General features: G+C 32.6%; 1 protein-coding gene across 1 annotated transcript; it reads left to right on the forward strand.

Annotated features, from left to right (window-relative positions):
* The first annotated feature begins 17,424 nt into the window (after positions 1 to 17,424).
* On the forward strand, positions 17,425 to 46,254 carry LOC134719467 (von Willebrand factor A domain-containing protein 7-like). Its single transcript, XM_063582457.1, has 15 exons — positions 17,425 to 17,566; positions 18,398 to 18,470; positions 19,699 to 19,781; positions 20,172 to 20,357; positions 21,334 to 21,552; positions 22,274 to 22,393; positions 23,493 to 23,660; positions 24,256 to 24,371; positions 26,068 to 26,227; positions 28,278 to 28,354; positions 29,193 to 29,346; positions 30,387 to 30,553; positions 36,409 to 36,520; positions 36,807 to 37,005; positions 46,190 to 46,254. The coding sequence occupies exons 1-11, from the start codon at positions 17,536 to 17,538 to the stop codon at positions 29,340 to 29,342; spliced, it is 1,383 nt and encodes a 460-aa protein (XP_063438527.1). The 5' UTR covers positions 17,425 to 17,535; the 3' UTR covers positions 29,343 to 29,346; positions 30,387 to 30,553; positions 36,409 to 36,520; positions 36,807 to 37,005; positions 46,190 to 46,254.
* Positions 46,255 to 72,089: the final 25,835 nt, after the last annotated feature.

Genomic DNA, 72,089 nt, shown 5'->3' on the forward strand with positions numbered 1-72,089 from the left:
TACATTATGTCTCTGGCATAATCAAGGATTTCGAAATATTTGTAATTTGCAATTTTTTTTAATTTGTATTTTTTCCTCACTAGGTACGTGAAATAATATTTTAAATTTATTGAAAAATTGCATTACGGGCATATTCTATACTTCTATACTTCTAAGTTTGAATTAAGAGTCTAAACTTTTTTCAAATATTGAATACGCAACAAAATCTCTGTAAAGGCATTTGATTGGGTATTAGTTTAAAGGTAGGCGTGGTTTTCGGTAACTTTCCTCCAATCATGCAACTGGCCTATTCGACAAAACTGTGTGCGCTGATGCGCGTAAACTGGCTATTGTAACGGCGGTGTCATCCTGGTTTGCCCACTTTTAATTACATGCATATGTAAACATAGGGGGAATTGTTGTTTTAACAATTATAGTTTATTTCTGAATTATAGTCATATTTTTTACCTTTTATTTTACCTGTAAATGTTTAAAAGACCATTATATTCTGCTATTAAATCAAGGAAAATGTGCAAAACTTTTCTAAATTTTATGTATTTTTGGCAAGAAAATGTATTTTTTTCATAAAAAAACTGGGAAAAAATGTACACTTGAAATGAATTATTATTCCAATTTATCAACAAATAGTTTTAATTATTGGTACATTCTGAGAAAAAAAAGATAAAAGGTAAAAGAATGAAACTAAAGATTTATTAGAATAAATCTCATTGAATGTCTTTGACTTTATTTAACTTAATTTTTTTTTAAATTTTAATAAAATACACTGTTCTGGAATTTAAAATAAAACATATCCAATTTATTCTAACAACTAGAATATAAATTTTATGCAACTGTTCGGTATTCAAGCTATAAATATGACACAGTTTGAACAGTAATCTGTAATCGTATGTATACTAACTAGTGTTATATAGAAATTGTTTTACAGTCTCTTATAATTCTTAATAGAATGCTATTTGAATTTTATAGTTGTGTATTTTCTGTTTTATATTGTGTATATACTCTGTATGTACTGTATATTTATGTATTGCAAGTAGAACTTTGTAGTATTAGACTTTAATAAAATGCTGAATCTAAATCTGCATCCAATTGCAAGTTAGCATTTTCTTTAAAAAAAAACAAACGATAAAATATGTTTCAGTTAATAATCATGATTGCTAAAAAAAACAGTTAGAACTTCAACCAAAAAGACTATTTACTGACCATAAGTCAGCCAGCAACAAACAACGCAGCACGAACAGTGTGGCCAGGGGTTAATGTGAAAGGCTGCTTCTTCCACTTCACCCAGTGTATTTGGCTATAGTCACAGAACTATGGACTACAGTACTATTATAAAGAAAATGAAGACATAACTCAACTGATACAACGGCCGCAGTACTACCTCTTGTTCCACCCCACCTTGTTGGGGGAAAATTGGCTAAACACTAAAGAATACATTTGAGAAACTGAAACATCCCCGCTACAACTTCTGTACTTTGTAAATATAATGTTTTATGACTTTTGATGTAAATATAAAAGATTGTATTTATTCTCATTTTACATATTTCCTTATGCAATGCATTTATAAAATTGATAAATTTATTAAATTATGTTTATCTGAATATATTTTTTTGTTATTTGTTGTGTACATGTATGTTTGTTGAATGAATTTATATTAGATTAATGAGAAAAATATTTGATTTTTTTAATAATTTTTCTATACAAAAGAACAACCTGAATATGTAGAAAACACTTACAAACTATATACCTGACCATCCCTCAGTTGGAAAAGACTATACAATTGTAGGCTCATTAAACCTTTTGTGTTTTTTGTTTTCTTTACTAATAGATAATTGGTAGAATTAAAAGTGGGCAAACCAGGAGTAAACCTGTAACGGCACGTGTTTTACATCGGAATCTGTCGTGCGTGACCAATGTTTATTGTATAATTTCTTGTCATGTGGTCAAATTATGTGACATATACGTTTTAAAGGTTGAAACTTAAATTTGCTTTTTGAAAGATTATCGGCAGTGCCGATAATATTTATATGCAAACTGAAGGATCTGAAATTTAAATTATACATGTATGTTTAAACCGTATACTAGTAATGAATACGGAACGCGGGTATCGCACAAAGTCATCCAGACTAGCCGAATTATAAATACTAGCATCCGTACTTCGATGATCACTTGATCCAAAATTAAGCCTGTCAGATGGAGAAGAAAACGCTTTTGGTTAAGGACTACAGTTGAAAAAGTAACATGTAATACCAATCCATGCAAAATAGTAAGATGTATGTTCCTGAGTGTATAATGCACAAAGAAAGGGTTGTTATCTACTGTTGAACTAAGTAAGGTAGTATAGTTACCATACGCCTTCATGTTACAGATACGATCGACGTGCACTACAGCAGAATTACGGTTTCAGTTTCACACATATTAATTGGGCTAATTTGAAATCTCCTGCATGGTTTTTTTATATTCGTATTTTCGACGAAGCAAAGCAAGTTCGATCTATAGGTCATATACATGTATGCATTTAACAATATTCAATCGTTGTACCAAATTGAAGAACATGTAGAAAAATCCGTCCGTTCCGATCAAATCTTAACTGAAGTACCATTGTGCACATATATACGGACGCTGGATTTAAATCAGATCTGTTCTGGCAGTTTTTGTCTTTTTTTTTGTGCAAAATAAATACTTTAAATGTGACTATCTTTAGTTCCGAATCTTTCTATCTTTTCATACCAACGATCGACAAGTGCGTTCATTTTTGTGAATCAATATTTAAATGTTTTGAAATATCCATTATTATTGACAAGTAGTACACAGTTACATTTTTCAAATTTTACCGATGGAAAAATATATCTCAATAAATTGCTTATTCCTCAAATCTTTGGTTGGAATTAAATATCATTCTTTGCACGAAAAATATATTTCATAAACAATTGGTAGTATATAAAATTGACTTCACGTATGAGTTTAGTAATTAAATATAGTATATCAATGTACACATGATGTATATTATAAACGATATTTTTTTAAATAAAGTCCCAAATTACCGTCCGCGCGTACACTGCTCAGCAGGCGGTGCGTAAGGTAAACCTGCATTACGTGTAATAATATATATTATAAGAGTTTGAAGCCCGACAGGAAATCGCTTGAATACCTGGAAGTGTCACCTCACGGTGCCTCTGGCAATAATTTCTTAAACCATCTTTAAATCTTTCACATAAACTTATCGGTTTAAATAAAATAGACACTTAAGTGTTTAAAAAGTGGTCGAAATCTTTCGTCAGATGAACCTGAAATTTGAGTCCAAATCGGTCCTCACCGGACCTACATGTACTCCTTTTGAAAAATGAATTTATCTGCATTTTCCATTCAGTTTCTGTCATTCATCGTATGTGGGTACTGATTTATCTAATTATCAAAATTAAAGTTTTTGTAATCATTTTCGTAACACACTCCGTGCGTGCAGTACGATACGAAAAATGTCTACATCACGGTGGGTAAGGTTGTCCTGCAAGAAATCTTTCTGTACTGGTGATTTGGTCCTGACTGGTTCTGGTGAATATGTATTAAAAAAAAAAGACGATAATGATGATTTTTTACGTTTTAATTCGCATAAGAAATGGAAGGAACCGTAGAGATTTTTTTTAAGTTTGTTTCTTATGGGTTTATGGGCCACCAATTTAAAAATGTGACCTTGTAAACTGTTTCAGTAAAAGTAACACAAAAGTGCTCACTTTTTGAAAATGTTGAACACAAAAAATAAAATAAAAATGCCCCTGGAGACCGCTTTCTTTACCCAAAACCACACGACAAAAATGTTTGGTGAAAAACCTGCACAATCTATATTGAAATTGTGCATTTTCTCAATTTAGAAATGTCCTGATTCTGTACTTGTTGGTCCTGTCATTGTGCTGGTGTGTCCTGATGGTAAACGGAAAAAAGTCACGAGGAAAATTCAACTGCAGTTTTTGTATGCATAGAAAAAAATCTTGATATACCTGAATATATTCAATTATCTTAAGTGGTAATAATAAAAAGAAGATGTGGTATGATTGCCAATGAGACAACTATCAACAAAAGACCAAAATGACACAAACATTAACAACTATATATCACCGTACGGCCTTCAACAATGAGCAAAGCCCATACCGCATAGTCAGCTATAAAATGCCCCGATAAGACAATGTAAATCAATTCAAACGAGAAAACTAACGGCCTTATTTAAGTAAAAAAATGAACAAAAAACAAATATGTAGCACATAAACAAATGACAACCACTGAATTACAGGCTCCTGACTTGGGACAGGCACATACATAAATAATGTGGCGGGGTTAAGCATGTTAGCGGGATTCCAACCCTCCCCTAACCTGGGACAGTGGTATAACAGTACAACATAAGAACGAACTATAAAAATCAGTTGAAAAAGGCTTAACTAATCAGATGGAAAAAAATACAAGTGGAAATTCATTTGCCGTTTTAACAAACAGAGAAAGCTTATTGTTTCTTTTTATTTATTAAAGAGACCAAGTTGTATTTCATTGTCATGCCTTTCCCAACAAAGGAGGAAGTGAAAGGTCTACACATAGTAAAATGTGCCACAAGAAACCACTATTTGATATATCACCAGTCCCCACCAATAACGGTTGTAAATACTAAACTAATATTGATGACAATGAGTTGTTTGTTAAACACTAAATTGAAGGATTTTCATCTTCAAAATTCAAAATAGCATGTGGTCAAGTCATAAACTGAATTTTTAACTTTGTCTGAACTATAAGAGAATTGTTGCTGTTAGATACAACTCGCATCTCCTTCTTAAGCGATAAAATACAAAAATAATTACAACAAAACATGTATCTGAAATACACCAGCATGTACGGTACCAGTTTCATATAAATGCTTAATGATTTATAATTTCCAAAGCTAAAGAGCATAAACTGAATTAGAATATGTTCTTTTGTCTGGAATCGGGTGTATTTAAGCTCGGTATTTCGGGATCCGGGAATTCTTTTTTGAATTTCGGAAAGTAGGGCTTTAAATTTATTTTAATTCGGGACCTCGGGATGTCGTGTTTTTAAGTCCGGGATTTCGGGATAAGGACCCCTCAATTAAGGGATGAAAATAAGTTTGACATGTGTGTTACCATTTAAAAAAACTATCAATTTATTAATTAAAGTTGCAGTATATAGAGAATAATACATGGCAAAATCCGTATCATATGTCGTATCATCCCGAGACATCAATATCAGCCCGAGGGCCTTTAGGCCCGAGTGATGATATTGGTCGAGGGTGATACGGCATGTGATACGGATTTTTGCCATGTATTATACGCTTTATCATATATTTCAACAGAAGAGTATTATAGTATATGAACTGTTTTCTGATCCATAGCACTGGGTTACCTTCAGTTGTGCTTTTGTCTTAAAGCTTGTTTCAAAGCTTTAAAATAACTTTTCAATTATTTATACGAAGCACCTAGGTTACCTTACAATCTGTTGTTTTGAAAATATTTTGTTTATTAATTATTGTATATATTTAAGAGTTTTGTACTTTTTATAGTTGCATTGAGTGTGCCAAAAAATATGTTGTAAAAACTTGATGTTCGTGACGTCACATACAATATGAAAATTTGATGGACGTGACGTTACATACCAAACAATGACGTCATTCCAAAAAAATACCTATTTTAAGGAAAAAAATTCTTAAGCAAAAAAAACCCCTAAAAAACTGACTTTAGTTAAAAAAAAAAAAAAAAAAAAAAAAAGGTATGCGATACGGGTTTTACCATGCGATACGGGGTATGCGATACGGGTTTAGCCATGCGATATGGGGTATGCGATACAGGGTAGGTGATACAGACTGGAAAAAAGAACCTTTATTAGATATACAAAATAGCTGTATTTTGTACTAAATATATGATAAAAAACAATATTAGGTCAATGTCATAAAAATATAAACTTTGTTTGTACTCGGCGCAAGACTGGGAAAGGGCTCGGCAGAGCCAGTTTATCAGCCTCATACAAAAAGCTTATATTTTTCTGACATTGACCTAATATTCATTCATTCATATCTTTAATTCCTCATACATGAGATTCAATGAACATACAATTAATGAATATAAGCAAACGTTACAACATAAGTACACACAAATTATTAGTATTAGATGTATTAGATCAATGTATAAGGTAAATACACAAAAGATGATATATAGAGAATAATACATGGCAAAATCCGTATCATATGTCGTATCATCCCGAGACATCAATATCAGCCCAAGGGCCTTTAGGCCCGAGGGATGATATTGGTCGAGGGTGATAAGGCATGTGATACGGATTTTGCCATGTATTATACGCTTTATCATATGTTTCAACAGAAGAGTATTATATGAACTGTTTTCTGATCCATAGCACTGGGTTACCTTCAGTTCTACTTTTGTCTTGTTTCAAAGGCCTTAAAAAAACTGCTCATTTACTAATCCGAAGCACCTTGGTTACCTTACAATTTGCGTGCTGTTGTTTTAACAATATTTTGTTTATGTTTGTAAGTTTTTTAAAGTTGCATTTAGTGTGCCAAAAACTATGGAAACTTGACGTGCGTGACGTCACATACAATGTGAAAACGACGTTCGTGACGTCACATACCAAACTATGACGTCATTAAATAAAATTTTGAGGAAAATTTTCTTGAGCTAAAAAAAAAAAAAAAAAAAAAGTAGGGGTGTGATAAAGGGTAGGGGTGCGATAAAGGGTATGCGATAAAGGGTAGGGGTGTGATAAAGGGTATGCGATAAAGGGTGCGCATCAAAGTTGCGCGATATGGATTAAACAGCAGCCTATTTATCACATATGCAAAACTACTGTATTTACTACTAAACATATGATAAATACATTTATCATATATTTAGTACAAAATACAGCTATTTTGTATATCTAATAAAGGTTCGTTTTTCCAGTCTGTATCACCTACCCTGTATCGCATACCCCGTATCGCATGGTAAAACCCGTATCGCATACCTTTTTTTTTTTTTTTTTTTTTTTTACATAAAGTCAGTTTTTTGGGTTTTTTTTGCTTAAGAAAAAATTTCCTCAAAATAATTAAATTTTTTGAATGATATCATTGTTTGGTATGTAACGTCACGAATGTCAAGTTTTCATATTGTATGTGACGTCACGAACATCAAGTTTTCATATTTTTTGGCACACTAATTGCAACAATAAAAAATACAAAACACTCAAATAAATACAATAATAAACAAAATATTTTTAAAACAACAGCAAGCAAATTGTAAGGTAACCCAGATGCTTCGTGTAAATAATTGAGCAGTTATTTTCAGGCTTTGAAACAAGACAAAAGCAGAACTGAAGGTAACCCAGTGCTATGGATCAGAAAACAGTTCATATAATATAATACTCTTCTGGTGAAATATATGATAAAGCGTATAATACATGGCAAAATCCGTATCACATGCCGTATCACCCTCGACCAATATCATCCCTCGGGCCTAAAGGCCCTTGGGCTGATATTGATGTCTCGGGATGATACGACATATGATACGGATTTTGCCATGTATTATTCTCTATATACACAATCTATAAAAGCAGTGACACATCATGTATTGACACATCTAATAACACTGTCTAAGAAATCGACTATATTTTGCTACACACTGGATAACACAGGGGCGGATCAAGCCATTTTAAAAAGGGGGGGGGGTTCCCAACCCAGAGTAAAAAAAGGGGGGGGGGGTCCAACTATATGTTCCCATTCAAATGCATTGATCAAGAAGTTTTATATAGGAATAGTATTGTGTCCAGCTGTGTCCAGCTGTGTCCGCTTTTATCCCCTTATTTCAAAAAGTTTTATATAGAAATACGTTGTGTCCACTTGTGTCCGCCTGTGTCCCCTCATTTCTAGAAGTTTTATATTGAAATAGCACTGTGTCCACCTGTAGCCAGCAGATTTTATAAGTTTTATATAGAAATAACGTTGTGTCCACTTGTGTCCGCCTGTAACCCCTCATTTCTAGAAGTTTTATATTGAAAAAGTAGTGTCCAGCTGTGTCCACCTGTAGCCAGCAAATTTTATAAGTTTTATATAGAAATTGCGTTGTGTCCACTTGTGTCCGCCTGTGTTCCCTCATTTCTAGAAGTTTTATATAGGAATAGTCCTGTATCCAGCTGTGTCCACCTGTAGCCAGCAGATTTTATAAGTCTTATATAGAAATTGCGTTGTGTCCACTTGTGTCCGCCTGTATCCCCTCATTTCTAGAAGTTTATATTGAAAAAGTACTGTGTCCAGCTGTGTCCACCTGTAGCCAGCAAATTTTATAAGTTTTATATAGAAATTGCATTGTGTCCACTTGTGTCCGCCTGTGTCCCCTCATTTCTAGAAGTTTTATATAGAAATTGCGTTGTGTCCACTTGTGTCCGCCTGTGTCCCCTCATTTCTAGAAGTTTTATATAGAAATTGCGTTGTGTCCACTTGTGTCCGCCTGTGTCCCCTCATTTCTAGAAGTTTTATATTGAAATATCACTGTGTCCAGTTGTGTCCACCTGTAGCCAGCAGATTTTATAAGTTTTATATAGAAATTGCGTTGTGTCCACTTGTGTCCGCCTGTATCCCCTCATTTCTAGAAGTTTTATTTTGAAAAAGTACTGTGTCCACCTGTAGCCAGCAAATTTTATAAGTTTTATATAGAAATAACGTTGTGTCCACTTGTGTCTGCCTGTAACCCCCCATATCAAGAAGTTTTATATAGGAATAGTACTGTGTCCAGCTGTGTCCACCTGTAGCCAGCATATTTTATAAGTTTAATATAAAAATTACGTTGTGTCCACTTGTGTCCGCCTGTATCCCCTCATTTCTAGAAGTTTTATTTTGAAAAAGTACTGTGTCCAGCTGTGTCCACCTGTAGCCAGCAAATTTTATAAGTTTTATATAGAAATTGCGTTGTGTCCACTTGTGTCCCCTCATTTCTAGAAGTTTTATATAGAAATTGCGTTGTGTCCACTTGTGTCCGCCTGTGTCCCCTCATTTCTAGAAGTTTTATATTGAAATAGCACTGTGTCCAGTTGTGTCCACCTGTAGCCAGCAGATTTTATAAGTTTTATATAGAAATAACATTGTGTCCACTTGTGTCCACCTGTAACCCCCCATATCAAGAAGTTTTATATAGGAATAGTACTGTGTCCAGCTGTGTCCACCTGTAGCCAGCATATTTTATAAGTTTTATATAGAAATTGCGTTGTGTCCACTTGTGTCCGCCTGTATCCCCTCATTTCTAGAAGTTTTATATTGAAAAAGTACTGTGTCCAGCTGTGTCCACCTGTAGCCAGCAAATTTTATAAGTTTTATATAGAAATTGCGTTGTGTCCACTTGTGTCCGCCTGTGTCCCCTCATTTCTAGAAGTTTTATATTGAAATATCACTGTGTCCAGTTGTGTCCACCTGTAGCCAGCAGATTTTATAAGTTTTATATAGAAATTACGTTGTGTCCACTTGTGTCCGCCTGTAACCCCCCATATCAAGAAGTTTTATATAGGAAAAGTACTGTGTCCAGCTGTGTCCACCTGTAGCCAGCATATTTTATAAGTTTTATATAGAAATTGCGTTGTGTCCACTTGTGTCCGCCTGTATCCCCTCATTTCTAGAAGTTTTATATTAAAAAAGTACTGTGTCCAGCTGTGTCCACCTGTAGCCAGCAAATTTTATAAGTTTTATATAGAAATTGCGTTGTGTCCACTTGTGTCCGCCTGTGTCCCCTCATTTCTAGAAGTTTTATATAGAAATTGCGTTGTGTCCACTTGTGTCCGCCTGTGTCCCCTCATTTCTAGAAGTTTTATATTGAAATAGCACTGTGTCCAGTTGTGTCCACCTGTAGCCAGCAGATTTTATAAGTTTTATATAGAAATAACGTTGTGTCCACTTGTGTCCGCCTGTAACCCCCCATATCAAGAAGTTTTATATAGGAATAGTACTGTGTCCAGCTGTGTCCAGCTGTGTCCACCTGTAGCCAGCAGATTTTATAAGTCTTATATAGAAATTGCGTTGTGTCCACTTGTGTCCGCCTGTATCCCCTCATTTCTAGAAGTTTATATTGAAAAAGTACTGTGTCCAGCTGTGTCCACCTGTAGCCAGCAAATTTTATAAGTTTTATATAGAAATTGCATTGTGTCCACTTGTGTCCGCCTGTGTCCCCTCATTTTTAGAAGTTTTATATAGAAATTGCGTTGTGTCCACTTGTGTCCCCTCATTTCTAGAAGTTTTATATTGAAATAGCACTGTGTCCACCTGTAGCCAGCAGATTTTATAAGTTTTATATAGAAATAGTACTGTGTCCAGCTGTGTCCGCTTGTATCCCCTTATTTCATAAAGTTTTATAGAGAAATACGTTGTGTCCACTTGTGTCCGACTGTATACCCTCATTTCTAGAAGTTTTATTTTGAAATAGCACGGTGTCCAGCTGTGTCCACCTGTAGCCAGCAGATTTTTAAAGTTTTATATAGAAATTGCGTTGTGTCCGCCTGTAGTCAGTAGTTTTTTTTTTATATTTTATATAGAAGTAACCGTGTGTCCAGCTGTGTCCGCCTAAATCACAAGTTTTATATAACACTTGGGCTTCTGTAGTAACCTTGTGTCCAGCTGTGTCCGTCTAAATCACACGTTTTATATAACACTGGGCTTCTGTAACCACTATAATAGACATTGATTGTTTATCTGTTTATATAGTTACATACATACGTGTCCATGTATCCCCGGACACAAAATGCATGCTAACTATATTTTGCACCGAAAATAGGACATATCTAAATTCCCCTTATAAATTGTTGATTGTGAATTGGTATCCCTGTTAAATGTAAATTACAGACAACGTTGTACAGATGCTGTTTAGCATTTCCCCAAAACATGATTGAAGCTGATCAGTACAGTAGTCCTCATAGCTACACCTTACTTGGCAAGTCTTTTAAAAAGGATGATATTATGGCGGACACAATTTCAAACAAGCATTAACACTTCTAAAAGGATTTCAGATATGCCCACCTTTGACAACTTTAATTGGTAGTGGACTGCTATTTACATTTTTCATGAATCTATTTATCTAAATAAAGACAACTAATGTCTTATTTACCTAGGATTTTCACACAATGCTATTGATATGGTTAACAAACGTATTGCCCGTCTTTATTCGATGTTCAAAATTTTGCATGCAAGTATACTCAACCAACGTGTCATTTTGGGTATTTTATGTGTGTTACATGTGTCTAAATATTTTGATGAGTAACCCGCCTTTTCAATTTAAAGATCGTTTATCGAAGCTAGAAAAAAAATAATAACACCACTGGATTCAGTACATTGAATTTTTTTGTCAGACATGAATATTTTTTTATAATGAAAATATATTTAAAAAGTAATACAATGAAACATGCTGAATTTGCAATGATTTTCTCGATAACAAATGATTAACAGACTTTAGCCAACCCAATTAACAGACCAACCGCCGATATAGCCGCATACTTAATATAGATTAATCGACCAATCTCTCGGTTAGCCGAATGCCGGCCGTGATTTTAAAGTCTCTTACAATGTCGGGAAAATTTAACTGAATATATCTTCTATTTTCCCTGATTGTTCAATTGTAACAGTTTATTAATTGTTATGCTTATTTGCACATAAAATTGACAATGTTTTGACATGAAAATCAATAGTCTGTTGCAGCAGCAAGGCATTCTTTTTTCGAATAGTGCAGATAACGCTAAATATTTCTTTAAAAAACCATGCAAAAATAGAGCAATTTTTCTACAGAAGGACATTCTTACAGGAAGCTTAAGTATATCGTAATGTATAAAATAATAAGACATGTTTTGTAACGTCTTATATCATTTTTTTAACACTGAAATTTTTTGATATAAAAAACTTTTTAATTTTCACATTATTATGACGAATTTTACGATTTATAGTGTAACACATTTATATTCACTTTACGGCTTATTTCAGAAGGTTATTAATTTTGAAAAGACAGAATTACAACCATGCGCCTATATTTATTTATTTAAACTTCAAGTGGTGATTTATCTAAGTAGTATTACATACAGTTTTGTTGACACAATGTTATTATATTTTTAGGTGATTTTATTTGGGAAGAACTTATTCATAAAAAAAACATTTGTAGATATATGAAATGTATGTAATTTTTTTCATATACAATTATATTTTCAAGGAAACTTTGAATCCTTTATTTATGATCATGATTACAAAAACAGCATATTCTTATGATTCTGAAATGATCGGTTTCCAAGATTTTATAAGAATCTAGCATATATATAAAAAAAGAAGATGTGATATGATTGCCAATGAAACAACTCTCCACAAGAGATCAAATGACACAGAAAGGAACAACTATAGGTCACCATACGGCATTCAACAATGAGCAAAGCTGTACCGTATAGTCAGCTATAAAAGGCCACGAAATAACAAATGTAAAACAATTCAAACGAGAGAACTAAAGGCCTAATTTATGTACTAAAAAAAACGAAAAAACAAATGTGTAACATATCAACAAACGACAACCACCGAATTACAGGCTCCTGACTTGGGAGAGACACATACATACATCATGTGGCGGGGTTAATGTGTTAGTAGGAAAGCAAACCTCCCCTAACATCGTACAGTTGTGTAACAGATCAACATTAGAAGTTTCCTTTTTGAGTTGTACTGTTTGAATCGCTCACACATTAGTTTTTTTTATTTGGTGGATTTTGTTTACATTATTGACCCTTTTCTTTTTGTAATGTTTTTTATATATATCGGATTACATTTCTTAATTTTTGTTGCCTCGTATATTTGTATAAAATATGCCATTTTGACCCGGATTAATTTTCAAACAACTGTTTTATCATCGAATTTATGCATTTTCAAGTTTAGTTTTATCGAATATTAGATCATGTCGATTGATGCATATATACGTTTAAACCAATGTTAAGATCCCTATCAAATTTGGCATTTTAAGCTCGATTAAATATTGTTTCTATCAACCCTACATTTTAATATTATCTCATTTTTAACGATGATACTGCATTAACTGTTTTTGTTGTGTCGAATATTCACGAAGAGAACATCACAGTAGCAATGTGATTTTGTTTTAATCGGTTTCAACAGAAACAAATACTATATTCAAGATTTTTTTATTATTTCATTTTTTTCAAGATTATGTCATGAAGACTTGAGACTTTTTTATGTCATGTAGTGTACTTTTTTTGTTCCTGTATTTTGAAAATGATTTTCTATTGATTAGTATTAATAGAATACTTCCTGATGGTTTTATCATCGTGTTGCAATATAAATATAACGAATTATGTTTTATTTGGTTAATTTAGGACGAAGTTTGATAACGATTTAATATCACAGTATATATACATCAAAGTCGTTGCATTTACCACAAACATGAAAACAAGTATCTTTTTTATGCTAACCACTCATTTGGCCTGTGGGTTCTATCCCAGAATTCCACCTCATTGGAAAACGAAAACTCATTTTGATATTACCAACACTGGAGTTCTACAAGCAGTTTCTGAATACATCTACGAGACAAAAAATACTAGTGCTACATCTTCAAGTTCTGCTTTAAATGCATTCTTTGGTACAGGTAAGTCGTTATAGCTGTCTTGAATGTTAATATACATTAATAAAGTGCAATATTCTATAACTTTTAGAATTGAATGCTCTTTTTGTAATTTTATCAGGGTGTGCAGGCTTTATCTAAAAATATGGACATGTTCAAGGCTTTTGCAATTTTATGTAAAGTACAATTCAATTTTGATAATTACCTCTATATGCTATCATTATGCATGACATTTGGCTTTTTAGTTTTGGTGAATAAATGGTTCTAGTATTTTAACAAGTGTATTACCATTACCATTAGGGAATGGAAATGGGGAATTCGACAAAAGAGCAGAAAATAACTAAAGGTCATCAATATGTCTTCAATACATCGTGAAATCCCACGACCGACGCCGGGCGGGACAATAGGCATGTCAGCATTGAGGTTGTGAGTTCGAACCCTGCATATGGCAGCTAGTTGAGTTCGAGTCCAATCATAATTATTAAAAAAAAAGAGTTTTCCTGTCGAAAGTCGGTACTTCTCCCCGGGTACTCCAGTTTTCTCTAACAATACAAATTTACCGTCACGGAAGAATCAATAGTACTGAAAGTGTGATAAAACACCAATCAATCCATCAGTCAATCAGGAAGTTTGCATTATATTGAGAAAAGAAATTAAGATTTGGAGTGCCTGCAATTGTTGTCTGCTAATCAAAAGATTTGAGTGTTAGGAAATATGCTATTTTGTCGAGTTGTTGTCATTCTTAAATTTATGTAAAGTAATTAAAAGTAAGTGCTAGATAATTCAATTACATGTATCTTTCATGATAATGCGTACATTCGATTGACACTATTAAAAATTCCTGACAACACGTTCATGTACTTCCTTTAACGACATCACAATAATGAAGTGGAAAACCATCGCTAAGTATAAATATAACGGCTTTGCATCAATGAAAATATAAGAAATAGAATGATATTTAGGTCAATGCCTCTGCTGGTGGACTGTTAGTCCCCGAGGGTATCACCAGCCCAGTAGCCAGTACTTCGGTACTGGCATGAAAATACGGATTTTTCTGTGTTATTTAAATTTGCTGTTACAAAATGTTAGATATTATCATAAATGAAGGAATGTATCGCCCTCATGCAAAGCTCTGATTTCTTTTCACGGATTTGGCTTTACATTTTGGACAATTTGGATAATAGCTCTTCATCTTTAATATAAGCTATGAATTTCGAATATTTTGCCAACGAACATCACTGAAGAGACATGTATTGTCGAAATGTGCATCTGGTGCAGGAAAATTGGTACCGTTAATGTGCTAAGTTTTGCATTTTTGTTGTTGTCATGAAACTTCGGGGTATATACATCCCTGTCTTTGTCCTTTCTAAGTTCAGGTAAATAAAGATAAGCAGATCTTAATGGAATAAAACTTTACGGTTGTAAAAGTTTAGATAATTTTATTGGATTTAGACTTTTTCAATAAATTGTCGGCATACCTGAGGAATGAACTATGCACCTCATCTAGTAGACCTGCTCTTGTTTTCACATGTTTCGGAATTCCACCAGACATTTGTCAAAAACAAGAAGATCGAAGAAGCCAGATAATTTAATTTCACATTCAGATATATCAATCTATTAAAAATCAAAACTTTTTTCAAAAAGGTTCCATTGAGATATCCTTCAGAACGAAAATTATAGAAACTACAGAGACGGCTTCTTCTGTCCAATTTCTAGACCCAAACCTTGAATTTGACGTAGTTGGTTATCTCAGAACAAGAATCTATGACAATCGAGACGATTTTGATCTTTAAATTATCACTTTCCCGTCACCTCAGTAGCAATAAACCAACTTAACCTGCACATTTCCCAACTTATTTGATGTTCAAGAGCTTGCAGTTGTTATACAAACTTTGTAAACATCACAAGTGTTCCAGCTGAATGTTTATGAATCAGAGGTACAAAATGTATGTCAAGAACGTTTCGTCTTTTTTTCTAATAAAGCCGTCAAGAAGGTACCAAGAACTTAGATGGCCTTAGTATAGATTTTGGTACTTTTGTCTTTCATTTTTATTTGTGAGCTTTGTCTACATGCCTTTTGGGTTTTTTTTAAATTTTATTACATATTTGATTGATTTGTTATTAGGTGATTAAGATTTTCTGTTTTTATATAACAGAACAATTTACGATTTTTTTTATAACATATGCAAACCAACGCGAGTTACTACTTTAGAAGGTCCCTTAATAAATGTGTTGAGGTTTAATAAACATGGTAACGAGCGCCCAAACCTTCCCTAAACGGAACAGTGAGGAAAAACAACACCATTAAAACAAAAATTAAAATCGGTTGCCATTAGCATAACATGCATAACTCACACAATTGATATGACGCACAAAATCAACTTACTTTAGAAAATTTACCCCAATGACCCTATAAGAGTTCTCGCAGTTACTGAAAGATAGTTCAACGCAGGACATGTATAAACCAATCACGTTTTACCAGACTAAATCAATACATAAATACATAACAAAAATATGGTATTTTCTCTGTTATTCGACTTCATTAACCAATTAAGAATAATAAATTGTGATTGTGTTACAACTTATTCATTTCTATTTGAGTCTTTGTTAAGCTTTGTAGTCTTGTGCGCTTTTTGTCTCATTTTGGTTCATTTGCATGGTTCGAAGTTAAGTGTGACGTCCATGTATCTACTAGTATATATTATTGTACAGAAGCCAGCTGAAGCCCCCACCTCCTACCCCCCTCCCCCCGGATTTTCCAGCTGCGAAAAAGACCCATTGGTAACATTTGCCTGATATTTTCTCTCTGGTAGAGTTGATGTACTTATGTAATATTTTTTGTTTCCAAACTACATTGTATTATCAAGTTTGGAATAGTCAGACGTCATTACTGTTGACTACGCGACTTTGTGTCATAAAAGATGAAGCTTGAATTGGTTGATATGAGTAGCTTCGCTTCAAATTTTACAAGAAACACGGTTTTTTTTCTGGAATATTGATTTTTTTCTTTTGATTTCTTTAAGAAAAAAAATATGTTTTGTTTTTCGAAAATTGCCTTGTACTCATTTTTATTTGATTATTATTAGTTGTAATAACTCGTTCAGTATTTTAGATTACAATGGAATGGCAAGGTTGTTTGAAACAGTAAGACAAGTTAGAATTGCAGTTGCTAATACACAGGAAACAAAAAAGAAATTTGGTTATGTCCATTGTAATGCAGATCAAATTAAGCAAGGTACGAGTAATCTTGTAAATAACACGTTATTGAATTGTAATAACTGACAGTTGAAATACCGAATTAATCAGAAGAGTAACACTTCGGATAGGTGTTAAATCTGGCGTAGACCGTGTTTACCTGGGATGGTATATAAACCTTGTACTTTGAATGATCACACTTTTAATCAACATTAAATTTACAGAGACTAACCTTCTACATTGAATTTATATTTCAGGGGCACTATCAACTGTACTTGTTAATCCATTTCCTTTTCTTTTTATTTTCTAAACGATTAACCCATTCCACTTAACTATACGGACAACTTTTTTTAACGAGTGCGTTGTTTTTAATTTAAGTAAAACGACAAAAAAAACAATCTTATAAACAAACACAATCAGAATATTGAATAGTTCGCCAAAACAAATTTATCATTATGAAATAAGTTATAATATAACAAAATTTGATTCAAAAAAGTTTTGAATCATTCGTAGTGCACAATGCAGTAGTATGTTTTCTGCTCTACGGTTTCCAGCAGTTATTAAAGTTTTCTATATACTAGTATATATAATTACAGCACATAGCAGTATGATTTCCTGTAGGAGCAAACTTCTTGAACGCAAAAGGGACTTGAACGAACTACGAAGACAGCTTGGAGAATGTTTGTATACAATTCAATCCTTTTATAGCAATACCAACTGGGTTGAAATGTATGGACCGAAGCCTTATTTGGATTTTGGTAAGATAAACATTTTCTCACTTTCAAAATAGACTTTTTTAATCAAGTATTAAATGATTGATTTTAATAAAGCTTTAACGACGTCGTAGAGGTTTTACCAATAGTTATTCGAAAATGAATTAACTTTTATTACGCCCATCACAAATACGTCAATCTATTATGTCACGAAATTTGGAATCAGTCAACAAATCAATACACTAATCAATCATTCAATTAACCACTGATATAAACTATCAATCCACAATCCCGAAAATTACGTGCATTTAAAACTGTATATGAAATAACGTGCTGATGGAGTGTTATGTTTATCAGGGATTTATTGCACTAATTGTGCATTTACGTTTTGTATTTGAGACTTCACTAAATGTTCATATATTACGTGTATACATGCATGTGTTTTCATTTGGTAGAAAATCTATATTGAATACTTTTTGGGCAAGCACGTGCAATTGACCATGTTTTCAACTGATGAAACCGTTTGTATATTCAATTGTTATACAAAGTTCATCGGTTACATATAACATTAAAAGTTTTAATTGTGAACAAACAGCCCAAAGCAATGCAAACATTCTTAACATTTAAGTTCCACAACGGGTCGCACGCATACTGTCAACATTCTTTACCATACACCAGACTGATGTAAAAGTGAAGCAATTATATCGTAACGCTAAGTGTAAAATATGGACGAACCTAATAACTACCTATGTTAAAATGAGCATAGAGCGTTCCATGGGTGAATTATTTCTTAAGTTTTTTATGTTTTACACCTGAAATCTTCTCAAATAAAACGTGTCTTCTGTATGTATTTATTTTCTGTGGACAATGTTTAAGGTATTAAAGGAAAACAACTAATGGAAATAGCCACCCAAGAGGAAGATACTTGTATAGACGTACAACACATAAAGTAAGTGAAAGTCTTAAAAAAAGAATAATTTTGAATCATATTAGTTACGTATTATTAATTTAACAATTGTATTTTTTAATAATTGTCAGGCTCTAGTATAGCTCTAATGCTATTTGTTCGTAAAACATATGAAAAGAAAGATGTGGTATTATTGCCAATGAGACAATTCTCCACAAGAGATCAAAATTAGACAGAAATTAACAACTATAGGTCATCGTACGGCCTTCAGCAATGTGCAAAGCCAGTACCGCATAGTCAGCTAAGAACAGCCCCGAAATGAGAATGTAAAACAATTCAAACGAGGAAACTAACGGCATAATTTATTTTAAAACAATACAAGCTTTTTTTAAATTGAAAAGTAGGTATGCGTGCCAAAAAGCCAACTGTTTATTCAAGTCACAATTTGTAAAAGTTTAACCAGTATAGGTCAAAGTTGCTTGACACAGAACAGAAACCAAAAAAAAGGACAAAAAAGTAATAACTAGACTAGTGTTAAACCATTTAAACAGGAAATCCAATTGTCTATTTAATGTTAAAGAAGAAACGAGAAACAAAATACAACTAACACTAAACGACAGTTTCATGACTGCCTGACGTACATTATAGGACGGGTGCACACATATTCAGCAGTTTTAAACTTGTAACTAGCGTAAACCTTAAACCCATTACAAAATTGTAACAACACAACATTTTCCAAAAGACCAAATGAGTGAAAAAGTATATTTAAACAAAACGCATTTGACTAACAGGTCGAACAACTGATGTTCTTTAACCCTGCTGACTGCCATTGGCGATTGCCAAAAAAAGTTGATCACAGGTTGTAACAAAATGGATCTTATTATAAATTTAATACGTCACAGAAAATTTTTTTTATTAACTTGTGGACAGGATGTTGTGCCACAAACATTCGGTGTCAATATTTCTTAAGTACACCATATCCGGATTTCGACAATAAATGTCTCTTCAGTGATGTTAGGGATCGAAACGGTATTTGGAAGGCCATATAAAAAGCACCCTCATTTTTAGAGAAAGTACCCTCATTTTTAGATTAACTCTTGAATTTTAAGAGTCAATATATAGGATGAACGGATCATATAAACCGGAGGGAAAATATGATACATGCCCAAACAAAAAATATAAACGAGTCTATATATATATATATATATAGCTATATTTCTTTACATGTCTCTGATCTGATGCAATCCATATTGAAATATTTATCCTGTAGTAAAGGCTGCAAAGATAACATGTTAGTGGAGAACAAGCTGACAAGTGGCTACCATCATGGTCGGGGAAATGTTAAACCACCAAGTATGTAAAGTTATATTAATTGTTGTTCAATTTAAGTATAATTGCGGTGTGTGTTTTCAACAGTTATCAGTGTAATGTACAGAGGGTAATTTGTAATTTGATTCTTTTGCTCTTAGCAGCACTATTTGCAAGCAGGTAGTACAGATGATGTTTTCGTTTTTTTTCTTTTCCGTCTGTTAACATATACCTGTTCGTTTTACTGGATTTTTAATTGTTCATTTCATTTTCTGTTTTTTGAACATTAACATTTTTTTTTTATATATTTACCACATGTTCATTACAAAAAGTGTTAAGAGTATAGGTTTTTACTGAATTTATGATTGCGTGTTTCATTAATGTAAACGTTGACGTACGTGTTCAATCATACAGATTTGCAATGTATTGTTTAAGGATCACGGGGTTCAAAGACAGGAAAATGTAGTCATGGTGGACCGGCCGATACAAGTCGACGATTGCCAGCGAAGTGTGGAATTAATAAAGATACAACAATTGAGAGACTTTCACCACATTACCATCTACACGACGAAGCTTATCTCGCAGCTGTAGCTGCTACAAAACATTTTTTAATCGATAAAGGTAAGACAAAAGAAGGGCGAAAGATACCAGAGGGACAGTCAAATTTATAGATCGAAAACAAATTGACAACGCTATGGCTACAACACAAAACAGTGATACAAACAGACAAACACTAGTACACAAGACACTGCCAAAAACATGGGGTTGATACTTGGTGCTACGAAAGGGTAAGCAGATTCTACTCAGCATGTTGCACCCGTCATGTTGCGCATGATATTACAAACCCTGAAATAGTCTTATTCGGCAGGTCACATTAGTAAAGTCTTATTCGGTAGGTCACATTAGTAAAAAGGGACGGGGATTGTAAGAATCCTTAGTACTTGGGTAATAACAATACCTTACATTCTTTTCTTCCAACGATTAGATGTAAGAAGAGGATAATAGCAAAAATCAATATGACAAGATGCACCTCTTCCGGTTCACCGAACCTGAATTCATTGAGAGCCCTTTTGATGCAAATTCCACTTTTAAAGAACTGTAAACAAATGTATTTTATTCGTTTAGTTAATTTAATGTCTGAACATTTGGAGGTATTAATTAAATTGATGTTGTAAACGTGTTTGCATTATCTGCATTGGAATTAATGAGAACTACTTTTATCTCTATATGTTGATCGGAGAGCAAATCACTAAAAGCACGATCAAAAGTCGTTAGTTTCATAAATAATGTACGCCAAAAAACTGGTGATCAATATGTTTCCACGTGGTTGTCATCTCCGTGCATGGATTAGAAGTTCAGTCAGAATTTTAGATCAAAGGTGATAAAAGGGATAAAACAAAGTAAAAGCACAAAATACTACACTCCAAGAAAAATTCAAAACGAAAAATCCCTTATAAAATGGCAAAATTCAAAAATAAATGGCATAAACCATGCTCAAATAAATAAATAGAATGGACAAGAACTGTGATTTTCCAGCCTTGGTACAGTCGTTTTTTTTTATGTGTACTCTTATTTTAATTATCCTTTTTCAAAACAGATACAGGAATTCTTCAACACCTCGGGAACGAATTATTCGATTTGCTTTTTCATATCAAACAACGGAGAAAAGTATCTTTGTCATTTGCTGTTGATTATTCTGGATCAATGGCATCAGAAATAGCCGCAACAAAAAATACAATAATTGAACTTGTAACAAGTACACTAGGCTCTGATAATGAACCAGCAAACTACGTGTTATCTTTATTTAATGATCCGGGTAAGTTTCACATGATAATTATAAATGTTTTCTTCTAATATTTCTCCATCTGCTTTGTTAGATCCTTTTTTTGATATTATTTCTAGTAAAATTTAAATTTCTTGCAACCAAATTTTTTACGTTGCATAAATAAAATATGAAAAAAAACAATTGGTTCTCGAGCCCGACAAGTCGATGCTAGAAAAATACTAATTTTATAAAGACTGGAATAAAAATAATAGAAAATTAAAGAACTCACTCATGGTAGCGGTAAACAAAAATCATTGAATCATTTGTATTGACATTGATGCTTTTTAACAATTTGTTTTCGCTCGTGATATCAAAATATGAAATATAAATGCACAAACCCATGGGAAATGAAAAGAAAAAAAGTCTACGGTGCCATGAGTTTTTCGATTGTCAATAAAATGAATACGGCATTTTTTTCAACTGTGAAAGCTTTATACATATGATTCTGTTTTTGCTGTTCTATTTACCCCTTTGATAATATTGATAATATTATTATTCAAAAATGAATAAACAGAAATGCATTTTTACCAACAAAAAAATGTTTTATCTTAAGTAATTACCTTCTAGGGCGTACACACAAAATTGTCAGATATCAGAATGCAAGGTCTTATGAACACGATACTGACTCAGTCGCATCATTGCATACACTTATTTTTAACTGACTGTTCAGCAACAGTATGTTAATTTCTATTTCTTTTAAACATTACTTTAGCTTCTCTAAATAAGGCCTACGTCTTTAGTAGTGGTACAGAAATGATACAAGCCATATCAAATGTATCAGTTCATGGAGGGGGTGATTGTCCAGAACTAGCAGCAGCCGGAATATTAAATGGTAAATACATGTATTATAGTACCTAAAAATAAGATTTCTTTTTATTGAAATTTACTATAAATAATTCATGTAGTCCCATTAAGTTCAAACCTAATACGCATATTCATCTTGATTTTATATGTTAATGTAATATATTGCAAGGTGTGTTTTTGGAGCGGAGTTAAATTCAAATTAACCCATTTAATTATTCCTTTTTAATCTTTTTTCAATATATATAAATTTTATTAAGACGATTAAAACTATTATACTGATCTCATTTGTTTTATTTTAATAATGTCTGCCATAACACTCCATCAATTTTTCATTTGATATTTCGAGAGAGCAATGAACCTTAGTAAGTAGTGCCGCGTAAAAAACAGTTAACAATATCTTGTTGTTACTTTAATACTATACGTACAAATGTAGATGTAAGATTATATTGCCCATAACATATGGTGGGAAAGAATATTTAAAGTATTGAATTAAAATAGAAAAATACTCTGTATGTTTCTTAACCCCTACACAAAAAAATAAAAACGGATCAGAATTGGCAATGGTTGTAACAATGTATAATCAGCATTTGATTAACAAAATCATTTGCAATATTTATATTTATTGTACCATTATGATTTAATCGATCATACAAGTGTAAATTAACTTTTTATACTTTGTGTACAATACTGTATTATGTAATTTCACATGCTTCATCTTGAAAAATAAAAAAATTACAAAAAAAAGTATACCGCGTAGGCCAATACTTTAGCTTATTTTTCTCTTGAAAACATCATGATGCACCAAAATTCAAACTAATAAAAAAAATGGTATTTAGGATTACATATATCGCTCTCATGTCAATTTTATTTGAATTATTGTATCTTATTTGAATTGTTAAAATAAAGAAGTTTTGAAAAGGCTTGTTATCAACTCTAACAGTGTCTAACTGAAACAATACACAATTCGCCTTACATAACTTCATGGTTCTTGGTAAACGTGTTTCTTTCTATACATAGCTACAACAAAGCTAAAAAACTTTGCGATATCTTCTACCACTGCAGCAAGACGTACTTATCACATGTTTGTTAGATATTATTCTATAAAGGAGTTGAACTATTTCTTTTAGCAATTGAACTATCTTTACCCGATTCCACCATAATAGTTTTCACTGATGCTGATGCAAAAGATGTAAACCTGAAACCAGAGATAGAAACAAAAGCTGCATTAAAACAAATCAAGGTTACAACACTTAAGACTGGCCTATGTAGAAGAAGAAAGCGAAATGCAGATTCAGGTAAAATACCATTTATATGCCCGAAATGAAAATGTCAAATAAATCAAAAAGGAGAACGAACGGTCTTATTCATGTACAAAAAATGAAAGTAAAACAAATATGTAACACTTAAACAAACAACAACATCTGAAATACCGGACTATGGACAGGCACATACATACAGAATGTATATTTTACCACAAGTATCCATTTAAAGAAAACAGCATCATTGCTGATGAAATATGTTAAAATATTCTTTTTATAGTAATTTGCAACACGTGGTGGCTGTGATTTATGTCTTAATAGACAAATTTGACCCTTTTTGCAATATGGCTGTACTAAATGCATATATCTTTTCAATTAGATATAGATACACAATATGTAAAAGTAAACCATTATAGGATAAAAAATTACCCTCACTACAGAGCCTTGGCTCACATGCAACAGCAAGCTAAAAACGGAAACAATAAACACTTATGAAACACATTTACAAACGACGGTCACTGAAAAACAGGATCCAAGAAAGCATATTTGGTGATTTTAGTTCAATGTTTTCAAGTTTTGAATAAGATGTACGTTAAGTCAATGTTCTAATGATCCTGAATTTGTCATTTAGCTTACCGATATCGACGTGACACAACCTTCTTTGAGAGTGTAGCAGCTATCACTGGCGGAAAGGTTTATGATACAAATAAAACAGATATAGGGAATGTTTTAGATGAAGTTATTAAGGTATTCTGTATTGATATGCAATATAATTTGCAATAAATACAATAGAACGCGTATCGCATGTTTTAATATAATATTCAAAAATTAGTGTAGATAAGCATCGACAATTCGAGAAAAAAGTTGAAGACACAGCTAATGTTTGTTCCCCTAGAAATACTATTAAATTATATCTAAAAACGACATCCTTCATTATTTAAAAGTATTCCAGATACTCGTTTCATCGTGTGCTGTGTAATAATTTTGCATGTTAGGAAAACATTAAAGACCGATAATCATATCACCTGTGCAAGTGCTGACGAGAGTATTGATAATATGACCTTTTAGTTTTATTTGAATTTGTTGTAATGGGTCTGTTTAACTTTGCATTGTCAACGTATATTTGTTCCACCTTACAAAAGTTCCAGTGGAAACTTTTGTATAAACAATGTCATAATACCTGTACCCGAAGGCACAAATATTCTGTACTATTTATTCTGTTAAGAACATCTACTGTAATATTTATTCATGTGGAAATAATATTCCAGAATATTTTTTTCCATTTGGAACTTATATTATAAAGGAACTTCTATTCCGTGACAGCATGACTAAGTCTCCTTAACTTTATGTAGATATATACTAAACGACATTAAAAACGCAACGCTCATTTTGTTGATTTTTTTATCAAATCTTGTTTGATTCTCTTACAGTTACTTTTCATGCTTATCATACTTCTTTATCTTTACAAAAACATCAAATTCTGACTAACCTGTGGTTATTGAACATACCGAATTTTTGAAGTCGCACAAATTGCTAAAGCAAAATTTGGGACCCATGAAAGATTGTTTCAGGCTTTTTTTGCTTTGTTCTTTCAATCCTTTGCCGCACTTAAACCATTCAAAAATTGTTGCATCTCCTTATTGCCAAGACTGAAAAATAAAAAACTGAATCAGCCCTTAGAAATACTGCAAAAAAGAAAACATAAACGTCATGCAACCATACTGTATGACTTCAGAAACTCGTCTTACTGTTCTTCCGACAACGATTCAAGTAGACAAGATTTTTTGCTGACAATCAATAAACAGATCAACATGTAGTGACAATGAAACGTTAACAAAATTTGATTGCGCAACGTCATTTTCCAGACATGTTTATGGCCTCAACGTCAACTGCTTATCAGAATCGACTGAAGGAAAACCGTTTAGGCACTCACGTTCCAACCGCATAATTGCCAAAACCAATTAATGGGTGGAAACAATGCAAAATCAAAGGCGTTTAACAAAACCAAAAACATTTCAGACAGAATTTGTTGACCTTTCTGACGATCATTTTAGTGTTTGTAACAAGCAGTCATCGCTTTTGACGGTGACCCATTCATTCAAAAATAACACCAAAAAAAAATCTAGTGTTGCGTTTCTTAAGTCGGCCAGAATAGTAATCAAAAAAATATTTGAAAAAGCAATTCAGAACAAGAATACCAATATAATAATTTGAATGTCTCATACATTTCAGTGACTTTAAAAAGCAAAATAAAAGAATTGAAAAGTTTTCCTATCCCGTTGTATTTATTTTATTTTAAATATAAGTATATGTACGCTACATTTTAAATTTTTATTTTCGAATGGTGGTTTTAACTATCTCATATTCTTTTTTAACAAGTTTAATAGCTTCCCTATTTTCATTCACTTAATAGCTTTATGTATATGGCATTTACTTTTTTTAGGAAGTTTTTCCAACGTCAGAGGTGTTATTAGAATATTTTACATGGAAATCAGAGGAAAATCAAACCAGAGCTGTCTTTGTCGACAAATCAATGCAAATCCTGAAAATTGTTATCAAAGGGGCAACGAGGAGAGAAGAAATTGATTTTGAATATCCAAATGGTAAACTTGTTTTTTGTAATTTCACTCAGGAAGAAATAAACATGGTATATTTAAAAAAAAAAACGAATTTCATGAATGACTCCTGCATACATGTATATTAGTGCTAAAATAATAATAGCTAGTAGGGCAGTTTATGTCGGACACATCAGGAATCAACAATCTTGCAATATGTCTACTCGTGAAGGAATGCATTATGTTTTAATGTCATGCAAGCTCAACATTTTTTATAATAGTATATTATCAAAGCCCAGACAATTTTCGAAATCTTTATCAAATGTTTTTAATTCTTTTTGCAAAATTGATAGTTATGAAACTAAAGTTCACATCAAAAAGCTACGATATGCTATTCAAAAAATCACGAACGGATATAGTAATAATTTTTACAACTTACAGCTGTCTTTCCATATAAGACAAGCATTTAAAAAATTGCTATAAAAAGCATTGTAGGTATTGGAGCTATCTTTGGTAATCTAAATTCTAATGTAGCGTGAAATGTTGAAGATAGTATTAGAAGACAGAATTTTAAGTCGAAAATCTTTTAATTTTATTGAGACATTGGTACAAAGCTCCTATATTGTAGGTTTTGATCTGCGTTATTTTTATGAATATTTGCATTCAAAATACGGGTAGGTACTGATTTTCACTTGCCATGATTGTCTTTTATCGGCATTATCAAAATCTAATTTTCTGTTAACAAAACTTTGAATTTTTCGAAAAACTAAGGATTTTCTTACCCCAGGAGTAGATTACCTTAGCCATATTTGGCACAACTTTTTGGAATTTTGGATCCTCAATGCTCTTCAACTTTATATTTATTTGGCTTTTTAACTATTTTGATCTGAGCGTCACTGATGAGTCTTATGTAGACGAAACGCGCGTCTGGCGTTTAAAATTATAATCCTGGTACTTTTGATAACTATTAAAGGATTGTCAGAGTGATTTATCTCTTACTGTTGAAAGTATTTGTTATATCTTGACATGTTCATTGTTGGTGAAATCTTTGGACCTTATTCTAACCGTTTATGTAAAAATCGCCAAAATTGTTATTTCAATAAATGACAAAAAAAAAATCAAATCACGAACGACTCTTTTATGCAAAAAGACCATTATAAGCTTTTTTTTTTATCTAATGATACTGAAATATGTACATTTAACAGAGTGAACAATGTTGTATGTGCTGTATAAAGTGTACCATTTTATATTGCGCTCGTCTGAATGATTATTTTGGTTCGGGACTTCCGACTTGTCAGTCAATTAATTTCTGTGTTGACCAATAACACGACACATTTATGAAGGCTATACCAACAATGGAAAAAAATAGAATACATGTAAGAGCAGTATCGTATTGTTTTGTTTGGCATTTTTTAACAAATTAGGGTTCAGAAATTAAATCTTGTATCGACTAGAGCTTTTAATGAAGTCTTTAGTATAGTCGTATGAAGTTGTATGAAATCGTATGATGTCACAGAAAATTAACGTTCCTTACTGATGTATCAAAATCATCAGATTTCCGAATATTTGTTTTTAATCGTAAATAAATCATGCTGGTTGTCAATGATTGTTGTTATATAATTCGCATACTTTTTTCTGTTGAACATGTTGAAAATGATTATGAGTAAAGTTTCATGAAGTACAAATTGGTCCTCTAAAGCATCATATTCAGGGCCGCAGATGATTTACTTTGATAAAAAATCCAAAATATTCACAAAGAAAATCATGGGAGCCCTATACATCTATGCGCGATAAAATTATCTATAGAAATCGCGTTCCTAATATACATCAAAGGTTTTTGTTATTAACCCCTCTTCCCCCACACCCATTTAAGAACATTGATAATGAATTGAATTGATAAAAGTATCCTTACATTGTCGGACTAAGGGTTAACATTTTGGTACATTAAATAGGCAATATAGAATGTTTAAAGATACAAGAAAGCATAAGCAAATAATTGATTTTTCTCAAAGAAAAGAAGACAATAATTAACGTATAATATGCATTTTTTTTTATGAAAAATGCTAAAATGTGACTAGTATCATTTGTTGTGTTACAGGGACAAGAGAGACATTTTCAACACCTACAGCAACACGTATATTAACGGATAAAAACGATTTAATTATGTCTATACAGGTAAGTTTTATTCAATTTTGTAAATTATTAATAGACAGTACTTAACAAAGGATAATCATGAGGTTAGTTAAAATATTAATAAAAAGTTATCTATAGTTGTATGTGTCATTTTGGTCTCTTATTGTCAGTGGTATCATTGGCAATCATACCACATCTTTTTTTTATATGTACTGCAGGGTTTGTTACTCGTGCTGTGTTGATTCAGTAGAATGGTTCCCGTGCCTGTAGTGTAAGCCCTTATACTTTTACAGTTAGGGTTTTTTTGCTTGTGTATAAGTTTATCCCCGCCACATTATTTATGTATGTGCCTGTCGAAAGTCAGGAGTCCGTAATTCAGTGGTTGTCGTTTGTTTATGTGTTATGTTTTTGTTTTTCGTTTATTGTTTGAAGGCCATTAGTTTTCTTGTTTGAATTGTTTTACAGTGTCATATCGGGGACTTTTATAGCTGACTATGCGGTATGGGCTTTGCTCATTGTTGAAGGCCATACGGTGACCTATAGTTATTAATGTATGTGTCATTTTTGGTCTCTTATGGACAGTTGTCTCATTGGCAATCATACCACATCTTCATTTTTTTCTATATCAAACTTAGTTTCTCGAGACAAATACAAATTTGAAGTCAAAATAGTAAAAAGGAACAAATGTTTCAAAACCCGATAGCAATTCGACTTCAAATCAGAGCCCAATACCATACCAGAAGACTCGGAGACATACTAAATTTAGGATTTTATGCTTCTATGTGTTTTTTTAACGAAGAATATTTCCGGAATGTCTTTATCAGTCATGTCAACGCTACACAAATTCTCTTACAATAAAATAATTTTATATTTATTTCAGAAGCTATCTCCAGGAATGTATTACTTACGTAGAACAAAAATGTTATCTTACAAAGTGAACATGACAGCTCAAAGCTCCATTGAGGTTGATGGTGAAATAATTGAAGAGAACGTAAATGGATCATCGCTATCAGTTGAGGGATCCCCGTAAGTTGGTAATAATACTGGTATTCTCTTGTAAAAGTCAATCTATGAAAGTAATAAGAAATATATCTAACAACTAGAACAATGTAAAAATTATGGTCTTTAGGAATATAAATATTTTATTAACAACAGTCTACCCAGTCGATGCATCGCTCTATTTTTGTATTTCATGTGATTCCCGTACTGTTTTTTGTTATTTTGATTTTTCTTTTCCTTATGCATGTAATCGTTTACGAGATTTGATAGTCGGTAAACCTCTGACGCTTAAATATATATATCAGTCGTTTCATATTTTACGGGCTCTAGAAACAGCATCACCGAAATGCGAATGTGATATATTTGTTGATGACATGTTTGCAGATAAAACCAACTTCCCCAACTATTTGTATCAATGAAACAAATTCAGCAAAAAAATAATTTGATATGAGCGTCACTGATGGGTATTATGTAGACGAAACGCGAGTCTGGAGTATTAAATTATAATCCTGGTACCTTTGATAACTATTTTCAATACTGGATCGATGACACTGCTGGTGAACTTTTCGTCCCCGAGGTTATCACCAGCCCAGTAGTCAGCACTTCGGTGCATCTCAATTATATGGTTATTTATACAAATTTCCTGTTACAGATCCTTGTTTTTTTCCAAAATCTAGGGATTTTCTTATCCCACAAATAGATTACCTTAGTCGTATTTGGCACAATATTTGAAAATTCAGGTCCTTAATGCTCTTCAACTTCGTACTTGTTTGGCTTTATAACTATTTTGATCCGAGCGTCACTGATAATTCTTATGAAGACTAAGTACGCGTTAAGCTTATTTCAATATTATCTTGGTACCTTAAGTAAGTTAACACATCTTTGAGTTTACATTGATTATATTGAGTAAAATATGACACTGCACACCCTGAAATAGCGTTTGTGTGGGGAAATAAAAACACTGCAAGAAGAGTCCAAAAAAATCACCGTTCATCTCCACGATGAAAAAACGTGGTAAAGAAGTGATATTCTACAATTAAGCTTTCATTAATCAGTATATGAATTTATTAAACAGGTAAGAAATACACTTACATAGTCACGATTGTAAATATTGGAAATGGCACATGTACTGAACTTTCAATTGTGGATGCGATTGGAAATGTGAACAGCAGCTACAAATCAACTGTGACATTTTCTGACATAGATCTAATGTGTTCTGCAGATATAGTTGTACCAGACATTGTAAGTAATGAACATTCTGTAAATTAATACATTTTTTTCAAAATTTAATTAAATGCGAGATCAATGTTTGCGACTAAAGGAAGATCTTCATACAAATATCTGTATCAAATACCATAATGCTAGTTCTTATTAATATGATTCTGACCTAGTCACATTTTTTGCTGTAATAAAACCTTAAACAAAATCTTAAATTACTTTATTATAACAGTATACCATTTCTACACAGCTTTTTTTCTATTTGTGTTGTTGATTAAAAAAACAGAAGATACGTGAAAGACATACTGGCCTTTTGAAATGGTTCAGTGTTTATATTTTTTACCTCAAAAGCATATGTATGTAAAATTATGTATGTGGTAGAGCGATAGGGTTTGGCTTGAATAAGCATATCGTCGAGCGTACGAAAATATTCAGATACTAGGAAATATTAATGAATTATCAAATACTTATGCTTCATAATTATGGCGGTGTGGTATGTTAGAAATGTATGATTATTGACTAAGATCAAGATGTAGTATATGATTAAATTGAATGATAAAAACAATGTAAAATGCATTAGTATTTTTTAATCTTAATCAAACTTTAGAGTGATGGTTTTACGTGAATGTGTTCTCCAATTTTGTTATGGCGTCATTTGTTGGCTTCTATTGTGAGATTTGAGAAAATGCAAATAAGTTTAAAGGTAGGAAAGCATATTTGTTTCGTTTCATTGTTATACCGCATAAATTTTTGCTATAGAGTCAAATTATCATAAAATTCATAAAAGATTAAACAAGTTTTTCTAGCGACATTTGTTATATATGTTCCGGACCATATGAGTACTAAGTCCATATGCGTATACTCATATGGTTCGATTGTACGCGTACGGTCGAATTATATGAGTATATACTCGTTTGGTTATTTACGGGTTAGACCATATGAGTATATACCCTTAAGAGCATGACCAGAGGCGTATGGTCCAAATACTCATATATGAGTACACAATGGTCGACAACGCTACGAGTGCTGTTAACTGTGTAAAATCAAGATTTCCAACTGCAAAAATAGGTCTCTGCACTATCATTCCTCGTAAAGGCAAAGGACAGAGCATACTCAAATTGAATGAAACAACACACTCTGTAAACAATTTTCTTGCTAAATTATGTAAAAAGGATAGTTCTGTATCTTTGATTGACACCTTCAATATATTTTGTCAAAATGGTAATGCTGTGAGGCCACTCTATGACATCAATGACCCAAGCGGGGTACATATCAGTGATAAAGGGGTAGATAAATATATTGTTGAATTGTCCTCATTTTTTGGTAATACTCATGTCGTTGAGGCAACCGTTCACACACCAGCTCTGCGAAAACGCAATCTGAGTTCAAATACTACCCCTTCATCTACTGAAAAGCAAGGTAAACATCATAAAAGTACCTAGGATGGACTCCGTAGCAGGAGTGATCTGTTGAGAACAGAGAATAAATGTTCTTCAAATAATACTCTGAAATGTATTTGCCTAAATGTATGTGGGTTGAGATCGAAGCTTAAGTCTCCTGAATTTCAGGAACTGATGCTGATGTATGATATACTTATATTTTTGGAATCAAAGACTGATGAATTTGACATTCTAGGGATGCCTGATGGGTATAAGTATTTTGCTAAGCATAGAACAAAATTTAAAAAGAAGTCGGGTGGTATAATTATTTGTTTTAAGAGTAATTTCGAAAATGTTTTGAAATTTCCAAAATCTAATTCTGAATTTGTACAGTGGGTAGTATTAGAAAAGGGGTTAGTTGATTTTGATAAAAACTTGTTAATGGGATGTATGTATCTTCCACCTGAAAATACTAAGTATACAAGCAATGAGGCGTTCACAGAGGTTGAAATTGAAATGATAGAACTTGCTTATTGGTGATTTGAATGCCAAAACCAAATTGTTAGATGATGTTGTCGTCCCTGATGACAGTCTTTTTGATATACTTTTTGATATACTGGATGATTTTGAAGATGACAGTTTTGTGTCATATTTGTACGATTATCAAAATTTATGTGACAGCAATGTGACAGCAATGTATCATTAAAGCGATGTTCAGAAGATAGCAGTGTGCCCAATAACTATGGGTACAAATTTATAGATTTTTGTAAACGTAACAATTTGTATATTGGTAACAGTAGGTTACCAGGTAATGACCATATGATAGGTTTGACTACATGTAATAGTGTATCTCTTATTGATTATTTATTACTGTCATCCAGTGTATTTCCATTGATAAAAGAATTCAATGTTCTCGAATTCAACCCACTTTTTTCTGACGTTCATTGTGGTCTTTGTTTTTGTTTTTTCATGCTTCAGTGAACATTTTTACTACACATTCCGATGATAATTGTAGTAGTCAGCGTGGTCATGCACGATGGGTCCCAGACAAGGAAAACCGGTTTATTGAGACACTCGTTAGTGACGTTACTAAATTTGACGAGATATCACTGCTTTTGTCGGAGGACAGTAGTACTGATCCAAAAGAACGAATCAACACCGCCGTTGATAAAATATGTGATCTTTTTAAAAGCACCGCTAATCGTGTATTTAAACCAAAGGGAAGATTCTATCCACCTGGTACTTCTAACCAACTTTGGTTTAATAAACAATGCAGAGATAAGCGAAAGGGTTTCCATAAAGCGAAAAACCGTTACAGTTTAAATAAGAATAAAGAGAACCGAGATGAGATGAAAAAGTCCGGGAAAGTTTATAGAACCGAAATGAATAAAAGTTTTGAGAGTTTTCAACATGCACTAGAATCTGACATGCGCAAACTTTCGAAAAAAGATTCTGGTAAATTTTGGAAAATCTTCAAAAGATTTGATAGAGGGGGGTCTGATAAAGATATTAAAATTACTATTGATCAATTATATGAGTATTTTAAGTCATTAAATAAGAGCGATGTTCCAGATGATGATATTGATTTTGAGGATTTAGCTAAAAGTATAAAAGATCAGGGTTTTATTGAAATTATAGATCAGGAAATCACACAGGACGAAATACTGTCAGCTGTTAAAAAGTTATGTAATGGGAAAGCCCCAGGGGAAGATGAGATTGTCAACGAATTTATAAAAAGCACGGTGAATCAATTTTTGCCTATTTACACTAAGTTATTTAATTTAGTGTTTGATTCTGGAATCGTTCCAAATTCAATGATAATAAGGGGGATCCAAACAATTTGGATAATTACAGAGCTATTTGTCTTACATCGAATTTAGGAAAAGTGTTCACCTCTATACTTAATTCAAGACTTAATGCTCTGTCAGACGAGATCGGGATTATAACTGATGCCCAGGGTGGTTTTCGTAAGGGATATTCTGTCCAAGATAGTATGTTTATCATGCATGCTTTAATTTCATTATATTTGAGTTCGGGAAAGAAATTATTTTGCGCTTTTGTAGATTTTAGAAAAGCGTTTGACACAGTGTGGAGGGTGGGACTATGGCAAAAACTATTAAAATATAATATTGGTGGGAAAATGTTTAAAGTTATATTGAGCATGTATACAGATATTAAGTCTTGTGTTAAAAATGGAGAACTGAAAACAGATTTTTTCCCGTGTGAGGTAGGTGTAAGACAGGGAGAAAAAATGTCACCTTTTCTCTTTGCCTTATACCTTAATGACTTGGAGGAATATCTGGATGAAAACTCTGTGGATGGTCTAAAATTTATTAATGGAAAATTTACAGAGAATCTTGATTTGTATATCAAGTTATTTATTCTTCTGTACGCCGATGACACAATCATTTTTGCGGAATCGGCAGAAGGGTTACAAAAGGCTCTGGATGTTTTTGAGCAATATTGTTTTGAGTGGAAACTCACTGTTAATGTTACAAAAACAAAGATTGTAATTTTTTCAAAGAGAAAGTATAATAAGAATGTTACTTTTAAACTATGTAATGAAATTATTGAAATTAAAGATTCATATGTTTATCTTGGTCTGCTGTTTAATTACAACGGAAATTTCTTTCAAGCTCGTAAAAAATTGGTAGACCAAGCTCAAAAAGCACTTTATGCTCTTTACAAGAAGATACAAAATATCTCACTTCCGATTGATCTACAGCTAAAATTATTTGATGCTTTGGTGGTTCCTATTTTGACCTATTCCTCTGAAATATGGGGGTTTGAAAATAAAAATAATACTGAAAAGTTACATCTACAGTTTTGTAAGCGCACTTTGGGTGTGCGATCATCTACGCCAAATTTTATGGTATATGGGGAACTTGGAAGATTTCCGCTTGAACTGCAGATCAAGTTAAAAATGGTATGTTTTTGGCACAAGCTAGCAACAAATGATAAAAAACTATCGGGTAAACTTTATAAGTTACTTTGGTACATGCATGAGCATGAAGGTTGTAATTTTAAGTGGTTTAACTATGTAAAATCTGTGTTTAATGATTGTGGCTTTTGTGAACTATATAATTTTCCGGAGCAAGTTGATTATAATTATATTAAAATTAATGTAAGGCAGCGTCTCCAGGACCAGTTTATTCAAAAATGGTTCTCAGATATAAACAATTCATCAAGGGGAGAATTTTATCTTCACTTTAAAGAAGAGTTTTGCTTGGAACCATATCTGTTAAAATTAAGGCGGGGTCATAGGGTAAACATATGTAAATTAAGGGTATGTAATACAAAGTTTCCCATCGAAACAGGAAGATGGATAAATGTACCACGAAATGAGAGGATTTGTCCACTTTGTAAAGCTGGTCTTGGAGATGTATACCACTATATATGTAAATGTACCAACTATGAAGTTAAGGATTTAAGGGGGAAGTTCATACCTCCATATTATTTAAAATATCCAAATGAAAAAAAAGTACTTGGCATGCTTAAATATAGTAATAGTAATGTGCTGTCTAAGCTGTCAATTTTTATTCAAAAGGTAGAAAAGATGCTTGTCTAATTTAAAACTGTAATAAACACAAACTTATTTTTGAAGATGTATAATTTAAAAATGTATTATGTTTGTATGATGAACTATGTTGTAATTAATATTGTGTATATAAATATGCTCCTGTTACGCAGTCTTCTGCGGCTGAGTTTTCTCCAATAAACTAAACTAAACAAAAAAAGATGGTGAAACATTTAGTAAAATACAAACACTAACAAACACAAATACTGCGCAGGGAACTTAGAAATGAGCACAAACTAGAATGAACTCAATTGTTTTGAAGTGGTCAACCGTTCTTGCATCTCTAGTAAAACAAGTTTAGCTAATCTTGTGATTATGTATTAACGAATCAAACCTAGTATTGAGGGGCCGTACAACAGCAGCGAATTGACAAATGCATCTTTTAAAATTGTAATTAAAATTGGTACATTGCCTAACTAATTACAGGAAAAATTAACACAAACCCTTTTTAAAAAAAAATGGTTGATCCTAGGTGCTTCGGAAGTTAAACAGTTTCAACTATCGATAACGGTCAAGTAATTCATTGCAAACTAATAATACAGTGATATGTCTTCTTCGATAATATCGTCATCGAACACAAGAGAAATTAATAAATGTCTTTGTAGCAAGGTATCAGTACGTGTTAAGGTAATGGGATGTTCATGACATTGGCAGGACTTTTGCATTTGATTGTTTGATTCGGTTGTATGATACCTCAATACTATGTTCGTTTATGTGTATACATCATATTCTATTTTCGATATTTCGAAAATTGTATTCAAGTCCTATAAATATAGATAATAAAAGTTTACCAAAGTTAAAAATATCTTAATTTGTTCAGAAGGCTCATTTGTTAATAAAAAAAACAACCTGCGATAATCACTCGACACATATGTATTTCTATTGCATATATTATTTCATGCAGATTTTTTTTATTTATTTAGACATTTCAAGTAAAAGTTAGTGCTATAGATGAGTCCAATGCTATAATTATTAGGACTTTACCATTTGTCGTTAAACCCACTGGCGTTGAGCTGACAATTACATCATATAGAGGTATATTGATACGATATGTTATTATTAAATAACTGATGTGAATTTTGCAAGTATCTTTCATGTCATTAGTGTTGGAATATTTAAATAATTTTTCAAACTACAATTGTCTACTCAAGGAAAATGGAATAAGTCACAACTTAATAAAATATTTTAGTTAATATGTTCTACGACTTTTGTACATATTTGGCTATCGAACTGCTTTGATGAATATCGTTAAAATACATACTAACATACTCATTAAAATTTTTAATATGTTTTATTTTGTTTTGCGTGATTTTTCATATAGATGACATTCCACTTGACAAGGAAAACAAAGTCTCATACAGTATTATAAATACAGGGTCGAAAAAAGAGATGTACAATGTTCGTTTCCATGACGACAAATCCTTTGCTCTTGGACCTCGCACTCATTATCATAATCTGAATTCTGGAGATAAAGCTAATGGAAGTTTTATACTGTTTCCGAAAAACGATGTCGGAGTACTGTAAGTGAATATCTAGTGATGCATTTGAACAAACATCTTGTATGCGAGGGCCTGGACAAATTTCTATTTTATGATATATTTATTTCAAATGTTTTAACATATAATATCAAACAACAGTTTCTTGTGAAAAATAATTGTTTATTCTTCTTGAAAAAAAACCAATCATTCGTTATTCAAAAACAATATGGTGGACAGTATATTCAGTAAAAAATGTTAACAATCTGTAATACGTAACCAATCCTAAGCTTAACTTTTCTGCTTATAAATATTTTTAATATAAAATGGAGAAATTGTTAAAAAAAAAATGACAGGGAAATTGTACCTGCCCCAACTCCATGGCTATATTTTTTTTATTTTTTTTTATTTGTTTGATAATTACATTATTTTTATAATTAGTATAGAGTATAATAAGAAAAAAAATTAACGTTTTAATCTGTTTTTTATATAAAATGCAAAAATGTATTTCATACTATTAACTTCAATGGAGCAATTTAAAATTATTGTATTTATTGACTATTAAAATAAAGGTTTGCTCTGGTTTTGTTGGTTCGAAAGAAAATACATCCTTCTTATCCCCCTTACAAATAGTCACCCCACGGGCTGCTAAAGGATGTACTAAGGTGAGGTTTTGGAATTTGTGTCAAAGGTTCGGACTCCTTGGTGTTTTTTCATACAATACAATGTAAAATAGTTTGCCCCATAACACCATTTTTTTTTTTATATAAGACTTAATAGCTCATGAAAGGTCATTTACCAAAATTTTAGAAGATTTTTGATTTTCTTTCTTTTGTGTTGAGACCAAATAATACTCATGCAAATATAAGGTAAAAGTTCGAGTCGGTCTTTTCCTTCAATATTTTAAATCTCAAATATCTCGAAAAGGAGGTCCATGATCTATCAATATTTTACCTAATTTTATCCTTCATTGATGCTCTAACAGCTTTTAGTATTAATTCTGACTTCTTAATTTATTAATTTTCACCTAACCTCACTTAAGTACATCCTTTAGGAAAGCATATTTATAATATAAGTATATCAAACTGTTATGTATTGGGACCAAAGTAATCGACCGAAATGTTGTATAAAAAACAAATCTACAGGATCACGACCTTTATATTCGTATACATAACTATGTATTACTTGTATCGACGTAACAAGTAACCAAAAAACTATTGCTAGAATTATTTTATGTGTAGTTATTTTAATTCATTTCGATGTTTTCGATCTTTAATGACAGTATGTGGGAATTTTGAAAGTTGAAAAAGTAACAGTTGCCTCTCCTTTTTCAATTTCGAAAGCTGTCAATAAACGGAGAAAAGAGAAATATCTACGAACATATATGAGACAATATCTGAAAAAGTCTACTTTTTGGCAATAAGAAAAAATCCAAAGAAATATCTTTAAACCCGGTATTTTAATAGCACAAATCGAAGAACACACATTTGGGATATAGGAACTGTTGTCTGTAATTCAAACAATTGTTTAATAAGGAAACAATGGCAATTTTAAAAATGGTACAAAAAAAATCCAGTTCTTTCCTGTTACCAAAGGGAATCAATTTTAAAAAGTTTCTAATGGGAAAAAGGAATAAGTTTAAGACATTATATTTGGTTTACTAGTATATCCTGCAATAGTTTATCAAATGCCAATTATTAATTTTAACATTTGCAATACAAAAGGTTTAGAAATATACTTATATATAGTTCGGTATGTCGGTAACATGAAAGAATCTTGAGTAACAGGACAGCGGTAACAGGACAGAGTTGGTAACAGAAAGGATTATTCTGCTTTATTTTAAAGTTTAAGAAAAATACATCATTTTAGATTGGTCACAATTGGAAGATAACAGCAAACAATGTCATTTAGTCTTTGAAACTGTATTTGCAAGATGAAAAATCTGCCTAGGTAATGAAAAATTCTAAAATAAATTCCTTTCTGTTACTATCTACTATACTTAAATTGCACAATTTTCTCTGCTGTTATCAAAAGCAAAAAACCTATTTTTGTATTCAATAAAGTGTATATTATTTTGAAATTTATTTGATATGGTGGTGATAACTTATATTAAATGAAATGGTTGACATATAGTAGATTAATTCTTCGATTCTTCAGTGAAAATGTCTTGAATATCCTTCCTGTTACTAATGATGGTTATGCTGTTACTTTTTATTAGGTAACATGACAGAACGTAACAGAAAGGAATTACGCGATAGTTTTTGTCCTTTTTATCACATTAAATGTAAGTGTATTTCCTGTGTCCTATAACTTTTTAAAAGATGATATAAAAACACACTTAATATTGTCGTGCACACTTAAAAATATTCTCAGAAAGTGGAAGAAAAGGCTATAACAGGATGGAACACCAATAAGTATTTTTCTATAAATTTTTACCTTGGATGGGCTTGAATGTTCAAACCTTGCCGCCTTTTCAACTATTTTTTTGTACTAATGCATTCACAATACATAATGGGAAAATAACTATTGGTCTTGTAAACGTTTCCACAGGTAAAAAAAACTCAGTGGTAACAGGAGGGAAATCGCCTCTGGGGACAAAATTTGTTTGTCTTAAAATTTGCTAAATTTTATTACATGCTATATAGTTATAATATAAAATGACAAATTAACGGCAATTTTATTATATAATTTATCATATATGTGAGAATCGGACGCCTGTTTAATTAATTTGGATATTATTTGAATGATTTAGTTTTCTAAAAAACACAGGGGACAACATGATTTTAGGGGGGGGGGTGAACATTTAAATTACAATATTTTATTGGAAGAAATTTGAGAATGAGTGTTAAATTGCCAAGAGTTGGTGCATTATATAATTTAGTTTATACTGACACTTGAAATTTTCAAAAAAGATGGTTGAATAAAAAAATAATTGCTGGTGAAGTGGGGGACATGGAAAATCGAAAAAAAACAAAAGGGAAGTACTGACTTCCTGCGAAATAATGTTTATAAACTTCGTCTCACCTCAGGTGAACTCATACAAGACAATTCAACAAAACAATTGCTTTTAAAAATCTCAGAATTTTAGAATATTGCAATATTTGTAATGGATTATTCCTTTATAGAATTTTTAGAATGTAAAAATATTTCTTTATACTTACAAAGAACAAAAAGAAAGATGGCGACGTGTTGTGGTCGTCCTCCGGACAGTGGTCAGAATTCCAATTATAATGACGATTCCATAAGTCCAACCTTTACAGAATTAGTGTCCGTAAGACTTAATAGCAATTTAGAAGGTAAAACAAACGGAACATTACAAAAAACTGATACAATTGAGGTATTGAACTCATCTCAATGTGAACAATGGTTCGAGTCCCAAAATGTAAACAATGACATTAGCCTGTCCAATTCGCACGATAATATAACATTCAGTCAAGACTCATACATTCCATCGCAACAAACTATAATGTACTTAGATAAGGTTTTAGATGGCCTTCCCAGAGAAAAATACATTGACATGATTGTGCATACTTTAAAAGGCAACGAATCATTAGTAACATGGTACCGAAATATTCTGCTATCACGGGCGGGCGAGATAGACGGGTGCCCAAAAGGAAAACTTTGCAATAGAAAAACCACAAATAAATCTAGTAGCATACAAAAATACGCCAAGGATTGTTATATTCTACAAATGTTTACTGAAGGCGACGCCTCTGAGATTGACTCTGTTTTCAGTAGGTCGGTTAATTCAACAAGTGACAATTTGCATAATGATACCATTTGTGAACAAAACCCCGTTAACCAGGTTGATATTAACAGTACATTGCAGTTGCTAATTGAAAGAGTAAATGGGTTAGAAAATATTTTAAAAAGTAAAGACGGGATTGAAAAGAAATTAAAAGCAAAAATTGAAAAACTTGAAAATGTTATCGACGACAACAAACGTCAATTTGAGTTACTAAAAGCTGAAATTACTCCAAAAATAGTGAAATTTGAATCGGAAATCAAGACCATGAGTTGGTTAGCATCTGACGTGGGCGAGTTCAATTTTATTGCACATAGTAGTAAAATGAAAGAAATCCAATCGGAAATCAAACAAAATCGTACTGCAATTACGTCTTTACAAAAAACATTCAGAAAAAATCAACCCGTAGTGAACCCCAAATTACTAGTAAATAAACAACCGTCAACAATAGGTACGAGTGAACACATGTCTACACCTATGCGTCCCGTTAATACGAATAAATCCACTGTGTCAAATGTGTCAATCGATTCATTGATTACAACCGAAATTGATCGTATGATGTATCCGATCGACCGCCAACAATCCGATCCTATAATACCTGGCTCTTACGACTCTGTAGATTTTCTTGAACATTGCGGTAAACGCCCAACAGAAATCATTGAAACGGAGAAAAATACTGATTTAATTACGCCATCGTGCGGAAAGGAAATTTCAATAGCAACGAACAATAACATGATAAAATGCGATTCATATAGAGACAAACTTTTAGAAGGCATAAACGAAAAACCTGACTGCGTAGTTACTAAATTGGCAAAACCATTAGCACCCGCTTTTCAAATTCCCGTACGTATAAATGGGAGTCATAATGTTCCCAAACCAGCAAATGAGACCTTTACCGGTGTAAGCCAAAAACGGACGTCCAGATTTTACATTACAAACATAGATCCTTCCTCGAGTAAGGAGGGCCTATTGAGTTATGCGAAACGTCATTCTATTCAAACCACGCAAAGGAAGAATTTCCGGTAGAATAAACGTTACGATGAAATCCAAAGCAATACTCCAAAACAGTGAGTTTTGGCCTAACAACATTATCTGTCGACCTTGGTTTAATAATCGTGCATGGAACGATCGCATTAACAATGAGAACTCAACGGAGACACATCACTATCAAGATGGCTCTTAGTTACATTCATCATGTACCTTTTGGATATTTAATAACTATATTAATGCTTTCTCTAGTGACTTGGAATGTACGTGGTATCATGTCATCATCAGTCTGCTTATCTGAACTCTTTAAGTATACGAATTGTGACGTTGCCATATTATCGGAGCATAAGTTATTTAACCACTCTTTGCAATTTCTTAACACACTAGATAACAATTACCATAGTTTAGGTATAGCGGATACAAGTGTTAATATTGAAACCAGTAAATGTGGAAAAGGTGGCGTTGCAATTATGTACAAGAAAACATTGAAGTTCAACATAAAACCAATAAACTGTCCCGTCTCCGAAAGAATACTAGGAATTGAAATACAGTGTAACGATAACTACTCCATATTTGTTTTCTCGATATACTTACCCGCAGACAGTTATATTCAGAATTATAAATATGAAATGAACATTGTTGAAGATTATGTCAGCAACTTTTCAAAATTTGGTCCCGTAATTGTAGCCGGTGATTTCAACACTAGTTGCAGAGTAACCGACCTTGATCGAACCAATGTGAATAAATCAATCGTATTTTCAGATTTCATTTTAAGGAATAACATTATCCCGATTAATGCAAGCACGCTTTGTGACGCTTCATCATTTACGTACATCCCAACTCGAACTTTGCTGGATTATTTTTTGGTTAGCGAGGAATTAGCTACTGACGTAATTTCCTGTGAAAATATTCCCGAAGGAACATTAAGTCTTACTTCGGATCACCTACCTGTTTTCTTACAACTGAGTATACCGTATGTTTGCAATTCAACAAACGGTTGCAATAATGTTTGGCCGTCGTGGCGCAAAGCATCGGAAAGCAGTCTTGGTGCATACAACGAACTTACCAATAAAATAGCAGACGAGCTCTTGGACTTGCCGCTGTGTAATTTGTCCGATTTAAATACACTAGCAAACAAACTTACCGATAAATTGAAAGACTGTGCAAACGAAACAATACCGTCGGGAAGCTTTAATCCCAAAACTAAGCCGTATTGGTCAGATAAAGTAAAACAAGCACATACAGCTGAACGTTTCGCTCGCTGGAAATGGATTAACCAAGGCAGACCCCGAGGGGCGAACTTTCCTTCTTACGTCGAATACAAATCTGCGAAAAACGAATTCCGGAATCGTCAACGTTATGCCTATAATGCCTACATGGACAATACTTACCGTGAAATCGACGAAGCAGCTGAGTGTGATATAGGACTCTTTTGGCGCTTAATATCACGTCAGAAAAACCGTCAAACCAACCAAATTTCAGAAATACTACATCACAACCGAAAATGTAAATCTCCTGAAGATATTTCAAATGCTTTTGCTGACTTTTATGCAGACGTTTATACACCAACCGAAAACGCAAAATTTGACAGTGATTTTAAGGCTCATGTGACTGAGTTCGTAGATCGCACACTCGAGTCATGTGCATCAAATAATGGCCTCCTCCCAGGAGGTGATATAACCTTATACGAAATCGAAACAGTGGTTAGAAACCTCAAGCTACGAAAGGCACCTGGATATGACAAGCAGCAAAACGAACATGTGAGATACAGCGGCAGTAAACTACATACAGTCATTCTCCGTATTTTTAATGCAGTGATTAGTTTTGGCCGTATTCCGTTGTGTTGGAAACATGGCTTATTGATTCCATTGTTTAAAGGTAATGGAAAGTCCAAACAAGCGCCCGAAAACTACCGTCCCATATCGCTATTGCCAATAATGTATAAGCTGTTCGAAACTATATTAAAGAAGCGACTAATAACCTCTTTGCAAAATGATTTGTTCCCAAATTCACAACAACAAGGTTTTCTTAATGGACTTAGCTGTATCACTGCCTCCTTCAACTTCCAAGAAACTATATATTACCTTTTAGAATTAGGATGCAGATTGTACGTTGCGTTTTTGGACAGTTCCCGTGCGTTTGATACGGTGTGGCATAGCGGCCTAATTTATAAATTGTACCAACTTGGGATAAATAGTAAAGCTTTAAAAGTTATTTCTGATTGCTATAGTGATATAACAAGTGCCGTTTAGGGAGCTACCATTTGATTTTTATGGGGGGGCTAGGATGAAATTTGAAAAAAATAGGCAGGACAGGAGTTTTGAGTAAAAAAAAAGGCAGGATGAGCATCTTGGCAAAAAAAAAAGCAGGATGACAATTTGGGTAAAAAAAGTCAGGATAAACTAGTAAAAAAAAAGGCAGGACCGAATAGAGTAAAAAATAAAAAGGCAGGACAGAGATTACAACTAAAAAAAAAAGCAGGACAAAATTTTTCATCCTACCCCCCCCCCCCCATGAAAATCAAATGGTAGCTCCCTTACGTCAATGAACACGTATCAGTACCCTTCAAAGTCCGACAGGGCGTCAGACAAGGCGGTGTACTATCGACCATCCTTTACTTGGTGTACATTAATGACCTTTTAAATGCATTAGAATTAGTTGGAACCGCAAATATTTCAAATATTCGTACAAGTAATCCATCATTTGCTGACGATGTTGTTTGTATTGGTACTTCGCCACAAAGACTCCAAAATATGTTGAATTGTGCCTACGATTATTCACTTAAATGGAGATTTGTGTTCAATCCTCTGAAATCTGTTATCTTAGGCTACAGAACTGAACTAGATCTTGTATTCAATCTAGGTGATAACAGTGTTAGCATTTCAACTGAGACCAAGCATCTTGGAATATTAAGGACGGTTGACTTATCACCGAGCACAGATATTCAGCATTCATGTAGGAAGGGTCGCAATGCTTATTTTGCTATAGCCAATACTGGATCTTGTTTGTTAAATCCGTTAACTGTATGTGGCCTCTACAACAAAATTGTTATACCAGCGGTACTTTACGGATGTGAGCTATGGAACGGGATAAAATCAAAAGACACAAGGTGTCTTGAAACTTTCCAACATTTCATTGTTAAACATTTCCAAGGCTTTCCGAAACGAACACGGTCAGATATGTGTGAATCTATGACCAACCTAGAGAGACTACCTATACTAGTAGAAAAACGGAAATTGATGTTCCTGTATAAACTTTGTGAAATGAAGGCCCAATCACTTACCAAACAGATTTTCATTTATAGACTTTATCAATATTTCGGAGATACCAGTAGGAAACAACATGGATTCATCCCAGATGTAATTAACATTTTATCAAAATATTCACTTTTGAACTTTTTGAATAGCTATATGTTTACCGGCTGTTTCCCAACTAAATACCAGTAGAAAAACATTGTCAATAGTGTGATTAACCTGGAGGAGAAACATCAAAAGGAAGAGCGAATGCGTACTGACAACGATTTTACACGATTTCTAAGATTGTCTGAGAACAATGGCTATGATTTGATATGGCGATATGCAAAATATACTGGCCGACTTCGAATTGCTAAACATGTAGCTAAACTTTGGTCTACTCCTCCGACAAGCGGAAACTGCAACTTGTGTGGACACTTTATTCAAGATACACTTTGCCATCAAATTAAAATGTGCACAGAACTTCAAACACAAAGACACTTGCTCTATAAAAGATTATCAGAAATTACTAGTGACAATTTCTTATACACACTGCTTTCAAAATCAGACGAGTACATGTCCTGTTTTCTGCTTGGCAATCACGAAGCTCTCTTGGACTTTTTATCACCAGAGCATTGTTTAGACGTCCTGAACGAAGGCTTTTCCTTTCTTAAATACTGTAGACTGTAAATACTTTTGATTTCAAAATATTTAGTGACATTAATGCTATTATCTAATTTCAAAACTTTGTAATTGTACATAATTCATATGCATTTTGTTAATCTCCTTTTGGAGGAAATAAAGTATGATGATGATGATGGATATTATTTGAATGATTTAGTTTTCTAAAAAACACAGGGGACAACATGATTTTAGGGGGGGGGGGGGGGGGGGGTGAACATTTAAATTACAATATTTTATTGGAAGAAATTTGAGAATGAGTGTTAAATTGCCAAGAGTTGGTGCATTATATAATTTAGTTTATACTGACACTTGAAATTTTCAAAAAAGATGGTTGAATAAAAAAATAATTGCTGGTGAAGTGGGGGACATGGAAAATCGAAAAAAAACAAAAGGGAAGTACTGACTTCGTGCGAAATAATGTTTATAAACTTCGTCTCACCTCAGGTGAACTCATACAAGACAATTCAACAAAACATTTGCTTTTAAAAATCTCAGAATTTTAGAATATTGCAATATTTGTAATGGATTATTCCTTTATAGAATTTTTAGAATGTAAAAATATTTCTTTATACTTACAAAGAACATATAGTGTAATAGCAGAACTGAATTCAACATTGGCAAGACAACAAACCATAACAAAGCGGGTATCGGTAAGTTAAAACAAACATTCATGCAGTCTCGATTTGCAATGAAACTTATTTAAATTGCATTACATGTTTGCCAATATCGTAGAAGAAATGGCCGCAATAAATTTGTTATCTACAATAATAACAGAACTATTAAAATGGTCATTAAAAATAGGAATAAAAAACTCATAAAGTCGGTTCATATTAATTCGGTTGCTTCCTTTTTTATTAGTAATACTAGTATATGATTTTATTATTGTAATATATATGTATGGTACGCTCAAACATTGTTTCTTATGGGCATGACAAAAATAATCGACGGGAATGGGAACAATTTACACAGTATATGGTGACAGATTGATTTGAGATTTTCCCTTCTAAGTTACCAAGTCTGGCCGTGTCGACACTTACTATTGGAGGTATAAACAACAAACGAAACAAATGAAAACAAAACACATGAAAAGAATATAATTTAGATACATAATCACCACTTCGGATAACACACAAGAAGGGTGACAAAAACAATCGGTAGTATTTATAGAAACACAATTTTAACTATACAGGTCCTTTTTAACAGAGGAGAAACATAATTTTCAGTAATGAAGTATCATGTCGGAAGTCTGTTTAGGGTGCATGCATTTCCATCATGCTTTTATTTTAAATTTTTGTGTTTTAATATAGAAAATATATAAGGATTGCGCTTTTTACATGCCTTATCAGGGTTAAAAGTTATGACAAATAAAATCTACCAGTTGTTTTCTGAATTTATTGTGGTCTTCCATTAATTCTTTTTTAGGTGACGAAAACTGAAAGACCAATCTGTGAAGTTCTGTCGGTGTTTGGGAAATGCGAGTTTCCTTCACTTAACACTGCAAATTGTTCAAAATTCAATTGGTCTGCTGAAAGTAACCTACATTTCCGAGAAACACAAATTGAAAGCATATCGTCATCTGCAGGTTCAGCTGTTCATTTAGTATATCAGGATTTAACAGACATCACAAAAGGGCCCGTCAAAGTCGGTATAAGGTACATACTTTTATTCTGGAACTGTCAGTTATTTTGTCTTACATATGTTTTCCTTCATGTCATCATGTTATACGTGATTTAAATGTATGACATCTTTTTGAAGAGGCTTACTTGGTGTAAAGTGACAAGTACATATGGCAGAAACAGGAAACAATAAACTTAAAAATACGTTGAATATTCATCTAGAGTTCTTGAAGTGACAGTACGTGATATTCAACAGTATACTTTTACATTAAATTTTGTTTCATCCATTTTGATTTGATTGAAAATTTCCAAAGGCGAAACAGTATTAAAGATGAGGTTTCGAACGAAAATGTAATGGTGAACGTACACGGAGGTAGATTTCCAAAACAATTAACTTGTTTTATTTTAATGGCCTTGGAACTTTTAGACACGATTGTACTTTGTGAAGTGGATGTGTCAACATTATCGAAATGTATTTTAATGTGTTATGATTATTTGACGTATAATTGTATTTTAGTGGTGTATGTTGTACTCCATACGTTACAATTGATGCTATTGATGTTGATGGATTCCTTGCACAATGTATACTAGATTTATCTGACGGACTGCAATTTGAATCTGCTGATCCAGTTGAGGATGTCATTTCGATTCCATCTGCGCCTGTAAGTAGCAAACATAAGTTCAAATCAATTAACCAAAGTTGAACATCGGCTAGTTATTGTTTTTTTCTCAATAAAAGGTTCCTCATCCTACACCAAATATATACCCTATTGAAAGGTGGACAAAAACAAATTTAAAGAAGTCATAGTTGAACAAAATAATCGTTTTTCTGAAGATTGAACTTATTTCAATTCTATAGCTCAACTTTTATTTTTAACTTTTAAGAAGATCAATCTTAGGATTGCGCATATGCAATATTAGTCCTATGGATAAGGTGTGGTGCTATTTTTTTATATCAAAGCCAAATAGTTCATTTGCTTGAGTACCCAAATCGATGATTTATTTGAAATGATTTTTCTCAGAAACTATATAGATATATACAAGTCTTAATTGAAAACTACGATCAAACCTATGATTCCGCTGGATAAAAACCGCAATTTTAATACGTGTGCATGTAAAACGAATGTCGTTGTAGAAATGTCTATAAATACAGCACAAACAACATTTTCCAAAAGACAAAAAAAGTGAAAAAGTATATTTAAACAAAACGCATTTGACTAAAAGGTCGAACAACTGGCGTTCTTTAACCCTGCTGACTGCCTTTGGCGATTGCCAAAAAAAATTGATCAAAAGATGTGACAAAATGGATCTTAATTTGAATTTAATACTAAACAGAAAAATATAAACTTTTTGCCAAGATGTTATGTCACAAACAATAGGTGTCAATATCTTTTTTGTACACCAGATTCGACTTTCGGCAATAACTGTCTCTTCATTGATGTTAGGGATCGAAACGGTATTTGGAAGGCCATATAATTTATCCTCAATTTAAGATCGACTCTTGAATTTTAAGAGTCAATATAGGACGAACCGGAGGGAAAATATGATACAAGCCCAAACGAAAAAATATAAATAAGTCTAAATTAAAAACAAACCTATGATTGCGTTGGATAAAAGCCGCAATTTGTATACGTGTGCATGTAAAATAAATTTCGTTGTAGAAGGGTCTAAATACAGCACACACAATATATATATATGAATCATCTAAATAGCAGCATTACACTGTTAGATATGTAAATTTGCAAAAGTTTATGTTCTTTCTGGGCAGGGATTCAAACTCATGCTATTGAGATATCGTAGAACCAAATCGTCTTGCAATTTGTCCGACACGCTAGAATACTGGACTACTTAGGCTATGTATGTTAATTATTTTGTTACAGCATTGTTCTTTAATATGATTGATTGTTTTTTTCTTATAATAATTTTGGCATTATTTGATATATCATGGCGTCTTTTTTCATTTGGAACTCTAAGGGAAACGCAAAACAGAACATAACTGATGAAATCTAATTTCGAAGCTTGATACACCTTTTGTATGGCAGTAGCATAACATTTCATTATATGAACAACAGCATGCGAACAAATCAAACCTAAATACTTTGTAGTTATTTAAAGCAAATACGGGTAAAGCAGTGAAGATTGTGTTATAATCTCAATTACAATAACAGCCATAACATATATGCCCAATTGGAAAACAAAATGGCATATAGACAAATAACATAAGCAAGCATGAAAGACAATAATTTAAACATTAACCATAGCATAATAACACAATGATCAAATGTAACTATACCGAGCCACACTATTCCCCAAAATTGACTATACAGTACAGTAAATCATTTTCAAAAAACAACTAAAAAGACCTCAATACGACCTCAAATCATCAAGTATTATTTGTGAACTTGTTACAAAATACTTATACACCACAAGGTCTTTGTATCTTGGAAAATACGCAGGATGTACATGTCACTTTATTTTGTTTCAGACAAACTTGAGCAAGTCATTTGCAATAATTGGAGCTGTCAGTGGTTGTGTTATATTTCTATGTGTAGTCATAATGGCTGGAGTGATAGCTAACACATACCTAAACCGAAAGCACAAAACTAAAGATGACTGCATCAAATCAGGGAAAAGTACACAGAACAGACCAATAAAACATGTACAAAACGAACCGTATTCATTTCAAAATAGACTTGTTAAATTTAAATAAATGAAAATCATTTATACTTGCAATTTCACTTAAAACATTTTTCAATTGATTTTTGTTTTCGTATTTTGACAGGAAAAAAACCTTATAATTGTTACTTTTATAGTTTGTATCAATGCCAATCAAGAGTTATTTTAAAAATTGCGACTCATAATAAAATATTTGAATGTCTTCCTTATCGGTGTGTTTAATATTCAACAACTTTTCATAATATAGTAACGTATGTGTGACAATAAAATCCAAACGACATTTGCCAGAGTCTTGCTTTAACATAACTACATAATTATGTAAGATCCAGTTAACATGAATAAAATATTATATGTTTATACATTTGTTTTGTTGTTTCTCAACCTATTTTGGGGATTAGAATTTAAATAATAACTGATTCTTTCTGCACTTTGTAAATTTAAGGAAAACAGTTATGTTATTATTTTGTTAAAAATGAGAAAATATTCTCAATAATATCTATCTAAAATGGGTTTTTTTCTCCTTTGTTCAGCGTAATAAACTTAACCTATTATAGTTTACTTTTATAAATTGTTATTTGGATAAAGAGTTGTCTTATTGGCACTCACACCAAGTCTTCCTATATCTATTGATTTAGTTGTAAAGTATGAAAATCATATCTGCTTCTTTGTTTTGAATACAAGAAGTTGCTATTTGGTTATACAGCTTGAAACGTATTAATATTATTGTTCATCCTAAGCTGCCAAAAAGTGTTTCGGACGCACAATTTAAAGGGGGAATATTATAATGAGAATTCGCAAACTTTGGGAAGACGTTGTTCACGTAAGAAAGGTTTATTTTCCCTTTGGAATAAAATTGAATGAAAATTACCTTCTTATGTTATAATATATCTTGCGTTGATAATGACTAGGTTTCTTTTAGTCATTATATGTACACAATACATGAATACGACATGACTCACATAACATTATATTTTTGGTTCCAGTAACTTTTAGTAACCCTTTTATGTATCATTGTCATTTTGCTTAGTTTCTTTTGTTACCCATTCTGACTGGTTTCTACTTTTTTTTGATAGTTTGTTGTTTCTTTGGCTTATTCCCCGTTTCCGTTTTCAATTTTATTAAGAAAATATTGAAAAACTAGCACTTTGATAATCGACTTACATTAGAGCTAACGTTCTTACAGCGATAAAGATTTAACAAGCTGATAAAAATCAGGTGGCTGATCTAAAAACCAACACAAATATAATCAGTCGATATCAAATATCCAACCTTTCCTTGTGATAATACAATTTTTCAAGTACAAATGTATGGAACGCCGGAACTGTCTTATAGTGTAAATATTTAATGTGTTCTGTCGCTTTGCCGTTACGTCCTGTTATTTTTTCTTTATGTTATGTGAAAATGCCTTTATATCCTGACATGGCATCTCTGTGTTATGTCAAATTAGTAATTTGTTTGGTCAAACAATTGTATGATATGTCATTGCTAAACTTTGTTGTGTAAAATATGCATTATATTATGCTGTAACTACTATATATTCTGTGAAAACTTCGGAACTTTATGATCAACCACCTTTACATTCTCTCATATTTTATCTATGTTGTGTCTATTCTTCTTTTATGTAGGTCTGTTAATAATTGCGTCCTGTCTCGAGTGCTATTGTTATGTCAAATGTTCTGAACGTTTTGTTTTGATACACCTTTGTTCTATGTCAATCTCATGATATTATAGTCTTTTGGCGTTATGTTGTGTTTATACATATGTATCTCCAGTGAAAAACATAATACATCATGGTATAATTCATATGCGTTTTGCCGTACAGCTGATACTCTCTGTGAGCATTCATTACGTCATGTGCAAATGGTTTTTACATTATGTGCAAACAACTAATACGTTTGGTGCAAACCTCGTTTACCTTATGTGCAAACATTGTTCACCCTATGTGCAAACATCGTTTACCTTATGTGCAAACACATATTACGTTATCAGCAAATACCTATTAAGTTATGTATAAAAACTTCATCATTATGTGCAAATACTATTACGGTATGTGCAAATACCGCTTACATTATTTGCAAACACCATGAAAGTTATGTGCAAATGCCTATTACATTATGTCCAAACATCTATTACGTTAGGTGCACACACCTATTACGTTATGTCTAAACACCTATTACGTTATGTGCAAACACCTATTACGTTCTGGTAAACGCTTTTTTGACACAGATTAAAACAAAACGCATCAGTGATATACACTTTGAAAACTATAAGTTTTAGCTTTCTAAAAAGCTCTGAACTACTTCGCTGTATTCTTTTTCCGACGTAGTCGGTATAGTTTCTGTTTGTGCCCTTTGAACTTAAGGACGCTTAACTATGGCAACAGAATACGCATGCTAGAAAATCCTTTCTGTGATTGGACAAAATGATCTCATGGTGGATGATTTGGTTGTGTTTGAAAACACGTCTCGTTATTTATATCGTGATGGAAAGCAAGTGAAAAACTATAAATATTTGAACTAGATCTTACAAAGATTTATATTTTTATTAAAATAATTGTTCCTCCAATAGCTCTTTGCATCCATGACAGCTGTTTATTCGGGATAATTATAAATTTTTTAATGTAAACTTTGTTGTACGAACGTACATGACTTTTAGAACGCACCTACGCATGTGAGATTTCCGCGGGGTTTTGGTGAATGTAAACACAAAGATACGAGGACCAAGAATACTGAACACAAATAAATTATTTAGGTGTCATCACAATATTCTTTTATATTATTGCCCTAGTATAACCAGACTTCGTATAGAATTTCTTGTAGTAACATTCAGATGGAGATTTAAGTCATTGTGCTTCTGAAGGTTATCGAAATGATAGTTTTAAACATATACTCAAATTTAAATAGGTCGGATATCTTTTTTAAAGATAGTTCTTGTTCAAGGTAATGTCCGCGGCAACCTAGCGTGGTTTTGAATAGTCAACGAAACAAAAAACGCAGTGCCATACAAACACACAGAACAACCGCACAACTTAGTCGATTGTCGGTGCATATATTGTGCTACATATATAGAGATACTTTTTAAACTACGAATTGATTTATCTATATGTTACTGATTTTTCTAATTATTTTTATCATTCTATGATATTGATAAATGTTGCCCTCAACCTGGAACAGATTGAATGTTTTATTTTTACTCGCAAATTTTAAATTAAGTGCAACACTTGCAAGTTTAAATCATTTTACTCATTCAAATCTAAATTAAGAAGAAGGTGTAAACAAGAAGAAAGAAGTTACAAGAGTCAAATCTGTGACCAAATTTCACTAAATATGAAAAAGACCCAAAGACATTTTGGAATTTACTTAACAAATTAAGTTCTCTTTCAGAAGTAAAAGAGGAAAACCATTTTGATCAAGAATTATTTATAAACTACTTTAAAAAAATGAACAGTACTTCTAATATCCAAAACAATAAATTCCATGACATAATTATTGAAAAATTAACAGCCTTAAAAAAGACACTAAATAAATGCAACTCTGACAACGAATTTAATAAACAAATCCAGCCAGCTGAAATTTTAAATGCAGTTAAAACACTTAAAAATGGTAAATCATCAGCTGAAGAATTAATTTCTAATGAAATGATTAAATGCGGTATGCCAGTATTATTAGAACCCCTATTAAAACTTTTCAACCTAGTATTTATGAAAGGCAGCTTCCCAAAATTATGGAACAAAAGTCTGATTACTTTAATTCATAAAAAGGGGAACAAATCTGACCCCTCTAATTATAGAGGTATCTCATTGACTTCTAATTTGGGGAAATTATTCAATAAAATTATACACACTAGACTAATGTAGTTTATTAACACCAATAATTTGATAAGTTGAAATCAGATTGGCTTAAAAAAAAAAGCTAGAACAGCAGATCATATCTTCTCATTAAAGTCTATTGTAGACAAATATAAAACTAAAAAAAAGAAAATTTATGCAGCATTTATAGATCTGCGAAAGCCTTTGATACTGTCTGGAGGGAGGGTTTATTCTACATTCTACTCCAAAACAGACTTCCAGGCAAGCTTTTTAACGTCATCCAATCAATGTATAATGACAACAAATGCAGATTTAAATTTCAAAATGGTATGAGCCATGAATTTATATCAAATTGTGGAGTAAAACAAGGGGATGTACTTAGCCCCACTTTGTTTAATATTTATATAAATGGCCTTGTAAATGACCTTGATCATGCAAACACCCAACCAATTATTATAGGAGATGTTAAATTAACATCATTATTATATGCAGATGACATTATTTTATTGTCTGAAACCCAAGAAGGGCTACAAAATGCACTAAATGAGTTAACTAAATTTTGTTCTCTATGGAAACTTTATGTTAACAAACAAAAATCAAAAATTATAATATTCAATTCTAATGGAAAACCTCACTGTAATTATTTTAAAGTTGAAAAAGAACATCTTGAGACTGTTAAATCTATTTGTACCTTGGAATAACTATAAATTGTTCAGGAAGTTTAAGTCATTCAAAAAAAATCTTATGGAAAAAGGAAGAAAGGGCATTATTTTTAAGGCTTGGTTTAAAATTAAAAAAACAGTCTCTTTAGATAATTCCTGCAGTATGCTTGAAAAATTATTTGATACTTTAGTTGTTCCAATAACCCTTTATGGAAGTGAAGTTTGAGGTGTAAGCCAAGTGTTCAAAGATTCAGATCCATTTGAACATTTACATATTAAATTTATTAAAGAAATTTGTAGGAGTACAGTGCAAAACCACAAATGTAGCCTGTTTAACTGAGACAAACAGAATCCCTTTGTACTTTAAAATTCAGCTTTCGGCTATAAAATTTCTAAACCATATTGTAAACTCGCCTAACATTTTAGTCCATAAAATATATAATAATGTAGAGAAAACAAGTAAATGGGTTAACATTGTAAAAGACTGGTTAAATAAATTAGGTTTTGGTGATCTCACTTTTGATACTTTTAATTAAAAAATATCACATAAATAGTATCCAACAAAGAATCTATGACCAGGTTTATCAAATTATGAATTTTTCTATCAATAAATGTGAAAAAATAAATTTCTTTTGTCATACTAAAAGAATTAGAAAAAGGCCCCCATATATTGATATATGTAAATTCAAAACTGACCGATCAGTTTTCAGTAAATTTAAACTAAGTGCACATTCCCTAGCAATTGAAAGAGGGCGTTATACCAACATTGAAAGAAGTAAACGCATTTGCCTATCCTGTAACAGACAAGAAATTGAGGATGAATACCATTTCTTCTCAATCTGTCCATGCTATACATCATTAAGGGATACCTATATACAAAATATTAATAAAAAATCTTAATTTCAATTTTATTAAATTGCAGTCCACTATAACACTTAAGCATTTGACTGTACTTTTAAATAGCAGTCTACCAGTCATTATAAAAATCACCATAAAGTATATTAATGATTGTCTTTTATTACGAACATCTGTATAACTTGTATTTCTTTTAATATGCACTGCCAACCTAATATTTGTTTGTGTTCTTTTTTCAATTGTTCATGAACATTAATAATGTGTTAACTGTTGATATTTATAGCCTTTTTCTTCTTTGCTGTGAATACCACTGTCACTCTAATATAATTGTAATCAATTTAACTATTGTAAGTTTATTGTCTTAATTTTGTATGCCATAACCATTTAATGTAAATGTGTTTGTGCGAATAAAATATTGTCTATTGTCTATTGTCTATTTAAACGAGTAAAACTTGGGTGCGTAATTGCACGAGCATTTTTTGTTTGCGTTTCTATCTTATAGCATTAAAGAGTCTTCTTTAAAATTTACGGGCGAAAAATGTTTCGGATGATGCTCCCAATGTTTCTTTGAAACGATACAAATTTATTACTGTAAAAACTAAGAAAAAACTTACACTTGTCAGAAAATACACTAGACCGGGTAACATGTTGAATTACTTTAGAGAACTTTAAGACAAATTCGCTAGACATCAGTTCCGTGCATAGTGGCAAAATGCACAATTTAAATGTTTGAAAGAAAACTTATTATCTATTATACAATATTAGCACTGTAATATAATTCATGACTATTCCAAAAAGTACAGTTGCAAACTTATCTTCAGCGCAACGAGATATTTATGTATGTGTCTTTCATTTATCGACATAGAGGTAGACGGAGTTGAAAGTTTGCCGGATATTTCATGTACTATCACTTTATATTACGGATTACAAATGTGTCGAGGTTTGTGATTGGATAACAACACAGAGATGTCAGTGTATATTCAGGAAACTGCCGGGGTATATACGACGTTTTTATCCCCAATTGGAACCTCAAAAACGTCATCATAACACCGGTTACTATGTGACGTTGTCAAAAGCTATCAGATTGTCAGAGGCTCACAGAGGGAAATATTGACGTGCTTCAGACAATAATACATTTTTGATACGAAATCACACTATTTACACTTTTAATACTTAAATTTAATGTTAAAAGTGTTTTATAAATTATTACATACACGTTAAAATTATGATCACAGCAAATTAGAAAATCCTTCACGTATGCCGAACATATTAGGGTTTTCACCTTATATACAAATGTATGTGTTGTGAACAAAAACCTGCACTGAAAAATAACATGAAGTCAGGGGTAATCCGTAATATATGTGTAATTCAGGTCTCAGAAAGGGTATATACTGTGACATTCCCGGCTTAGGGCTAATATCCCCTTCGCCTTCGGCTCAGGGGATATAAACTCTAAGCCGGGAATGTCACAGTATATACCCTGTCTGAGACCTGAATAACATATAATATTATCGGTTCAGTATACATGTAAGTCACGCAATTGGTTTTGAATGTTACTAAACCGACATTTGTTTCAAACACGGATATATGATTTTTATTCAAAAATAATATTTCGAAACTTCGTGAAAGGGACATTAGGACGCAGCCGGGGGCTTTTTCAAGTAGACAAGATTTTTTTTCGCGGGAACGAAATAATACAATCTGTGGTAGATTTTTTTAAATATTGCGGAAAACATTTGAACGGCACTAAGTAATTGTATTTACATATTGTTTTCGGGGCCTTTTATTGTTGACTATGTGGTATGGGCTTTGTTCATTGTTGAAGGCCGTTCGTTGACTTAAAATTGTAAATTTCTGTGTCATTTTGGTCTCTTGTGGAGAGTAGTCTCATTTGGCAGTCATAATACGTCTCCTTTTTTTTATCAACTTATTTTCCGTTCACATTTTCCGTAAAGAAATGAGGGTGCATTTTGTTTTTTACATGTAGTTTTTTTTTTGCTTCGAATAACAGGGCAGAACTCGGGAGTATAGATTGTGAGACAATATCTTTTAAATCGTTGCTAATATCAATAGTCTTTATCAATTTTTTTTCTTCTTTGAAAGGTGCTTATTTGACAGTTACGTACCTGTCATGTTATTCTTGTGAAAACTATTTGTTTGGTACTTTCAAAGACTGCATAAATATTCCAATTGTCGAGAACAACTAAAGCCGTTATTGGGGTCCCGCAGAAGATGTGGTATGATTGCCAATGAGACAATTAACTCTCCACAAGAGACCAAAATAACACAGACATTAATAATAATAGGTCACCGTACGGGCTTCAACAATGAGTAAAGCCCATGCCGCATAGTCAGCTATAAGAGGCCCCGCAATGACAATGTAAAACAATTCAAACTGGAAAACTAAGAGCTGTATTTTATTTAAAATGAACGAAATACAAATATGTAACACACAAACAACTGACAACCACTGAATTATGAGCTCCTGACTACATGGACTAGGGACAGGCACATACATACATAGTGAGGCGGGGTTAAACATGTTAGCAGGGTCCAAACCCTCCCCTAACCAGACAGGTACATTAACTTTACTTATTCTAGAAGTATTTTTGTAGCGTCTAAACCATGAAAAAAGTCCGATTTTTAGCGATAACGTATGTTACGCTTATAGACACGAACATCGCTCGTAACGTCTACATATTGCAGATTAGCAATGCAAGTAAAGACGTATTTATGGTTGATATTTCAATTTTTAATTTCAGTGTGTAATATATGCATAATAAAACGACCATGAATTAATTACATTTGATCTGAAATGTAATACACAGAGTTAATTTTCCGGCATTTGATGGCTTAATATCCTCAGAAGAGAACAGTCTGTAAATATTTATCTCATGTAAGCCAATAGTTGTTGCTGAATTTCAGCCACATCATGAAGCAAACAAACATAATTTATATGTGAAAAGTAATTATTTCAAGGTAGCGTGTATGTCGACTGAAACTAAAAGGTCCGCCCTGTTATTCGAAGCAAAAAAAAACTACATGTAAAAAACAAAATGCAACCTCATTTCTTTACGGAAAATGTGAACGGAAAATAAGTTGATATAAAAAAAAAAGACGTGGTATGATTGCCAATGAGACAAATCTCCACAAGAGACCAAAATGACGCAGAAATTAACAACTTTATGTCAACGTAAGGCCTTCAACAATGAACAAAGCCCATACCGCATAGTCAACAATAAAAGGCCCCGAAAAGAATATGCATAACAATTCAAACGAGAGCACTAACGGCCTTATTTATGTAATGTTCTTTTCCAACTGCACCAAGCGGGGCATTTCATAGGTCGCCATATCTTGCATACATAATCATAACATATAGTTTTTGAGGCGCCAAATTACATTTATTTATTATAGACTTTTGACAAGGTCAACACATAATATATACGTCTTTTCAGATTATATTGTTTGAGGACGAAGATATTTTAACATAAATAAAGAGAAACATAAATAAAGTAAACAAATCTTTAATATTTATACACACGTACAGAAAAAGTGTGTTACCGCATGCGGAAGAATATCTCAAGAACGTTTGCGATATCACATGCAGAGTTATCTGTCTTTGCTTCCTCTTTCGTGGGACATTGAATGTTTTGCTGGAAAATATGAATGCCAACTCAAATGCAATCTATTACCAAAATCGAAATATTACAGAAGAGTGTCCACCATGCACTTGCACAGCACTATAACTAATATAGTGCAATAGAATGATATACAAATGGATGAAAATTATATATACATGTAACTATAATTTACAAATATTAAAATAATGTAAAACAAAAAAACCCAGACTTTACTGATTTTTATGACTTCTACGATGAGGTTGAATTTATCATCCACGCGCAGAAAAAACTATCTATCTGTACTTTAACGTCACTTTCAGGTAAAGAGATGTGATTTGGTTTTCTGGGACAAGTGCTTGTGACTGTCCACAATAACTTGTGGTTATCCGATGTTCAGTACTTCAGTGCTTTGATTCATATATTTAACATAAAGATGTTCTCAACTAGTAATAACACATAACAAGGGTTTTATATTTTTTACAAATGTCTTATTGTCCTTATATTATTTTGATTCACTTTGAGGGCTCGAATCGTATCAATGACATACTGCACATTTTAAGATTCTTGAAAACTGGGAGTTACCTGGCAATTGTTGCATGGTGCTTTAAACGGATGAACAACAGGGTTCCAAAATTCCAATAATACAAAACATGACAAGTGAACTCTCTTAATTTATAATCAGTAGCAGGAAAATTACAGAAGAACTTCAGACTGTAATGATAACTGGAAGTCCATTCTTAAGTAAAACATAGGTCTTAACAAAATTTCTTTCCAGATACTAGCTTTTGATCACAAACAAGCGTCTGTCCAAGTTTGGTACAAATCCAAAAGAGTATAAGAAATTTATTAAAATTCTAAAAACATTAACCACAGAGTGAATGTGTTGCTTCACAGTGTAAATGTATTATTTCCTGGAAGAAAATCTAAGTTTATTTATAAGTAAAATACGGAAAAAAATAAATTTTATTTTTACAAATTTTAATTCAGGATACATGTACATGTATCTTATGATCATAAACAAGCTTCTGTCCAAGTTTGGAAGAAATCCAGTATACATTTAGGTAGTTTAAGAAAGTTTTTACAATTTAAAAAGCTTTAACCACAAAGTGAATATTTGTGGACGCCGCCGCCGACGACGATGACGACACCGACGACGACGGAATCTAGGATCGCTATGTCTCGCTTTTTCGACTAAAGTCGAAGGCTCGACAAAAATGGCAATATTTTACAGAAACTGACAAAACATATTTTAGAATGATAACATTGAAATCCAATAGAATATATTTGTATGAAACTTTATTTTTTTTTAAATAAGATTTGTCAGAATAATGATGTGCAGCAAATTCATTTTATGAACATTTGGCTTAATTGTGTATTTAGCTATATTGATCGAACCATTCCCGCTTATAACTAAGCGCATCGAAGCTTACCGTTTATACCGTATATCACGTAATATTCATTGAATTTAAGACTCTCCGTTCGGAAAATAAGTTTATGTTTCTAATTTATACGACGATATTCGTTGAAATATTGAACAAATAGATAAATCCATATCAACAACTGTGGAATAATGTATTGATTATAAATGTACTTTGTCGGTAAACGTGAAATTTATTTGTACGAGCTTTAGAAACAGGACGAAAAGCGAGGCCATAAGGGGATCTATTTATTCTTATAGACAACAAAAGAAACGATATGTACATCACTTATAAAAAAAATAATAGAAGAAAACAATAACAATTTACTAAATTATGGATTTTTTTGTATCGTTCTTGATGACACGATTCGAAAAGTTACCGGACGAAATACGGATAAATGAAAGTCACTATTTGGAGTTTTAAGTTGCGGAATTTAATTTTGAGTATGGCCAGTGAAGGTTAAACAAGGCTGATAACCCTTTCTTTCAGATTAATATATGTATGCGTCATTTTTGTGGATTACAGGATAAGGCAGTTTTTAATATGAAAAAAAACCAGTTTTTTTTTACAGAAAATGCAGCTTTTTGTTACACCCGTCTACCTGTCTGATCGAAAATCGGATCAAATTTTTCCAACATCCCTGTGAGTTTTAAAAAAAATTGTCAGATAAGAGGGGCGGGTCACCTGAAGTGTGCGTTATGAAACCATAACGCACACTTTTAATGTGGAGCAAAATAATTTCCCATAAAACTAAATACATAGTATGTATATAGCCTTTTTACACCATTCAATATAATTATTTCATAACGCACAACTTTTAATGCGGTTTGCATAACGCACACTTTTAATGTGGAGCAAAATAATTTCCCATAAAATTAAATACATAGAGTGTATATAGCCTTTTTACACCATTCAATATAATTATGAAAATCCACAGTTTGTTAAAAAGGTCAAAATTTTAATTTTCTTCATTTTCAAAATGCATATCATTGATGCGTTTTATTTAAATCTGTGTCAAAAAAACGTTTACCAGAACTTAATAGGTGTTTGCACATAACGTAATAGGTGTTTGGACAAAACGTAATAGGTGTTTGCACATAACGTAATAGATGTTTGGACATAATGTAATAGGCATTTGCACATAACTCACATGTTGTTTGCACATAATGTAAGCGGTATTTGCACATAACGTAATAGGTGTTTGCACATAACGTAATAGGTGTTTGGACATAAAGTAATAGGTATTTGCACATAACGTAATAGATGTTTGGACATAATGTAATAGGCATTTGCACATAACTTACATGGTGTTTGCACATAATGTAAGCGGTATTTGCACATAACGTAAAAGGTGTTTGCATATAACGTCATAGATGTTTGGACATAATGTAATAGGTATTTGCACATAACTAACATGGTGTTTGCACATAAGGTAAACAATGTTTGCACATAACGTAAACGAGGTTTGCACAAAACGTATTAGTTGTTTGCACATAATGTAAAAGGCATTTGCACATGACGCAATAAATGCTCACAGAGAGTCCTTACTCTTCGGCAAAACGCATATGAATTATACCATGATGTATTATGTTTTTCACTAGAGATACATCTGAATAAACACAACATAACGCCAAAAGACTATAATATCATGAGATTTACATAGAACAAAGGTCTATCACGACAAAACGTTTAGAACATTTGACATAACAATAACACTTGAGACAGGACGCAATTATTAACAGACCTACATAAAAGAAGAATAGACACAACATAGATAAAATATGAGAGAATGTAAAGGTGGTTGATCATAAAGTTCCGAAGTTTTCACAGAATATATAGTAGTTACAGCATAATATAATGCATATTTTACACAACAAAGTTTAGCAATGACATATCATACATTTGTTTGACCAAACAAATTACTAATTTGACATAACACAGAGATGCCGTGTCAGGACATAAAGGCATCTGCACATAACATAAAGAAGAAATGACAGGACGTAAAGGCAAAGCGACATAACACATTAAATATTTACACTATAAGACAGTTCCGGCGTTCCATACAAATGAATTAAAATTTAGTACTGAAAAAAAAATGCTTACATTGATACATGTTACCAAAGTTAAAACACTATTTTGATTTGGCTAGTAGTTTAACGTGCAATGGCATGCTTAGTACGAAATCAAATTAACAATATATACAATAGGAAGTTCCTGTATACACAATGTTAATCCCATCATGTATCTTAGATTGGTTGAATACCACAACCACAACACGCATGTACGTATATATCTTGAAATGGTCTATCGCATAGCTCGCAAGTGCTTCTCGTGTTATTAGGGATGTAAGTTAATAATTTTGTTATGAAGTATGCGTTTATGATCTTTTTAGATGATCTAGCAGATTTACAGAAATCTGGGACTTTGACCGATAGGTGCATATTTCTAAAACGAGTAAAGATAATGTCATTATGTATTCGACGAGTCCATTCATCAGTTTGAACTTTGTCTACCCTATTATTTACTACAGTTTTCCAACATTGCTTTGTAGGGAAAACACTATCTCGCATATATATTACCTTAGCTGTATTTGGCAAAACTTTTAAGAATTTTGGTCCTCAATGCTCTTCAACTTCGCATTGTATTTGGCCTTATTATTTTTTTTGAATTCGAGCGTCACCGATGAGTCTTTTGTAGACGAAACGCGCGTCTTGCGTATATACTAAATTTAGTCCTTGTATCTATGATGAGGTTATTTGCTATGTCGTATCTGTTCATTGTCTATCTGTTTATTTTTTTCTGAATACACGTTGAAATCAAATTCACCAATGCTTTCGATTGCTAAATTAGAAATTTTAAGTTTGCTTCGTATTGCGTGTATTTACGTTCGCTGAATGTTTACCCAGTCTCTCATTTGAGTCTTCTAATTTTCGTCTCAATTTTTCATTATCAGTTTGTAAATTGTCAATCACTGTACGGTTATGCTTTACCCAACTTTTCAACTTTCAATCTATCAATATTCATATGAAGCGTTGTGTTTAATTCAATGAGAGGGCAATTCAGTGGTATTGTGTTATGTTCGCTTACAGTTTTATCTCGTCCTTACGAAAAACTTCATCAATGCTCGACGAGTCGCCAGAAATAAACTGCTGTAACAAGTAACGGTCTTTTGCATACTTTTGAGAAGATGAACCTCTGTTTGTACTTTTCCTCATGATTAATTTCCCTAAAGGACACCCCTGTATTGACTTGGCTCGAATGGTTAAGATAGTCCTATACCATGTTATAGTAGTTTTAGATTCATTCGTTAATTTAAATAATTTTACAATATATGAGTCTCAATGATGATTTATCAATTAAAGGTCTTACATCACAATTAATTCTTGGTAAGGTATAAAAGGTGTCCCTTGACTACTGTCTTGAAAATCTTGAGTATCAAGAATGTATACATTTTGGCGGACAGGGGTGTCGATTTCTGTGAATATAAGTACTAACATAAAAACGATTACAGGATGTTCACTGTTTTGTAACGTCTTGAAATCTCGAAATATTTTTAAACATTTTCGAGTACGACTTTCGATTGTTGACACTGTTTCATTTCCGTTAATTAGCTATTGATCTACATATTTTTCGTCGTCTTATAACAAATGATATACTAGTAAATGCATTAGTTTTTTGTACATTAACATGATTAAAGCAAATGTTACAATTTGAAAACAATTGATGAGATACATAACATGTCGTTACATAGAAACCTTCATCTGTTCCAGACCATATCAGTTTTAATATTGATGCTATAGTTTTGTTCAATGCACAAAGAGCATGTGGTTAAAATAATTGTTTAACAGCTCATTTAGTTGGGTTTTTTAAAATTATTTTCCAAATTCAACATACATGACATATGGTTAGTCGTAAGAAAAATCGATATTGGCCAAATGCATTTACTATATTTTCAACGTCTGAGTAAAAGAGGGACGGCAAAAAAGTAAAATCCAAACTAATAAAAAAAAAGAATTAAATATAATAGAGTAAAACTTAAGACTGAGCAACACGTACCCAATTAAAACAGGGGTGATCTCAGGTCCAGAATGGTAAGCAGATCCTGCATCACATTTTTAATCGGTTGTGCTGCTCAATAAAGTAATATCTCGTTAAGGTAACTTTATTTTATGAATAATGTGATAACCATAACCATATGACTTTAACTTCAAAAGTTCTTAATTTATAACAAAAACAAACATTCAAAGTTCAAACGTTGCGTCATTCTCCTAGGAGTTCTGTATTTCAATTTGTTTTCCTTTTTTTTTTTTTAAGTTAAAGTAACCTTTCAACCTTCATCGTGGTTACATTTTCAGACACCATTTTCGTTAAAAACCGTATGATAGATATACATTTTATATAAGAGCATATGCTACAGTGAATTTGTAGTATCGGGCATATATTAACGTGAATTCGTAATATCGGGAATTATGACTATGGGTAATACAAAATGAATAAATTTTCGAAATAATAGTATTTTTATTTTTACAAAATCCCTTTTATTTCAGATATTTAACGAAATGTCTGATTTTTCAATTTACTGTGAATAAAGGTAATAATAGTATATAAGAGTTTGAATGTCCCTATTAGTACGGTGACCGAGTAAGGAAAAGACGCTTATTTAGGGAGTTTAATCGTCATTCGGACTATACGGCTAAAAATCACAGAATTGGTAGTTCAAATGTTAAACTTATCATTTTGACTTTTCGTCAGAAAATCGTACGGTGCATCTTTTGAAAAATGGGCGTTTAGGTACGTTTGTTTATTTGAAGAAAAAAATCGAATTTGAAAAGTTTTGAGGTCTACATGGTAGTAGAACATTCGTAATATGATTCCTGTTATTAAAAACATTGCTGTTACACATTGTTTTAACAATTTCAAATAAAGTTTAGTAAAAATAATCCGTTCATAAAGAGTTTTTGTAAAAGTTTAACACTAAAAATATTTTGCATTTAATAGAGTACATTTCAATTCAATTTCATTACTCGTTTTTACACAAAATGTTAAATAATCAACATTTATAAGATATTTTATACGTGCTGTATTACTGACATTTACATACTTGGATTTTTTCCTTGGAGCAGTAGACATTTTGCTGTTTAAAAGAACATTATAAAAGCATAAAGGGGATCAGGTGGCACTGTAGGCATAACAAATTAAAAGTCTGTGCTTGTTATATAGACCCTTACTAGACATTTCGTAGAATCACTTGGTCATAAAATACTAGAAATGGCTGGAATTACTGCAAATTATGCAAATTCACACGAGGAAACAAAACAAACAGCAATGGAATAGACCACTTTCGAGTTCATCCGTCACCGGCAAAAACTCGTCAATTATGCACGCCTTTATGACGTCATTTACCAGATAGAGGGGGTCGCCTGTATCCCTGCACTATTTACGTCTACAAGCGTCTTAATGATCGTCTTTGTGCAGGATAAACTAGAAATAATGGTTGCTCTGTAGGTACTTACTGACAATTCCCTAATGACAGCAGTGTTGATTGTTAATTTTGAGAATTCAATTTGCCGAATAATTCGTATGATATAGGATTATAGTTTTCCAACCACTCGCTCAACATTGGAAGGGAAGTGACGATGCCCCTAAACGCACAAATGACGATGATAAAAGCGCGTATAATTGACGAGTTTTTTCCGGTGACGGATGAACTCGAAAGTAATCTATTAGATGAATAACATGTCATTGTCATTGTGAACCGTCTAAATGAACCATAACTAATCCTTTTGATGTGGAATCCCATCATTAATGTCTTATCAATATCTCTTCTAGAATTCATGTTACAAGAGATATTCAAGAGTCTTTGCTCACCGCTGTCGATGAAGGCTTCAATATTTCTAGACTTTTCATCACTATGTCTCTTTCTTTAGTCAAGGAGTTTATATAGTCCTATATCAAAGTCAAAACTTATAATGTTTGAAAACATGACCACAAAAACAAGCCTTAAATGTAAATCGGGGGAAACAATTTCAGGTCAAATAATTCAAGATTTTGTATTAAGACGGGCATTGATTTTGGCAAACTGTAGAGATGATGTTAGAATAAAACGCGTACTGTCGCAACCTGTAGGTTCCCTTCCAATTTCCCTTTTTCACAATGACGGCACCACGAAAAAATCATGCAAGTCTGATAAGGTGCAGCAATTAGAATGTTAAGTCTATTGTGCACTTTCCCTACCTTCCATTGTACCATCACTCACAACTGAAATCAGAGATGGTATGGCATTTGTTCAATGTATTGATGTTAGAAAAGTAAAACATTCGGTGATCTTGCAGCTGATTATTAAAAAAATATGTCTCAATGCTTTTCTGAAGCGCACACAGTATCAGATGTTTTTGACCACTACACCATGAACAACTCTATAAAGTCTGCTGAAAGGAAACGCAGGCCGCACACATACTACAGCTTCCATTTAAGTGTATCAGATTATTGAAGGGAGAAGTATTCCTGACTGGAAGAAGTTTCTTTCTGTTACACTGGCACTTTTTAATGGTTTTATTCTTCAAAACCTTCACAAATCCCCTATGATTCCACCTACTTGTGAGCTTTATTTAGCCGGAATATTGTAAATCCCGAAAATCGTGATAGTTATGTATACCAACACTGTTAATTACTGTCGTCATTTGTTTAGCACTCAAGATGAGGCAGATATTCGTATGATTCTCCATGTCTCAAACTTTAACACGAAGATTAGAGAAAGGGGAAAAGAAAAATTATGCGGACCTCTGTGAATACTACAAACATATGTAACATACTAGCGAGTTGTGGTTGCAGATAGGGAACATAAGCATTGTAAAGTATGGGCGAAGATTGTTACCTATTCACCAACTATGTGCCTGTCTTTCCTCAACAATTTGCCTGCTATAAATGCATTTACCGGATCCGACATTACTCCGTCTGTATTTGGAGTTAGTTAACAAACTGTTTACAAGACTTTGTAGGACAGTGGTTTGCAGAGCTTCGGTAATATTGACAAAGATGAAGCCCTTGTTTGGGCATGAACATTGAATTGAAAGCTTTATGAGGAGAAAAATCTATTTAAATCATTCTGTCATGATATATTTATTTATACAATGCACGTCAAGCTTTCCACCAGTAAAGATGGAAGTTTAGTCAGTTAACCTCTATGTAAAGCGGCAATGAAACAGCATATTTTATGTGTTTCGTTTCAAACTGAAATTTGAACCGCATTACACATTGCTAAACCCCTATGTCGTCATCTTTAGTATACTGTTGGCGAGAGTAAAATGATTCATTAAACCCCGTGTACTTTAAAGGGCATATGTCAGCAGAAATCTTGCAGGAGCTTGTGTTTTCATGTAAGGGAAAACCTTCATGTAAAAAGTCAAAGTTTGTTGAGGGTAAACCATTGTATGTTTGGAGCATTGCTCCTGTTAAAGGTCAGAATTATGTCCCCTGACAGATGAACCAGAAGATACTCCTGGCTTAATTCTGATGTGTGGATCTCTTTGATTGGATTTTAATTGTAACTTTTTTTGAGGTATTAGGTGGTTTTGAGTTTTGGTTAATTACATGAATCAGATTTTGCAAAATACGCTTTCATGATAATAGGCTTCAGGTAAAAATAATATTCATCATATATTGTTGTGGTTGAATGTCAGCTTGTAAGGTAACTACTGTAATTTAAACAGAATATTTGTCGATTTTGTATTAAAGAACAAATGATTGAAAAACGCTAATTTTCAGAATAAATCGATAATAATAATTTTTTTTTTTACATTTTCAAGATAATTCTTCCCTAATTGATTTTAGAAAATGTCTGTATCTGAAATTTAACCTAAATTGTTGCATATATCTGAAAATTTAGAAAATATGGAAGAAAAAAAATTATTAATACAATTTGATCTTTGACCTTAATTTATGCAAAACTGTTACCACATTTCTTTTTGACGACATCGATATTTCAAAAGTACTTATTGTTTCAAATCCAATGATATATAATATAGCCATATAGTATGCTTGACGATTAATTCAAAAAAATATTGTGTCTGGTCACCGTTCTATATGGCATCTTTCGCTCCTCCTTTAGAGTATGAGATTAAAACCTGGAATTTTATTATACTTACATCTTGGTTTATATGTTCTTTGATGAGAGGTTATGGACTGTGAGAAGGTCCGCATTTAATAGAAATATTTATCCTGCAATTGGGTGTCCTACTATACAGATACAGCCCTACAGATATCGCTATGCTGTATCTGTATCCTATACAGATATCGCTTTTAAGCTCTGCCCACTGCCGGACTGAGTATTGTTTGAACCTGTGTGACCTCAGAATGTGTATTCCACTTGCATTCCAATGACGATGACAATTGTCGATTTCAAAACTTGAATGTGTATGATTGTATTACAAAATCAGCCATGTCAGAAATTAGTTGTTATGTTAAATTAGATATTTATTCACCTTGAGCGATGTATTATTATTGACAATTCGAGATTCTTTTTTTGCGAATCCATCTTCAGCGTAATGTGTGATTTTGAAATTACTACGCGGGCCTCAAGGGATTACAAATCGAAAATAAACGCTAAATATGTAAGTTTTTGTGTTTTTCAAAACTCAAACAATTTATAGAATTAATTGCAGGATAAAGACAATAACTGTTTAGTGTCTTTAAATATCAGCTGTATTTGTACTCGGCTCGAAACAGGTGTAGTAGCTCGCTAAAAGCTCGCATACACCTTGTTTCCTAGCCTCGTACAAATACAGCTGATATTTAAAGACACTAAACAGTTATTGTCTATATATATGTCTAAGATTATGAATATCTTGTATAAAATGTAAAGATGATAAAGAGTACTATTTATTTTTGCTGACAATGATATATCTCGTTAATATAAAACCTTTGTTGTTAGCTTCCTTGTATGACCATACCAGTGTTGATCATCTTATTCTAATCAGTGTTTTCAACGGATTAATTGAGTATATGATAATAGACGTTATCATACTTACATCAAACTAATCGATGTCTTTTATGTCAGTTGTTCCGTGTACAAGTTCCAGACAGTTTGTAATTAGAAGTTAGAATATCAAAAATTCCGGCTTCTTTGTAATACTATATGATATTGTTCGGTCAGTATACGTGTATGTATAAAATGTGAAGACGTGTGCTACAACAATTAAAATTGAGAATAGAAATTGGGAATGTGCCAAAGAGACAACAACTTGACCATAGAGCAGACAACAGCAGAAGGTCACCAAAAGGTCTTCAATGCAACGAGTAATTCCTGCACCAGGAGGCATACTTCAGCTGTCCTCTAAAAAGGCCAGAGGCTCCTAACTTGGGACAAGCGCAAAAAAGCGCCGGGTTAAACATGTTTGTGAGATCTCAATCCTCCCCCTATACCTCTAGCAAAGACAGAAAAGTGAACACATACCAATACGTACATTAAAATCCAGTGCAAGAGAAGTCAGAGTCTAATGTCAGAAAATGTAACCAAAGAAAAATTAAACAAAATGACAATAATACTTAAATAACATCAGACTACTAGCAGCAAACTGACATGCCAGCTCCAGACTTCAATTAAACTGATTGAAAACTTGTGTCGTCATCATATGAATACGAGGCACAATCCCTCCCGATTTCTGACACACTTTTGTCATAATGGCCAATCAGCTCATGAAAGCGACCGTAAAAATTCTTGAGTGATGACCTCAATTTGATTGATTCATAGCCCTGGTTTTGCAACTTTGAAAAAGTATTATTCCTCGTTCAACAAAATCAACGTTCTTTGAGCTAGTTCTGGAGTAACGTATCAATTGGAAGACATACACTCCATATGCCGATGCCACTGGGATGTTGCTACACAGAAATGGAAAGTTGACTATAGGAAAATTAAAATCATCGCGTTTGTCATAAACTTCAGTATTCAACCTACCATCAGTAGTCATTTCGATTAAAAAAAGAAAAGAGTCTGAATATGAAGCAGATTTATCTGTTTAGGTAGTATCTTTAATTTATATTTCACTTGGATATATTTAATGTAAGTGATCACTGATTCTATTATTATCAGGAGACTGTACATCCTCAATATACCGAAAAATGAAACTTAAAGACTAGACTTATTTCTTTTCTCCTTTCTGTACAAGCCCTTGGATAAATTCTGCTTATAGGAATGCAAAAACAAATCTGCAAGTAGAGGACTGCAATTGGTACCCATTTGGATTCCAATAGTCTGTTAGAAGACAAAATCTCAGTAAAGTAAGCTGAATTTCTGCCCAAAACTATATATTTAAACGTATTGTGCCCTTTTTGTTAAAGAAACATAAGCTGACAAGTTCTCTCAGTCGAGCTTTAAGTTTGGTATGTGGAATAGTGGTATAAAGAGTTGAAAATGCAAAGGTTTTAATGTTGGTACCATGTTTTAATGATTAAGATTTTAAATTCACCAATAACTCTTTTGATTTTTTCAGTATCAACATCTGATTAACACCACGTCTTGAATATGCCGTTTCGGAATATTTCTGAAGTTCTTCTTTGACTGCAGTGAGTATGGCAGTGAGAACCTTAGAAAGGGGTTGAGTGGACATTTCGAAGAACCTGCAATATACCTTCCCTTATTAGGATTCTTGTGAAGGTTATGAATCCAGTATAAGGATGGAAGATCCTGGTCTTCATCCTTTGGATTAACACCACAGGAGATTAGAACTGATTTGTAGTTTTCCAGGATCTACTGCTTCGTAAGCGTACTAAGATGATTTTATTACATAAATAAGGCCGTTAGTTTTCTCGCTTGAATTGTTTTACATTGTCTTATCGGGGCCTTTTATAGCTGACTGTATGCGGTATGGGCTTTTTTCTCATTGTTGAAGGCCGTACGGTGACGTATAATTGTTTATGTTTGTGTCATTTTGGTCTTTTTTGGATAGTTGTCTCATTGGCAATCATACCACATCTTCTTTTTTATATTTAGTGTATATTTAGGACTTCTAAGTGTGTTATTTATCCCGAGTGCCTAAATAAGACAGAGTGTTCTATGTATTGAAGTATAGTAATGAAATGTGTGGGTTTTTTTTCGCGGTTTTCTTGTTTTGCAAGATATTCTAATCGGTTTGTCGCAATTCTGGAATTTTCCTTTATACTATTTTACAGATAATTATCGCTTCACAATAGTTCGATCTATCTTATGTTTCTTGAATCATCAAACTATATTAATAGTCACCTCACTTTGCTTTTGTCTATATTTATTTCTATGTTTAGGTAAAATACTTATAAGCATTTATAACTCGTATTGAACTGTTTTGTCTAAAAAAATTTCTAAAAGTACTGGCAAAAGGTTAATAAAAATTATTGCAAATTTCTAACACGTCCTCATGTATTTGTAGATTATGTATTTATGAACTGTTTGATCAATCCTTTCCTTTACCTTTATCAACAGTTCTAGTGTTGAATATTTCAAATGTGTGTTTACTGATGACCGTAAGAAGACCAAGTGACTATGCACAGAACCAATATAATGGCGAAAAACCAGTATGGAAGTAAATACATATGAAAAAGGTAAACAGATACAGTAACCATTTTAATTATATTTCCATAATTGCTACTTTACTGTCGTCTGCTTTACATAACCATGGGATTCTTACAACTCTTACAGTTTTCGAATTAATAAAACATCTACCATTTACTACTCTTTCCGACTTTAGCAACAACAAAACAAGATTTGTTTGTTTCTGTAACACACAAGAGCAATGGTGTGTTTTCTGAAACTGAATGTACGATATCAATTTTACCCCCAAATTTCAATGTTTACA

Source organism: Mytilus trossulus, chromosome 5 (assembly GCF_036588685.1).
Source record: "Mytilus trossulus isolate FHL-02 chromosome 5, PNRI_Mtr1.1.1.hap1, whole genome shotgun sequence".
NCBI classification, from domain to species: Eukaryota; Metazoa; Mollusca; class Bivalvia; order Mytilida; family Mytilidae; genus Mytilus; species Mytilus trossulus.

Bases quoted from the DNA above. Each gene is read 5' to 3' on its own strand.
- LOC134719467 (XM_063582457.1), top strand. From the start codon at position 17,536: ATGTATGGACCGAAGCCTTATTTGGATTTTG. The intron at 20,358-21,333 runs GTAAGACAAAAG...TTTTCAAAACAG, and splicing joins ACATTTTTTAATCGATAAAG to ATACAGGAATTCTTCAACAC. The intron at 24,372-26,067 runs GTATTCTGTATT...TACTTTTTTTAG, and splicing joins TTTTAGATGAAGTTATTAAG to GAAGTTTTTCCAACGTCAGA.